The 72,089-nt window shown below is 39.5% G+C and overlaps 1 protein-coding gene across 1 annotated transcript; it reads right to left on the bottom strand.

The window, feature by feature from the left end:
- Positions 1-18,755: 18,755 nt before the first annotated feature.
- Positions 18,756-50,651, bottom strand: MARCHF11 (membrane associated ring-CH-type finger 11). Its single transcript, XM_064705484.1, has 4 exons — positions 50,262-50,651; positions 49,155-49,310; positions 26,247-26,439; positions 18,756-19,238 (listed from the first exon to the last, which is right to left on the bottom strand). Exons 1-4 carry the CDS (start codon positions 50,529-50,531, stop codon positions 18,916-18,918), a joined length of 942 nt encoding a protein of 313 aa, XP_064561554.1. The 5' UTR covers positions 50,532-50,651; the 3' UTR covers positions 18,756-18,915.
- Positions 50,652-72,089: the final 21,438 nt, after the last annotated feature.

The raw sequence follows: 72,089 nt of genomic DNA, 5'->3' as shown, positions 1-72,089 counted from the left end.
CTGATGAAGTTTGTAGCTCTATAACATAAATAATTAAACATTTTAAAAGCATCATACAAAGTTTTACAGTTGTGGGGGCTCATTGCTCACCCAGTGTGAAAGCAGTGCATTCAGGACATGCATTTGACTTCATCATGTTCTCTGAGTAGTGACATTACCTAATGTCACTGCTCTGGATTTCCCTGGAATGTTCCTGTGTTCCCTCATAGCCTGACAAGATTCAGAATACTGAGGACTCTCTCATACTGAGAGTTACTTCTTGGCCTACTATTATTGATAACATCTGTCTCTGTACTATAATCTAGTTCTCTGCTGCACTGGCAGCCAAGAAATGTGGTGTTTTGGGATCAAAAATATTGCTGGGTTTGTTCTTGAAAAAAATTTTTTTCAGATGAAACTATTTAATTCCCTGTGAATTGTGAAATTAGATCAGTGTCACTGACACAGAACCAAAATATTTCCAAAATTATTTTAAAACTTTTTTTTAAATGCTGAAGCTTTTATTTTGGCTTAGATAAAACCTGTATTATGTTCCCTTCCTTCCAAGTCTGACCTGTCTTCTGACCAGCCTGACCAGCTTCCCTCCAAAAAATGTCTCCATTCACTCTTTGAACAAAACCACTTAAAAACAATTCAGTGAAATGATATCAGCTTCCAAGTAAAACATTTGGAGTTCATCAGCATGAATCACTTTACTGGGTTTAGTGTGATTCATTTGGATGTATAGCCCTACTCTATGAGCACTTTTAAAAAAATGTTTTTTCCTAATTGAGGGTAAAACAAAATTTGAAACCTGAAGTGTTTTAGGGAAAAATTCATTCACAAATTTGTGTTGGGTTGTTCCACGAATCATGGCTTGCTGGGCTCAAGCACTCAGTTTTCCCTCTTGCATGAATGGCATACAGAAGCACTCCCCTCACCTGGGCAAGTGCAGAGATATCCATAAATGAGTCCTGCAGGATGGTTGGGGGCTAATTACAGGCAACGACAGGAAAAGGGATCAAACCACGGTCAGAGTTTACAATTCCTGCAGAATGGAACTTTTTTTCTGGAGAAAAACAAACCAACAAACAAACATCCTCAACAAACAAAGTTACTTGACAAGTCTGCTTCCATACTTCTTTTGAATTCCCCCTGTGATCCTGATCCCCTGTTAGGCTGGTACTGAGCTGCCCTCTCTGCAGCTCCCCACCATCCTGGCTTCTCCTGGAACTGGCAGATAAAACCAGCTCATTTGGTGCAAAAATCCCGGAGTGAACACAGAATCTCGGTCTGACAGAACCGAGAGAAGGAGCAGCTGAAGCCCGCCTGGGCTGCAGCCGGAATTCCCAGCGCTGGGGCTCAGCCAAGTAGCGGCTGCTCGCTGGGGCGAGGGCTCCATCTGCGGGAAAGGACCCGCATCCATCCCTGCCCGGGGCATCCTCCCCTCTGGAACAAAGAGCAAAGCCCTCAGGGCTTCTCCTCTCCAAATGCACTCTTTGTGAATTACTATTGGGCTAAGACGAATTGCCTACAAATTCCACCCAGGAAAACTGACTCTGAGTGCTCGTTCCAGTAGTGAGCAGAGCCAGCCTGACTGCAGCAGTGATGCTGCTGGGGTAAGGATTCTCTTTTCTGTGATGTTAAGTAACTCCATCTTTAGGGCTTGCCTGGAACCAGTACTTATGCAGGTTATTTCATGTGCAAAATGCTCAGATAACCTGCCTAAGTACGATGCATCAAAATTATTCTGTTCTTCCTTTCCAACTGCATTCCCACTCCTCCTTTCTATTTTTTTTTTTTTTTTGAAGTTTGCTGTTGCTGTATATGCAAAGCACAGGCATTTGATGTCACACCTGTGAGAAGGAACACGCTTTCTGTACATGACCCCTGCCATGGCTGAATATGTTCCATCACCACTCAGAAAAGGTGGCAGCTGGCATTCCTAGATAGTTTTACAATGGGAGAGCAGCTGAATGTTGATGCTCCTAGACATGCCTAGCAGAATGAACATTTTCTCGCAGCAATTCTTCATAACAATCCAGCAGGCAGTTCCCTGTTACTGGATTTTTTTACTACCTAATGCAGTTTTTCTGTGAATTGTCATCTTCTGAGTTAACACATGGCTAAGTGCAAACCTTCTGTTCAGAAAAGAAGCATAGCTCATGGTGGCTGGGGTATCTTCTGCCATTATGAAAACAATGTTATTTTATTTCTGGGGACAGAGACTTCCCTTCCATAGCTGTTACCTGCTATTTCTCTCATCAGCTAATGAACATTCCATCCATTACCATTTTTGTTGCATGGTCTTAATGGAATTTATTTTTTCTGTAGAAGATCCAAGCTCAGTTCCTTATTGATAAAAGAGAGAGCATTTTGTTCAAGGTCCCCACTCATGTCCTGCATTTTGCAGTCTAGGCTTTAAAGGACACCCACCTGGCTTGTGACAATTATTCCTTTGGGCCTTAGAGACTATGAATCCAGTGATTCTCCACACGGAAATCCTCCTATAGCTTGGTAAATGGTTTAGTAGGAGCCCAAGGTCCGCCGGCTCTGAGTGAAACATGAAACAGTCCTGTAATTTGCTCTGTCTCAGTATGTGTAACTTTTTTTGTCAGAAAAACAACAAATCTATCCTGTTGGAGTCCACACAGCCACAGGCAGCAATATCCAGAGCTAGCACAACTGTTTGCACTCGAGTGTCCAGTTTTCAGACCAGATCCTCTCCCAGCCAGTGCTGTGCCAGCTGAGCAGAGCCAGCCCCCAACGCTCAGGCAGACTCCCTGCCCCTTTTCTGGAAAGCCAGGCTGCTCCTCCTGCTCATCCTGTGCCTGGGGCAGAGCTCCACATGTGCAAGGAGGGACCAAGGCAGGGCTTGCTCTGGGGGCTGCGTGAAGGGCTGCAGCACATCTTCAGTTTCCACTCAGATAATCCTCTGAGCACATTTGGTGACTTACCGAAGAGAGAGGTGCTGAAGAGAGGGTTTCCAGGCCTTTGTTTCAACAGGTTTTTTATTCCTTAAAGTAGATACTGTATTTCTACCAAATATAAAAATGGAATCCTGGTAAGTAGCCTTGGTCAATGTTAAAATGTGGTAGCTTTTTACCTGAAGTATTAGCAGGAATCTCTTGTGCCTTAAGAGCAATCCTTTTTTAACTCCATGGATTATTGCATCTGACCAAAAGGTGTCTTCTAATTATTAACCACATGCAATTCACTCTGACTGTAAAAGGAGAACGTCTTCCCTTGCTAGAGCAAGTCAGTTTCTCAATTATGTGTATTGTGAATTGTGTATTCTGAATTATGTGTATTATGCTATTATCATGTGTACTGTGTATTCTTTTCTGGTGTAAGCTTGTTTATGAGACCCATCATAGAGAAGGTAGGAAATCCTTTTGTTGGTGTCCCTCTGCAGAGATAACTGCTGGCTTCCCTTGCAAAACCTCAAGGCTATCACCATCAGCAGTGTCACTGCACCATTTCCCCCTCAGCCTTACTGAGGTAAACATTTCCATAATAGGTCTCCCGAAAGCTCTCTAGGGAAGAAAAGTATGTGTTGTAACGTGGGAAGGTTTCCTCTGCTTGCTTTCAGCACTGTTAAGGGGCATGTCCTTGCTGTGCTCTGATTAATTACCTTGCTTTTATCGTGATTAGCACATTGAGCATTGGGCTGGCCAGCTGTCAAGCCAAGCTCAGTCACAGCAGACAAGCACTCACTGCCTTTGTGATTTTTCATCTCTAACTGATCATCCCAAGAAGATGCAAGGCCCAAATCTTCCAGTCCTGCTTATTCAGGGCACAAAATATCTCATCCCTGTGCAACCAATGGTACTGGCTTAATTAACCTAATGTGAAGGGGGCATTGCACAACATCATAATTCAATTTCTTTTATTTTTTCGAGAACAAACTGCATGCAATTTGGACAGTGGGCTTTCTTATGCATCCAAATTCATTTATGTCCAGCTCTATAGGAGAAAACACTTATTGGACAAATTGGATATCACTTTGCCTACTTCTGAACTGCAACAGAAACTGGGAATGCAGGGGAGAGGGGAGCTGTCTTTTTAGAGGTCTTTTACAGCATCATTATTTATTGCTTCATTCTTACAGAGGAGAGAGCAGACACTGCTGCCATCCAGAAGCATAATTTGGGAAAAAAAATAGATTTATCCTTCTCTCCTCTTGATTATGGGGAATTAATTGTATGTCTTAACTGAGACAATCACTGCTGTGATTTGATGAAGTCTAAATCTACATTTGGTTCCAGCCCTTGTATTATGCAGCAGCTTGGCACACATATGCTTTCCTTTACTTTGTGGACCACCTCACCTGGTGCTGATGCTCTATGCTGCTTCTATGGTTTTTGTCACTGCCAATAATGAGAGAATTCTTCTTTTCAGACAAAATGGCTGTGGCATATGTCTCAATACTGTGCTTTATTGAGATTAGTTTCTTTTTCAGATTTCAGGCATAAGCAAATGTGGGCATGTACACTGGGAACCCAGTTCAGATTTCATGAGGAACCCCTTAGTCATCAGGTAACTTGATCTGCTTGCAGACTGCAAAGCTTGAGCCTTGGTTCAGAACAACATTACTGAATGGAGCTCCTTTGTTCTTCCGTCATTCTCCTGTCATCTGCAGCAAAATTCCTCTCTGCACCACCTGGAGCTCACAGGTCTGCTTGAAACTGTTTATGGTGACAGGGAAGGAAGGCCACAGCACATCTCTTATCACTTTGTTATCCATTGCTGCCTGATAGTTTATCTCTTCCTCTACTGAAATGTGAGCTCCATCAGGATGAATCAGTTTCTGACCACTGTGCATGAAAAAATAATAGAATTTCAGTATCAGAACATCAATTACAATCTGTGTCTAATAATGTTAACTTCTATAGATTGAATGTAGGTAAGTTCAAACAACGTGAAAAGCATAGCATAGTTGATGTAGCACAAGAATTTCACTGTCCCAAAGTAGCTGGTATATGGGTGATTGGATTTTTTGCAGCTATTAAATGCTTGGTAAATGTTGTTAAGATCAAATTTCATTGCAGCAAGGTCAACTGATGCACTCTCTGACATTTACATGTTTTATCTTCTAAGTAAGCCTTATCTGGGTTAAATAAGCCAGAGTTGTGCCCTGTGTGTCACTACTGAAATTCAATTTTTCCCTTTTTGGTACATGCCACCATTTAGGTTTTTCAGTCTTCTAGCTTTCTTCAAAACAGCAGCCAGCTAGTGGATCTGCAGTATGCACATAGGGAAATTTTCACCACATGATTTTGTTCTTTTCTCATGGTCAGGGTCTGGCTCTGAGCTCAGGGTCCTAGGTGTGTGTTTCTGTATTTCTTTTTCCAGCTACCATCAAGCTGACTTATCTAACTTGCAGATGAGACCAAGGAAAGGTTAGACTGTAAGGGTCAATGGATTTCCCAGAAAAAACGTGCGTGTCCCATCCCCAGGAGTGTTCAAGGCCAGGTTGGCTGGGACTCTGAGCAACCTAGTGAAGAGTGTCCCTGTCCATGGCAGTGGGATTAGAACTAGACGACTTTTAAGGTCCCTTCCAGCCCAAGCTAGTCTATAATTTATTTTTTTTAATGTGAGTGGAAAAACTATGTAATGCTAAATGCAAAATAACGCTATGTTAAATAGCATTATTGATTGCTTTTGTATAACAGCAGCATCTCTGGTTTAGCTTTACAGAGGAAACTTCTCCATCACTGCTGATGCTGAAACACTAGGTACAGCATTAGTCCAAGACTTATAGCCCAGAGCAAGTGTGACTTCAGAGAAACCAAAGCAGAGGAAGCAAGGTTGCATAGAGGAGACAAAGTGCTAATGTTTCTGTGATTAATAATTACCTACTGCCTGTTCCACTTTACCAAATGCTACTGACAATAATGATGTACCTTCAGCATAATGAATTTCCCCCAGCTCATCTGAAAATCTCTTTATCTGGGTATTTGGCTGTCTTCCACTTTGGCTGAGTAGAACTGTTCCGTCATTGCGAAACCACTTGAGAATTGGAATTTAACTGGACAAAAGGAAAAAACAAAAATCTGAAAGAGCAAATGGCAGCTCAGTTTGAAAAAGACTTCATGTAAGCAGAGAGGCCCAAGCTAGCCAAAGCTAAAATCTACAGGGTCTAAAGATTCTTTGTAAGATATAGATGATCATTTTTTTTAGAAATATGCCTTACTCTTATAAAGAAAGGCTCTATAAAAATATTTGGCGTTTTCTCCTTACTAAATCAACCCCCAAAATCTCAATCATTGGCTTTATATTTTCTTTTTTAAATTCCCTCTCAATCAAAATGATGGCAGTTGAATGCATGCATTAGAACCAGAGCTTCAAAAGATGCACGTGTTACCCTTGAAACTAAATCTGTATTACTGAAAATCTGTATTACTGAATCTGCATATATTTTTCTGCACCATATCTTTATTTATCAAAATAGTTGTATTCAAGCCAGCATAAAATTCTGGATTTGTATTTAGTACAAGTTTAGTATTATCCAGATAGTTTTGAGTGAGGATGCTGCCATATTACAGTACATTGCGTTCCTTTTAGGTAGGTCCTAAAAGGCCCTGCTGAAGAGCAGAGGGTCCTTGTGATATGCTATGTGTGCAGAAAGAGGCAGCTGTATATACAAATAAAAAGATCCAAGAATCTAAAGTCTAATCTAACTGCATAAAGCGTGAGGGGATTCCAGGCACAGAGGAGCAAAGTCAGTGAAAAGTCCTCACTAGAGCCAGGGTGAAAGCCCAAGTTCCTGTCTTTGTCCCTTTCCATCAATAACTTTGTTTTTTCTGCGCTACCTTGGCCATTTACCAACCCAACTGAAGAGCCTTTGGCCTTTATCTGTGATTTCTTCAGCCAGCTGATTCACACTGTTACTTGCTCCCTGTGCAAGGAGGGGGTGAGGGAATATTTGGGCATCCTTAGGCCCCACTAATGGGGTAAGAAAGTCTGCCCACTGCCAGGAGCTCAGGATGTCCTTCCTTGCAGAGCAGGCCTGTCCCTGGCTGGTGGCAGGGGCTCACTCAGATCCAGCAGCACCCAGGGGACTGGGCTTTGCCTGCAGTGCCTCTCCTGAGGGCACACAGGGCTGGCCTTGGGCTCACAGAGAGCAGCAGTGAGAGCGTGCAGCCCTGCAGCTGTTGGAGATTTTTTCAGGGATGGCCTAGAAGGCAGCTGTGAGGAGCAGGTTCTCACAGCCTGTTTCTGTGAACAGCAGAGGTTCTCAGGTTATTTTTAATTACAGGTAAAAGTGACAAGCACGAAGGCCTTGAGAGCCTTGCACATCAGAGTTCTCAGGCAGCTTTCTCATAACAAGTGGATGTTTTATCTTTGGCTGTTTTGGGAAAGCAAGAATAATTTTGAGAACCCAAATTTTGGTATTAAAAACATAAGGAGGGGTTGGTATGTTATCTCTGACCTATTGTGAGCTCAGATTTTGCAATATGCATGAACTTGATTAACACTGTTATAAAAGGTGCCTGATTGATTAATAAATTGGAGTCGATGGCTGACCAATGCAAGGTGGGTCGTCTCCCTCCAACTTCAATATGCAGCCACCCCAGCTCCCACTGCTGCTGCTGCGCAAGGCAAGGGGCCTGGGAAAGGAGAGTACAGCTCCAGTCTCCAGCAAATCTGGTCACAGATGACTTCCCTTATCCCTTCTAGTGGGGCCACTACGTTTGTCCATGCCTGGGGCAAGATGGGGCAAGGTGTGCTGATGAGAAGGTACATGCAGAACAGAGAGATGTAGCAAAAGAGCGAGGCCAGTCAGCCGAACTGTGCAGTGGCTGTGTTTTCAGTGCACAGGAGGGCACAGCTGCTGGCCTCTGATGGTTTTTGTAGAGCATGATGTGTCTCAGCTCTTGAGGTTGTGTGGCAGGAGCTGAGTCATGTCAGCTGGGAAAGCAGGCAAATGGTGACACACAGCCCCCTAACTACAGCATTTAACCCATCCAGGGGGTGCTTGGGAAGAGACTGACCCCTACCATTTCCACTGGAAGGGTGACAGAGCAGAGCTGAATGCTAGTTTGGCCTAAATAGTGAGTTTAGGGCTGTCCTGTCATGTGGAGAATACACCTTTCAGGGTGTGAGGCATGACATGTCCAGGGCTTTGCTTCAGTGCCAGCCTAGAAACAGTTGCAGAAAGCATGAGAATTTGGGAAGAGAACAGGAAAACTAATTTATCCTTATGAATGAGTGGAAATGGTGGATAGGTCATTAGGGGCTGTTATTTACAGAGACAGTGTTTGCATTTTTTTAGAAGTGTTTTAATTGATAAACAAAGTGAAGTACCCTTTTTTCGGCCGGAGTAAATGGGGATTTATTAAATATGTAATACCCAAATTAATACCCTATGAAGGTGATAAACATTTGTTGCGAGGATAAATATTGAACAGGCCTCTCAGATACTCTTGTTTCATGGACAAATGCCAAGCTGTCATCAGTGAGATGTGGATAAATTACCTTAATGTCTGGGAGTGAGTAATAGCCCAGATGTGTTCAGTGGGAACAAATGTCCCACCCCAGTGTGCACTGAGTGTAGCTTGAAATGTATTGCTAATGTCAGCCCATGTACTGAAAACCTTCCATTTCAAAGTGTAAAAGCTCATTCCGAAGTTCATGAATACAAGCTGAATCTGCCTGGAACAAGAGATAGCAAAGTCTAACAAATCATACCACCCAGCTGGAGCCAGTCTGTGCCTGGATGATAGATGTCATTGTCCAGTAGATCAGGGACACAAAACATATTATACTAATATTATTTGTGCCTTTTCTGGATTTAATTGCCTTCTTTGTTAGGGACATGCAAGAGTTTTATTCACAGACACTTCTGGACAGGAGAAATGCAGCTGGCTCTGAGTTTCTGTCCCTGAACCAGACCCAAGCTACTATTTGTTTTGACCAGTTGCATTAGAAAAACAAATCCAAGTGTGTCTGTGCATCTACACAGAGGAGTTTCTATGTTTGTGCCTGATAGTAAAACTGTAATGGTAACCAAAAGGGCTACATACCTGTTTTCCATTGGAACCAAACTGTTCTAAAATAAATATATATATATATTGAATTTTATTTATTTATTTATTTATTTATAAACACTGAGCGCTCAGTGTCACATCACACTAATCTGTCCCAAGGGATCCCTTAACAAGATCTTGGGTTATTCTCACCTTCTGGTGGCAGGTCGTAACAGGGGAGAAGTACTCTTTCCTCAAGAATTAGTGCTGATCAGGCCTGAGAAACAGGACCTTTGGATAAATTATTCAATATAAGTTTTTCTTTCAGAAGTTTGGCTGTTCCTTTTCCAGCTTCATGTGTAAGACAAAGTGAGGTTTCAGGCTAGGAAGGAGCAGTGGTCACTGAAGAAAGCCTTTTGGGTCACTATGCCACCATTGTCCAAGTCCCTTTCATTCACCTTAACTCTTCCTCCCCTGGTGACCTTGGTGCCATTTCTGGTCTCTGCCCATGACTGATCCCAAATTCTGGCATTAGGACAGACATGCAAGCATGGATCTAGGTCAGTGCAGTTTGCTTGATCTGGTGTTAAAACGAGATCTGTGGTTGGCTCCAGCCAGCTGCTTCCTGCTGAAAATGTCATTTATGAGGCTTTTACGAATTTTTGGCCAGCTGAGAGGTCTTCTGTGGTTCAGAGGACAGGCCCTCGAGCCCACTGCTTCTAAAGTAAGGGAGCAAATAGTGACATGTCAGGGTCAGATTCAGCTGGAGTTTGTACATGAGGAGGCTCCAGGGGAAAGGACAGCTTGGGTCTGTCAGGAGGGAGCTCATTAAGCAGGAGGATGTTCATGGGTTTCTACAAACCTGCAGGAGAGCTGACTGGCCACAGCAGGAGGAAATTATGCAAATTATTCCTTTTTCCTGTTACCTGCAGGTGATCTTTGAAAGGTGTTATGCCTGTCAGGGGCCTGTTTCCTAGTGTTTCCTTTTTATTTTTTGCCATGTGACTGCTTTTAATGTGTGCATCACCTTTAACACAGACTATGGTTGCACTCTAAGGTGTGTTATAAATAACTCTCCTTAAATCTTGGGGGAATGTTATTACCCACCTGACAAATTTCTGAACATGTAAAGAACCAAAACTTCTTTTCTAATTTTGAAACATAAAATCCAAACATTACTGGTTTTTAAATGTATTTTTGGTGTCCTCTTTAAGGTAGTTAACTCAGTCCTGAACACTACTTTATGTCCTCGTATACAAGAGGTATTTCGAGGAATTGATAACTCACTAGGGTTTTTTGAAAGTGTTGTGAGGCTTACTAATTATTTTTTTTACTTAAGGCAAACAAGAAAGATGAAATGTTTTAAGGAGTGTCTTCATTTCTTTTCACAAAACCTGCTAACAATTCATATTTTTCAATAATTAGAAAACATTCATATTCCTTGGTACATAATTTACAGATTTGCAGATCTGACTGATAATAAATGATTTTTAGATTCAATCCACTAGAAATCATCTTTTGAAAATACTGGTAAAGTTTTCAGAGGGAGAACTATGCCTGCAGTATGGTAGCATCCCCTTGTATTGTCCTGTACTCTACTGTACATAGACTGGAGTTAGATTTCAGTACTGGTAACCATTCCATTGGTGTGTCATTCACAGAATAGAAATGCAATAAACTAAGACATTCTGTAGTTAAAAAGCACCCAAATATTATGAAGCAACTAGTATGAAAAGTCAACATCAAAATCAAATATACCCTTTCCTCCAAGTTTCTGTTGCCGTGGAGTCCAAGCTGCAAATTAATTCCTGAGGAGCCACCAGCAGGAATTGCTTTGCATTCATGAGGGGTTCCATGGTACCTTATGAATGGAGTAAAAAAATTCCTGTCAAACCACTGTGGCTTTGTGTGGAGTATAATCACACTGGCAGAGCTCAGTAAATGGCCTGCTTATATCTTTGCAGTGCTGTTTGAATTACTGAATTTAATTTACACACCAGAGTAGGTTAATACTGGTGATGCCCAACTGCAAGAGGAGAATAGGTGGGAAGTTTTGCTTTAAATATTACATTATATGTTTCAACAATAAATTGAATTTTAAATATAATTCTAAAGGAAAGATATGAGGATCTGTTTTGCTGTCTATTTGAGAAGCTATTTTGCAGCGCTCCCATCATATTAGCTTTCTGTTGTCAAGAAACTCTTTATGAAGCATATTTTTTTTTGTTTCTATCAGTTTTCTTATTGATATTCAAAAGAATTATTGAGTCTTTCCAGTCTAGGGAGAGGTGCTCTGTTTGACTCCCAAAATTATATGCCTCTAATAGTAACCTATTTGTAATGGACTGGGTTGTTTGGGTTTTTCTACTTTAAACATTTTTAAACCTTATGTATACAGTAGTACTGGAAATAGCTTTTCCTTGAGAGCCTTGCTGTGTTTCACCACTGCAGTTTTGGGAAAGTGATCTTCAGTTTAAGAGCCAACATTTCTATTCTTAAGTGAGCAGAATCTGATTCTTCCTTGCTTTCAAAGTCATATGAATGTGAGGGCTGTTCCCTGCCCAATTCTTCCTATTTCTACTGTGTGCCAAAAGAGAAACTCCAATGTTGCCCTTATACTGCCTATAGTTAAGTTGTTTTACTGTCAGTGGTGATTAATGCAAGGAACATGGAAAAAATGTGACTTCCCAGAGGTGGTGGTGCAAACCTTTAGCTTGTGCAACACCTTGATTCTCTCTCACTGTGGTTTTAGTATCCAAACAGGATGGTGACTAAAATGCAGGTTTGACATGTGGTCTGATTTCCAGTGTTTTTCCTCTGTCTGGAACTGCAGGCAAGACCTCACCCTATATTATATCTGGTCCTTGGGTTTAAGTGAATAGTGTTTTTTCTGGTGTCCATTAAATGTCACTCACTTAACTAGATTACTTAGAAAAAAGGTTAATTGTTTGGTCAAGACATTAAATTATTCAGGAGAGGAGATGTGTGCATTTTGTGTCCATAGAAATGAACACAGAGGGGAAAAGGTGTTGTGGATTAGGAATGATTCTCCCTAGTCCACTGCCCTCACTGGGACTCTCCAAACCATGCACTGCTCTGGAGAGGAGAACTGGAGGCAAAATAGGTAAAGATCATGGGTTGAGATCCCAGCAATTTACTGTTAACAGCAATGAGATAAGAAACAAACAGTAACATCTGCAATACTAAAGACAGAGGGCACAAGAAAAGAAATTATTCACAAACAACCTCTTCCCAACATTAGACCAGACATCTCCCTCCACCACACTTACTTGACCAGGAGGAATAGAACTCCTTCCTGGAAGAGAGAGGAAGCTGGGGTGGTACAGAATAACCTCCAGGTCCTGGCCATGCCTCTCCCAGTATGCAAAAGTAGCCCTGTCCTGGTCAGAATCAGGACAGAAGGCTGCTAATCCCAGTCTTCTGCCACCACTAGTAATGACATGTCAATGAAGTCATCAAAACCCCTCTGATTCAGGCTGGAATTTTTGTCACTGTTTTGCTTGGAGGCTCTTGCAGTAATTCAGTGTGGCACATTCAGGAAAGACAAGGAGGGAAGTCACGTAGGGAGGGTAAGAAGGAGGGATGCCCAAGGCTTAGAGGAGAGGTGAGATATGTGGAGTTCTTCTGTGGGCCAGCTGAGGGTCTGGAGAGAACATGTGAGTCAGAACCAAGTGAAGGGAAGAAAGGGCAGCAGCATGGGGGGGAACCACCATGGGGTCAGCCTGAGCGAAGGGACTTACTTAAACCTTTAGAGAGAGTCTGGGGAGGGCAAAGCCTGGTGTTCCTTGGGGCCATGAACGTCCCTGTCACTGCTGGAGGGGCGGCATGTCAGGACACATGCAGGAGTATGTTTCTGGATGGTGTCAGAGACAACTTCTTGATACAGGGCCTGGTTGAGCCATCCCATGGGATCACACTGATAGATCTGCTGTCCCTTTCAAGGGGACATCAGCAGGGGAGGTGCTGACCCATGGCAGCCTTAGCTGTGGTGTGAAAGAGAGGAGATGAAGATCCTGCGGGGAGAGATGGAGGAGAATGGCAGAGCCCAAATGTGGGGCACCTGGTGAGCGTCTTGTCCAGGATGTAGGCAGCTGAGATCACACAAAAGGAGCTCTGAAGGGTTAAAGAGTTGAGGGGAACTGCCATGACTATATAGACCACATGGTTCATCCTGATACCTGGGAAAACAAGCAGGTGTGTCAGCAGCCTCGCTTGGCTAAGCCAAGAACTCACAAGAGAATTCTGGAAAATGGCCACAAAAAGGAGGCAGAGAGGCTACAGAAGAGGACTTTAGAAATATTGGACAGGCTTTCAAGGGTGGGGTTAGGAAAGCCAAGCTCAGCTGGAAATGGAAGGGACATCAAGGGCAAGACAGAGATCTTCATCCTCTGTGTGAGCAGCAGAAGGCCAAAGAAGGAACTGTGTGCTCACTGCTCGGTGGACAGAGTGATTTTGTGGCAGTGGACACAGAGAAGACCAATGTCCCTAATGCCTTCTTTGCCTTTGTCTTCACCAACGAGTTCTTTCATCTTCTAATGCTTTGCAGAACCCAGTACAGGAAAGACATGAAGCAACTGAACAAATTCAGCAGAAGCTGGATTGCCCTGCGTGGGGAGGAATCAGGCCTTATTCAGCCTTGAGGAGGGATGGCTTCAGGGGAGGCCCAACAGCAGCCAGCCAGGACTCAGCAAGGGGCTAGCAAGCAGAGCCACCCACTTCCCAGTGGGGCTTTATGGGAGAATGGGAGACAGCGCGTGTAAGCTGTAACAGCAGAAAATGTGGGATAGAAGGAAATACTACTCTGGGAGCAGTCAAGAGCTGGAGCTGGTTGCCCATAGAGGATGTAAAATTTCCATCCTTAAAGATTTTTGGACCTGATGGCTTAAAGCCCTGAGCAACCTGCTCTGACCTCAAAGCTGACTCTGCAGCTTGGATTAGATGTCCTCCCGTGGGTCCTTCCAGCTTGAATTGTTGTCTGTAATTCATTCCATGAATATTTTAAAACTACCTTGAACTTCTAGCTAAATTTATTTCTGATCTTTTCATGTCCTTGAGTTCTTCTGCTGTCTTAGGCTTGTCCTTTGCCTAAAATAAATTTTATTTCGCAATGTATTAACTGAGAACAATAACATTCACTCTCGACTTTTGTTAAGCAGAACAAGCCAGGCTCTTCTAATTCTGCACACACCCCTCCTCCTGTCCCCGTAGTGACTGGAACAGAGTCCCTGCTCCTTTCTCATCCTAATATCCTCTCTATGCACCTGTTCTCATTTTAATCCATCCTCTGGCATGTAGGTGATTACAGCAATGCAAGTACTGCACTAATCCAAATACAAGGTCAATGAAAAAACGTTCATATCCTGCACTAGGCACTCTTACTACTGAAAATATTTTGTAAGACAACACAATTCCATTATTTTTTAACAACTGCATCCTGCCTATACTGATCCTGTTGCTGTTTATAATTTCCTGATCCTGTTTTCTACATATGGAAATGCATAAATGCAGTCATATGCAAAATTATTGTGCTATATAAATTAATGTTAAGTTCTCCTACTATTAAAAAAGGTTTTGTGATATTTGCCATGAACATTTCTCTTACAAACAATTTTCATTTCTCTTAGTTGGGCCATTTTTTCACTCAGAGGCTAAGTGTTCTAGACCTAGGTGTCTCTCAAATATTTATGCACAGAAATCTTGTCTCTCTTAAATTACATCTGTTGATTTTCTTTCTGGTGAGTTTTGTTTTCCCCCAGCACCTTACCCATTTGGATGGGAATAAAAAAGATTTCTTTACAATAAAATATTTTCATATAGTTCTTAATTTTGTTTTTAGGATCCTGTAAACAACCACTTAATATTCTTTAAATCCCAGAGACCACAAGTACCTAAACGGTGTGAAACATAAGTACATTGATCACAGCATACTTTATTATGCTGGTATTGCAAGTGCTTTTTGAGATACTGTGATCTCAATTTGATCAAGAGAAGCTGTGGTCCTTCTGGGAAAGCAACCTTTATTTAAGCAGTAATTAAGAACAAGTATTTCCCAGTGATACAGCAGGTTTCCCAAGTCATAATTTCATCTTTTATTTCTCCCCAAATTCCTCCTTTGGGAAACTGTTTAAAGATAACCTAGAAGTGGATTCTCATAGTTTCTCAAGGAGAGTGCCTGTTGTATGCTGGTAATTTGCCATGCAGGAGATAAGTTGGGTTTTTTGAGATAGCATTTTGTTGTTCATGGCTTATGTACTGCTTTTCACATGAATTGGTTAGAGAGCAGTAAGACATCTGTAATTTACTAAATATAACTTTGAGCTTGTGAGACTGTAACACAGAATGCTGGGCCCTGTGTAGAGTTCATTAGATAAATGTTTATGAATATACAAGGAGCTTTTAAGCACCAGTGCTTAAATTATTTCTATTTCCCTTCCAAGTGTAGTCACAGAGACCTCCTGTGTCTGGTGGTGGCACGTAAGCCTCTTATGAAAGGAAGGCATGCACTGATTTCAGCACCATCTTGTTGATGCATGAGAGGGAATTTTCCAGCCTCAGCACTCCATCTCCTGCACAAAGTAAAAATTTTCAGCCACTGGATAAACTTATTTTTTTGTTTATCTCTGTCCTACGTCCAGGTGCCCAGGGGGCAGGTGGGGATGGGAGCTGCAGAGATGACCTTTGTGAGGAGAGGCTAGGATTGCTCCATGCCAAACACAGTCTGTCCCAAGCAGAGTTAGCCCTGTGACCCTGGAGGTGTCCTGGTGGAGCAGGTACTTCCCTGTACACTCTGGAGAGACCATGGTGCTGCTGACATCCTCCTGTAGCCCTTGGCAGACACGTCTCAAAGGTACTGTAACCCACGGAGAGCCCACGCTGGGGCAGGTTTATACTGAAAGACTGAAATGCTTGGAGAAGCCCAAGGCTGGAGCAGAGAAGTGTGAGGAGGAGAAAGGATCAGCAGACAGGAATGGTTATAGACTGACTGCAGACCCCCATTCCTCATCCCTCTGTGCTGCCCAGTGGAGAGCAGGTGGAAGAGTTGGGAGTGAAGGGTTGAAGCTGAGCCTGGGAAGAGGAGGGGTAGCTGGTTAGTGATACCCTTGTCTTTGTCTTGACCCACAAGATTTTTCATGCTATATTCCCTCTCTCTTCTGTTGAGAAGGGTGATAGAGAAGCTGGGTGGGGATCTGACAGCCACAAAAAGTCAACCCAACATTCCCTCCCTGACCCAGTTCTCTTCAACATCTTCATTCACGGCTTGGACACAGTACTCAAAGGAAAACTAAATATGTTTGCTGATGGCACTAAATTGGGAGGAGATGTTGACCCCCTTGGGGGCAGGGAGACCTCAACAAATTAGAGAGATGGTCAATCACTAACATAAGAAGTTCAACATGATCAAGTGCTGGATTCTGCACTTTAGATGGGGCAACCCTGGGTGTGGGTATAGGCCAAAGGAATGAGGTGCTGGAAAGCAGTGCTGCAGAAAGGGCCCTGGGTGTTCTGGTCAGTGGCAAACTGAACATGAGCCAGCAGTGCCCTGGCAGCCAGGAGGGCCAACCCTGCCCTGGGGTGCATCAGGCACAGCATCACCAGCTGGGCAAGGGAGGGGACTGTCCCGCTCTGCTCTGCACTGGGGCGGCCTCACCTTGAGCACTGTGTGCAATTTTGGGTGCCACAACATAAGAAAGACGTTATACTATTGAAGAGCATCCAAGGGAAGCCCAAAGGAGGGCTACAAGGATGGTGAAGGATCTGAAGGAAAAGCTGTATGAAGAGCAACTGAGCTCATTTAGTCTGTTCAGCCTGGAGAAGAGACTGAGGGGAGATCTCACTGGTGGCTTCAACATCCTCATGAGGGGAAGCAGATGAGCAGTGTGTTGGTTAAGGTGGTGGTTACTGCAATTGAATTGAATAGTGGGACACCTGGCATCATGTAAATGCTATGGAATAAGGGGTGGAATGTGTTGGGTTTAGCTGGAGTAGAATTAAATGTTTTCACAGTGACTGGTACAGACTGTTTTGGATTTATGCTGAGCACAGAATTGGTAGTAGATGTTGATAGAGATTTTGTTATGGCTGAGCAGGGCTCACACAGAGCCAAGGCTCCTTCTGATTTCCATACTGCCCTGCTGGTGAGGAGGGTGAGGTTGTTGGGAGTCTAGGAGGAGACACAGCCAGGGCAGGTGACCCAAACTGCCCAAAGGGATATTCCAGACCATGTGACATCATGTGCAGTATATAAAGTAGGGGGAAGATGGACAAAAGGGAGGGATGTTTGGAGTGATGACTTTTGTCATTCCAGTTAACTGCTACACATGATGAGGCCTAGCTCTCCTGGAGATGGCTGAACCTGCCTGCCCATGGGAAATGGTGACTGAATTCCCTGTTTAAATTTGTTTATGTGTGTGGCTTTTGCTTTTCCTTGTAAACTGTCTTTATCTCAACCCATGAGTTTTCTGGCTTTTGCCCTTCAGATTCTCTCCCACGTCCCACTGGTGGAGGACTGAGCGAGTGGCTGCCTGGCTGGGGTGAAACCATGACAGACGGGCACTGCTTGACTCTCATGACCAGTGACAGGATTCAAGGAATAGCCTGAAGCTGAGTCAGGAGAGGTTTAGACTGTGTGTCGGGAAAAGATCTTTCACCAAAGGTGAACTGAGCACTGGAACAGGCTCCCCAGGGAAGTGGTCACAGCACCAGCCTGACAGAGTTCAAGAAGTGTTTGGACAACACTCTCAGGCACATGGTGTGACTCTAGGGATGTTCTGTGTAGGGCCAGGAGTTGGACTTGATGCTCCTATGGGTCCCTTCCAAATCAGTATATTTTATGATTCTACAGAACTGTTTTGAGTAAGCTAGTGTTCTCAGAGTAATTTCAGTCTTACTTTTCTATCTCAATCTTCAACAGGCTTATTATTAGGTTGAAAATTATTTCCATTCCATTACTATTTGATTAAATTCTATTAGAATTTTTGCCATGAAACAGAAACAAGAGAAGCAAATTTCACAGCATTTATCTATCATATTATTGGCTCATTTTTAATATGATGATTTGTTCCCTGGCAAAATTAAGGTTCTTTATTATTTATACTTCAGATTCTATCAGAAATTACAATGCACATTTCTTCTCTTTTTTTTTTCTTTTTTTTTAAAGGGATGTCAATGACCTATAATTATTTATAGTTCTAAAGATTCACACATTGCTAATTCCAGCAGTGCTGCTGAGAAGGCAATGCCACTTCTGTGCACAGGCACAGAACCAGCCCTCCGCAGATCTTAAGAGACTCGAGAGGCAGTACAAGACTCTATCCCTGTCTGAGTCATACTTGTGTCTGATAGCTTGCATGGACATCTGGGAGAGCTAAAAGTAAAGAATTCCCATCTTCTTTTAGGTTTTGTAGAACACTCCCTGGGCTTCCTGCTTGAATGCAAAGGACAATATATCCTTTACTTATTTTCACACAACTGAACTGAGCTACAAACAACAGCAAAATAAAGACAGAAAAGGAAAAATATTTTACTTGTGTCAACATTCTTTTTGGAAGAATGTTGTCCAGTTTAATCCTCATGAAAGTGGAAAAAAATAACAGTAGTGGATTAAAGCCAGAGTTTAAGAAAATACATTTAAATATATCTTTTTACTTAAAAATGAGTTTCCTCATCATTCAAAGACCTAAGAGTTAAGCTATGTTACATACACCTCAGGTACAAATTGAGAAAAGATTCAATAAATCAGACTATATAAAAAGCAAGAGACTTTTCCCCCCAGAAAAATGTATTTGTGTTTTATCTGATCATATAAAAAACATTAAATTTAAAAAAAAGAAGTGTATATATTTTTTCAAGTGTTAATGGTTTCACCATTCATCATAACTACATTCCACAGTCCTGTAAACCAGGGCACATTATCCTTATCTGTGTAGCACAGTGAGCACAATCTTTACACTGAGGTCACTCTCATCACTACTTCCCCAGAGCAGTTATCCTCTGATGAATCCTCCTGAGGTCTCATGCGGTTGAACAGCTGTAACAACACATAGCCACACTGAAGTCTCGGCGAGGTTAACTGTGTTGGATGAACTAAACTTCTGTTTCTAAATGCAGTCAGTGGCAGCCACAATGTCCTCCCTGCTGAGGATTCTCCTCGATTGCTCTCTTCTATGTCCGTGGCTTTATCATAATTTAACACATCCCAGTGCAGATTCACAGCTCTCCAGCGCTTAAACACACGGTAAACAGATGCACCTTCATGGACTATCAATCCTGAAAGTAAAAGGGAAAAAAGAGAGTTTATACAAAATGTCAATGGATACCATTTTGAGAGCAAATAGAGATTTAACACATTTTAATGACTCTGACAATTTCCAGATGCAATTAAGTCACTCATAACATTAATAATTCAAACAAACTGTACCTATGCAATTTAACTGGTTATTCATTTGTTTGGGAGGCAGGAACATGCAGAGGAAATAAGTTGTTCTGAATGAAACCTCAACATAACCAATAGTGGAATAATCTGAGCATGCCTAACTAAATAAATTATTCAGATTTAAGTAAACCAATGCAAAACTGGCAGATTTGGATATTGACTGTTTATGCTAGTGCTGCCCTTGTTCATGGTAAGTACTATTTATTTACTGAGATTGGTACTCCTTTAAGTAGACTTTTAAGTAGGTTAGACCTTCTGCCTTGAACAGGACAATCCTAAATTTGTTTGAGTGTTTCGTAGAATTCCGTACAGAAACTGACATATTTATCTGCCTTCATATTCCCAGTTCAACTTAGGAGCACACAAGATTTTTGAAGCAGCTGTAAATATAATGACTTTCCTGTCTTGTTCTTTAGAACAAGACGGAATTAAATGTTATTGTTAACTACAATGAGCATGGTAAGGATGATAGACTTTCTTCTTTCTCTTCAGTATTCAATAGGAAAAAGTTGTAAATTATCTTTTTCTTGAGACCGAGAAATCTTTTAAAAGGTCCTTCAAGGAAAATACAGAATTTCTGGAGTCCTCAGGAGACCAATCTGCCTATGAATTTCCATGTAGCTAATATTTATTCCTATTGTATGCACTCAAGCAACTTATTTAAAGAAATTAAGCTTCTAACTTTTTGTATGTATGTATATGTTTATACTCACACTCTTTATATGTGAGTATTTCAAATATGGATCTACTGGGAAGACACATGGGGCTTCTGCCTTCCTAATAGTTTTTTCCTCATACAGCCTGATGAGGACACTTACACAGTTCTGAGCAACATCCCCTGTTTTCTCTGGCTCCCTGCTTTGGGAAGAGAGCAATCTGCCTGGCCAAAAACACTTATAAATCTTCTGTCTAGTGTGCTCCTTGCCTAAAATTTTCCTATACATGGCCATATCTATAATGTGATCTGTGATGTGCTTTAGCCCAAGAGATTGTATATCACCTGTTTCTACACAAAATAATTGTGATTCAAGTGTCTGAGGTCCTTTAGCACAATTAAGTGATACCATAAAGGAGATGCTCACAGAAAGATGACACAGGCTGAAAGGGTGGTAAAAATATTTACATGAACAGCAAACCTCACATTAAAGTGCAATGATTTGCAGATAGCAATGCCTACTCTAACATATTTTTAAAGATCATTACACTGAAAGATGGAGAAACACAAAGATTTCTTTCAGAAGGACATGATGGTGAATGCAGCATCTCTGTAAGGCTTTCAAGTTGCCTAGAATTCATTGAAGCATCCAATACAGCAAAAGTAGCATGAAACAAACCTAATTAAATAGTAAATATTCTAAGTGTATTTTGTAACAGCAAAGCATTTTAGTGGAATTTTTTCTTGATAGCAAGATTTCTATCTTTGTCTTCTCAGACATAGATGAAGTAACCTGTCTTTAAAATTTATCATAATAGTTTAGTTGATACATAAATGTATCTTCAAGACTGGCTTGATTGTACAAAAAGAATAAATGTATTCGATCCTGTACAGAATCTACAAACCAAATTAGCCATGGTTTTACTGCTGTGACAAAGATTAATCCTTTTGTGTTCTTTTGGATTTCCTATAAAGTTGATAAAGGAGATAAGAAAAATCTTCCTCAACCTGTTCCTGGAACACAGCATTATTTGGCCCAACTTCTCTCAAGTCTGTGATGAAGCAAAGTTAAAAGAACCTATTTACTCCAGAGTAAAGACACATGTCTGCACTCCACTAGAACCTGAACAACATATTTCAGAACAGAGAACAAAGAATTTGAGAAAGGATCATTGAGATACATAAAGTACATTTAAACAGTCAAAATATCTTTTCAAAATTACAACAGAAAAAGTTGCAGGATGACTTCTTTCAAGGAGCCCTTTTTTACTGTATTGGGGCTTTCAGGATTTAATGAAATTATGTTTTCAAAATTTTTAAACATTGGCAAGAGTTCCTTTATAGTAGAAGCTGTCAATCACATATACTTTAAAAGAGCTACAAAATATCTCAAGCCTCGGCACAAAGTTGTCAGATTTGGCAGTGCTGAAGGAGAAAAGCAGCACTTTCATAATTCCTCTCATAAAAAGTTCTAGCTCCCTTCTTGATAGATTGAAAAATACCTACCTAGATGAGGCAAAAGTCTTGGGGAAGGGTGGGGGGTAGGGGGTTGGAGGGCAGTGTGAAGTTCTTGGCACCGACAGTTCCAAGACCACAAACAAGAGGAACTCCAGGTAAGTTTTAAATGCTAGAAATTTTCCAGGTCCAGAGGAGTTCTGACGCTCAAAATGCAACTAGTAAGTCACTGAAGTGGAGCTGTAAGGAAATGGCAAATAATTGCCTTTCCTTTAAGGATTTCACAGCAATGAAGGTAGCTATGAGAGAGAAAAGGAGAACAAATCCCTGAAGAATACAGATTTCTTCCAAACACCATGATTTCAACTGCACAGAGGACACAGCTGAACACTTGTAGGGGAAAAATATTTGCTTGACTCAGATGATCCCAAGAAGTATTATAATTCACTACTGTTAGCTGTTCAGATGTTCTGTCCAATTACTATCTACAAGGAACAGGATTTTTGGATGATGGACCCATCTAAATGTCCTGTGGTCCTAAGAAGACTTTACCTTTAGGTTTTGTCTCTAAGATGGAGGGATTGCAGTGGGATCCAGCTAGTGGATTATGAAGAATCTTAATTTTATTTTTTTTTATCTTTTTGCCAAGTACTATTCTATTCTTTCACTGTCTTCAAAGGTTGTCTTACCCTGACTCACAAGATACTTGAAACTTTTTACTACTGAATGTCTTTACAAGCAGTCAACTTGTCTTATTCATATTTGGTGGTATTAGGTTACAACTTTATCTTATTTATCATACTAAACTTTCATATAAACATTTAGGAATGGTCCTCCCAGTAATATCACAAGATTTTATCCAGGGATAAAAGATCATTTTCAGAAACAGACTTTACCTCTGGACAAAATGTCATCTCTTAAAACTATTCTAGGGCCCACACATATAAATAAAAAGCAAGCAAATGCTCAGAGTATTAAAATGAAACATATCCATGCTAAAAATAGCAATAGTAAAAAAATATTATTATTTATAAACTATTTAGAATTAGATCCAATGTGGGAGAAAATAAGACTTTCTGAGTAAAGACATATGAAGTGCAGCTAGATGTGTTCATTGTAATTTCAGCCTGTTCCTTTTTACAACTAAGGAGTTACAGGAATGTGCAAGACATCAAATTCCTTAGCAGAGACGAAAGAGGCTTTCAGAGGGCAATTCACACCTCGCACTGGCTCCCAACTCTTCCTCCCTTGCCACAGTACTACTGGCACCTGTCATGTGTCTGGTGCAATGTAACAACTACTTTTCACTGCTGGAAAAGGAGCAGCACTGTTGTTCTGGGATTGCAAGTCAGCTGTTATTATTTGTGAGAGGTTTTGTTCATGTTAGAACCATTTATGACCAGTAATTATAACTGCTTTCCAGTAAAAAAAATATAAAATTCTACTACTTTTCTGTTATGCAAAATAATTGCTAGGTTTGGAAAGTAGAATGGCAAAGGCTTGATACTCTGTCCTTCAGTGAGTAGATAAGGGATTTACATTATTCATTCCTTTCATTAACTCACTCCCTGTGGTAATCCCTACGTGGATGGTCTGATGCTAGCACTATCACTGGAATAGCTCTGGGTTTCACAGGCTGAAGTTCTGCTTGATCAGGGTGTTCAAGGTTTGCTTTAGGAAAACTTAACCACTAGCTAATTTCAAAGAGAACAGCTTTATGCTCAGCTCGGATGCAGAAAGGTACAAGGTAATGGCTTGTAGGGTTAAAACCAACACTGATAAATAAAAACAATCCTATTTGTCAGGAATAATTCTGGGAAAATTCAGACTAGAAGAAAGAGAACAGTGGGTACCAAAAAAGCATGAACACTAGAATGAACAGAATATATTATTCTCACAATCTATAATCTACAGGGTGTTACTTTTGTTGAAATGTAAAAACAAAGAAGTAAAATACATGTTAGGTGTAATTTACTTAATAAGTAAGTGACTGGTGGCCTACATGTGATATAAAAGTCAATAACTGAGTAAATTAATTGTTATGTGCACATTTTCAAATATGTGATAAAAATATGTCAGTACCTTTTGGCAAACTGCTTTTAAAATTATAGCAAAAAATTTCAAAAAATGCTTCACACTTTTTGTGTGAAGATATCTACATTTCACAACCAAAAAGTATTTGCATTGTTTCTGCAAAAGTTTAGGGAGGCATAACTGAAAGCAGGTGGAATAAATCTTGGTCATACCACCAGTATCTCAAGCATTATCTTGAAATACATGGTGCACAGGAAAACCTGTAGGTCTGCATAAAGTTTTCATTGAAATAAAGAGATTAAAGTGGGAGGAGAGTTACTCGCTCACTGTAAATCCTGTTCAAAACTAAGACAATGCCATGGATGACTAAACACAAATGAAAGGAGAGGAGATCCTAAGTGAGACCTGTAGCTGGTTGGAAGCCTTACAAGTTTGATGATATAAGAGATGATTCATAATAATGGTAAAATAAGTTAATGCCTAGGGAAATCATCAGCATAATGGAAAGTATTTTGGGTTTTTAAAATAAGTTATAAGTAATGCTTACATATATCTATTAGAGAATTTTATTTGAAATTTGTAAATTAAAATTATCAATCTAAACCCCTCACTTCATCGTGAAAGAATAAGATGAAAATAATAAGGTTGACTATATTAATGAATACTTTTAAGAGTTACAAGAAGTCCTGATCTTACAAGCTAACAGAATGCAAATTACTTGAAATTATATGCAGAATAAGTGGGTCTGAATGAATCTGGATTGTCAAAATTCCTCAATTACAAAACCTCCTTTATACAGCTTTCTGAATTTCCAGATACAGTAAATTCCTAAGTCATATGTGCAGTGAATTTTGTATCTACAATATAGTCTCCAAATATATTTAATTGTAGTCACTTTTACATTTAAATTTTCATTTATTATTTGTGATAGTTCTATAAAATATGCATTTATTAAATGAAAGGCAAGTCAGTTTATCTGTGTGTTTGCTTTGCTCCTGCAGAAGCTCCATGTGAGGTACATGTTTGTTCAGCAGCTTCCACTTCAGCAGTGGCTTCAGCCTAGCTGGCTTGAAAGGCAGCTAAAGGATGCACCAATCTATGGAAGGTCACCTGCCAAATATTTACTTCTATGGATAAATACAGTAATATTTCTGATTACCCACAGACATTCTTGGCTAATGTGGAGTTTAATCTGGTTTAGGTGTTTTAACAGTAAAACAAATGGGAAAAAAGAAAATCATTTGAAGTAGCTGGTTATTTCAACTAGCTGATGCATTCCAAAGTATTTTTTTTTAATTGGGGAGAAAAAACCCAAACAAACCAGAACTCCATATAAATGAAATGCTTGGAATGCCTGAAGCACATTTTATCTTCCTTTGGGGTATTTTTAAACAAAAGCAAAGCCCTCAGTATTGAGTGTTAAGCTGGAAGAGGTAATGTTCAGAAATCAGCATCTAAGAGGACACGTAGCTGAGTTCTTTTATTAATTTAAAAGATGAGCACTTGTCCAAACTATGAGATTCTGCTCACTTTTCTGTCTGAGATTTGGGTTCAAAGAAGAAAGCCTGTGTTACAAAATATTCCAGAGCAGGCTTCTCTGACAAAAATTACAAAATGAATGGAACAGCTGATGTAGCTGAAATATAAATACTTTTACAGTAATGGGATGGTTTAAATAAAAGATGATGTGGCTTTACAGTTGAAGCAAAATCCTTGATATTAGGAATCACTCTGCTTCTTTGTCCCTTACAAAGCAGAATTCAGCACTAATGTTCTAATTCCCATATATAAGATTCAGATAACATTTATCTCTCAGAAATATCAATGCAAACATCAGATGGCGTTTGACTTCTGGATTTTCTTGCAATTAAAATTCTGTGAATGTGGTTTGATGTAAATAATTATTACTAATTATGTAAATTTATTTCTCTAAATTATATAATTAGGTAATATTTAATGTAAATTTTCTCTCCAAATATTCTAACAATCAAATCAGGTTGTTTTACCAAATACTAAAAGGGTTTTTATTTAAATATTCCCTGATCCAGTATATTTTCAGAAATTTCAAAAGTGGTCAATACAGTGTTGCAGTAAAATGTATTTTCTTTTACAAGGTTTTGACTAAATGACTTGGGGCTTTTTAATAGTAAAGCAAGTTACTATAGTTAGCACTGTGTGAGTGTTTCATAATTGTTTATGATATGCAAAGAACTCATGCCTGCTTTCTTTGTTCTCCTCCATTTCTAGCACGGTGACCTATATAAATCTGTGCAACCTAATTTTGGGTGTGCAGTTTGATGACATCTTCAATGGCTTCTTCTGTGCTTCATGATGTACAATCTAATTCAAACTGGCATCAGAAGATGACAGTGTGTAATTTTACTAATTATTTTAATAATGTCTTTCATATTTTCATCTGTTTAACCCCTGAACTTCGCTAGTCATTTAATCAAGAAATTTAAACTGATCCTCTTCTCACCACTAAGATTTTGTGAATCCACTGATGAGTCTGAGAGTAAAGCTTCCCTGATTCTTTTCTCTCTGCAATATTTGCAACACTGTAAAAAGCAGCATTTGCCAAAGGTATCAGCTGAGAATAAATCTGCAAAGAACTGATCAATTAGAGTGACCAATTAGAAAAATAGAAATAGTCACAGTCTTAAACCACAGTCTGTGCTGTTTAAAGATTTGAGCTTACCTATGCATACTAGATCCATAAAACCATACATTCCATAGCAGATTTGAAAAAGGATGTCCTTTCTTTGCCATACTGCATAAGGGCTGAAGGCTGACCATAGAAGCCAAGTCACACTTGCTACTAAGAACAGAGATCCTAGGATTACAGCAACCATCTGCACTTTCTCAACCAGTGTTATAGTAATGCTTTGCCACTAAAAGAGAAACAAAGTTGTATAAGATAAAAATGTTATTGTCCATGGTTGCACATTCAACTCCATCATTTTCCTGAAATCAGAAAGTATTTTAATATTTACACATATCTTCATAGATATTTACTAATATCCTTGATACTGACATATATCTTTTTTCCTATTTCAAAGTGAAGCTAATAGTTGCTTCTCCATTTCCTCCAGTGTCCCTATCAATACGATCTAGCTGTGAACTTCTGAAGAGTTAATAGTTTTGCTTCTCTTTTGAATATGTAGGTAAAAAATATATTAAGTTTTAGTATGGAATTCTGTCTTTAATCTTTGGAGGGTAATGAACAGAATAAAAAAGAAAGAAGACTTTTTCAAATATATGTTATGCTAGTGTGACAGGTTTCCTTTCCATCCCTCCCTCCTGAAGTGTGAAGCCATTTTCCACTTTCAGGCTTCTCAGCAAAGAAGTTCCAGACATACCAAGGGAGTTGTCTTTCTCTGCATAAACCAGTGTAAACAGCACAAAAAATCTCCTGCAACCTAGTGTGGGAGCGACATGAAAACTCAGGAGAAGCCCTGAATATAGATAGCACAAACATGTCTTTTCAGTACACCCCAATTATGTCCATCTTTCCAGGGCAGGATGTATCTTCCATATGTGACATGACTCTGGTTTATGGTTCTACAAGATTTAAATATAAAAGAATGTGTGTACTGACTTCTGTCAAGATAAATACAATTCCATTATAAGAGTCACAAAAACAAAACCCAGCATAAGGAACTAATTGTTCTAGATTACCCTTAACATATACGGCTTTCCTTGGACATAATTATGAAAATTACTACTTTGGTAGACTCCCCACTCCAGTCCCATCACTCCTTCCAGGGCTGATGTGAAGATTTTGTAGATATCTTTCCTGTTCCTAATTTTGGATGTACCAGCCCCCTTCTATAGCTGCAGTAGGGAACAAGTGGAGAAAGCTATTGCAACAAGGGTTTTCTTGCCTCTTTTCCCATTTAGCAATAATTTTTCCTTTTTCCGACTACTTTACCAAATCCTTCTCTTTTTTACAGCTGTTGGGTACCCAGTACCAAAAAATCATAGGATAAGATAATAATTCAGGTTGCAAGGCGCTGTGGGAGTCCTCTAGTTCAACTTCCTGCTCAAAACATGATTAGGGGATGATATTAGACTGGGTTGCTCAGGGGTGTATTCTGTAATACCTTGAAAACTTCCAAGTATGGAGGCTGTTCAGCCTCTCTGTGCAACCTGCTCCATTTCATGACTGTACTGAGGTTGAAAAAAGTTTTTCTTCAAAAACATTTTTTCTTATATTCATTCTGATGCTCTTTTGTCCCACTTACACTCTTCCTCCCATCAAGTATCACCGTGAAGAGCCTGGGTGAGCAATGGGTCCCTGTCCCTTTCTTTCAGCTTTTCCCATTAACTTTTCTGCTGTAGCCTAATATGAACAATTGGTGCTACATTCCTTCTCTTCTTGCAACCTCCTGAATATAACAGTACAAAGAGACAGATATATAACAATTTGTAAATCATCTATCTTGAAATAATATTCTTTAATAATGAACTCATGAAATGCATACTAGCTTTTTCATGGAACATGAAGGTTTGGAATGGGGCTATTCATGCTAAATACTACCTTTTTGTGTCAAGCAACAATGGATACTCATTTCCTTTGTTAAGTCTCTTTATGAAGGTCAAAGAAGGTCATTAACAAGTGATGCATGACAGAATGGTGCGAGCTTTCCATGACTCAGTATACAGGATTGGAAGTTCAGGACTGAAATTCAATGAACATTCATTAGACCCCATAGGGTAATGTTAAACAAAATTATTTTTCATTTCTCAGCTGAAGCTACATAGCGTGACTTGGCAGAAAACTGTCAAAAATGCTGCTGGTTATGTATGTCTATCGTCTTTCTTTATCAGTGTGAGACAGAACTGTATTAAATGTCTTTGAAATGCCTGGAATCAAAGTCCATTTACATGAAGTAAAACTTTAACTGTCACAAAATATTGCACTGTCAAATTCACAGAAGCTGGCAATAAACTGAAAAGACATAAAAATGAAATAAACAGCAGATCTGTCACAGTGCAATTTCAGAAGTTTGTAAACTCACTTCAGTTTATTTTTATTTTCTTTTTCTGTTTTTTTTTAACTTAGATTGCTCATAGTTAGTCTGCAAAGAGAGTAAAGAACAAAAGAAAAAGCAATCCAAACATTTGGGATAAATAATGTAGCATGCAGTCTAGATAGCTTATCCCCTATTCTGGTGTTGCCCGAAAACCAGTGTCTCTTCCTCAGTGCCAACCACTCCTACTACCCATTTCATAAGGGCTTTTTGTTGGCTTGCTGTTGGGTTTTCCCTATTCTTTATTTCTAGAAAAGCTTGACCTTGAAAAGTTCTAAGAAACATAGATATGATCCTCACCTCTTCCTAGCCTCTTCTAAAGAACATGTTCTCATTATTTTACTCTTCTCTTGATCTGTCAAGAATGCAAGCAATTGAATCTCTCAACCTCAATAAAGTCAATAATTCCAAAGATTCAGCATATTAGCACACTATCAAATTACTACAATTACTGAGAAAAACACATAAGCATTGCAGAGGTTGTTGTTCCTAACTCTTCTGCCTTTAAAAACAAAAGAACAGTTCCAAGAAAACCCCCCCAAACCAACAAGCCAAAACCTCCACCAAAATAATAATAAAAAAATAATCCCAAAAATAAGATTAGATATTTTCTTCTATTACCCAACTACTTTAACCTTTATGGTATTGACTGTCTTTGTCCTATGGAAAAAAATTTTAATCCTCCACCTTTTTCAGTATGACGGTCAGCAAAAATCAAGAAATTCAAAAATTTTACAAAATTTTCCTCCCTATTACTGTAATCTGTAATTTAACCTAATTGATGATATTCCATAGTAGATGGGTGAGGAAGGACTGTGTGTGTAAGACGGAAGACATTGCAGTGGCCTAGAAAATTTACGTGAAACCGCTAACTTGCCTCCTTGTGGTCGGCAGTCTGCCATAGGAATCCAGCACCTCAGGAGTGATGAGGTGGGATGGATTGCTGTTCAGCTGTAACACGCGATGAGCTTGGGGACCTCATATTCTGTCTGTGTTACTCCTTAGTGCTAATGGCAAAAAACACTGTGGATGTTCCTGATGGTTAACTTACCCCAACAGAAATTTCCTCCTCCTTGCCCCTCTCCAATATGTTTGGATTTGTACCAGTCTGAGATTGTCTCTTGGGAAATGAGTGTCTTGATATTTTTCCCCTAAATTTGACTGAGTTTGGGTAGAAATTATAAAAAGGCAAGCAGATGTTACTGGGACAGGTGTATTTGTCGCATAATGAAGGTGATATTCTGTAGTTACGATGTTATTCACATATTGATAGGCTTGGAATGTTCAGTCCTTTCTTAAACGTGGCCAGCATTAGCCATTGGACAATGAGATGAACTGCACAGGACTGCATTGTTTGGTTGCTTTGCATTTCATTACAAGGCTTGTGAAGAGGAACTGGAGTTGAGGTCACACCATTTGCTTGTGCCGGAAGTCTCACTCACAGCATGGCTAACACGTGTGAGAATTCAACTGAAAGAAACCCAGGAAAAGAAAGCTCCTTCTAAGAATTATGATAATAATGATAATAATTCTTATTATCGCATCCAAGTCAGGTAAACATTCTTTGATTTCTCACAGTTATTTTCCTTATTGTATTCACTGTTCTGTTATAATCACTTCATCTTTTAATGTCAAATTAATGGCTTATGAAGTCACAAAATAATAAAAATTACTCAGTGATAGTATGTTGAGAAATTGCATTCAGAACAAAGCAGACTGAATTCATGTGTCATGACTTAAATCCATTATTTCCACTAGTGTTTTTCTCATTTTCTTCATATAACTTTGTTCTAAAATTTTAATCATTCATGACTACAAATAATATTATGACTTTCTAATTTGCTTTTGGTTTTTTCTGACTATACATTCCACAATCTGTAACAGGTATTTTAGCTAAACATTTTGCCATGTTAGGAAAGATCTAGACAGGATTTTATTGTCAGCTTCTGTAAAGTAGATGACCCTAAAAAAATATTATGAGAAAGATTGTCATTTTTGTTCAACAGCTAGGAAGAAATGTGAAATATTTTGCATCTTGATAACTACAATAATATTGTGGGTTTCAGATATACTAATTCTTAAAACCTCATTTATGAGATTTTACAAATGCTTATAAATTTAACATAATAATTATAATTATAATCTATTCTATGTAATATAATATTTATAATATAATGATATAAATATTATATTAAAATTATTATAAACTATTATAGAGTTATTATAAACTATTAAGAATATAATTTAAAATTATTTCAAATTTCTATGAAAATCCCATTTCATATTCCGTCTCATAATATATGTAGTGTTATGATGTACCATGCCATCTCAGTTGCCCATGAAAAAAGAATTTTATTTTAATTTACAATTATGGCAAAAACTTCCTTTGAAAATGGTGTTTTAAACAAAATAAAATTAATGCTTCTGATTTTAATGTAATACTTTCTGCCCTTGAAAACTTCCTAGACTTTTACTTCTACTGACACTTCATTGCATTTGGTTCTTTTAAACTTTTATTTACCGCTGGTCCTTCCCTGATAAATCATTTGGGAGTATAATACATTAATGGTACTCTAGAGTTCAAATTCTGACCCCAGAAATATTGCTCCTCTTTTCTTCTAAAGTTTCTGTCAAAGAAAAATACAAAAATAAGGAAATAATTCCTTATTTTTGAGACTTTCAGAAGTTGAAGGAAATTTATTGCTTTGATGGAATAATTGTTAAAGAATAAAGTCAATGCAGTTATATGCATGTCCTTACTAACATAAAGGTGGATAAAATATTCAAAGGTCTGTCATTTTTGAGATAAATCAATATTAACTTGGCTTTGTTTTAATAATGCCTTGTAGAAACCAATTGATTATGGTATAATATATGGCAGAAAAATTATCTCAAAAGAACTGATACTGTACTTGTACTTAGAATACTTTGCATTAAAAATGTCTGCAAAGAAACGACAGGTTTTCCTACATCCTCAATAAAGAACATATGAAATTTCCTTATGGCTACCCAAATGTGTATCCGCTGCACCAATTTATAATCCACCAAAATTCCTTAAGACAAAGAGTTGTTATGGGATTATCCCACTCTGTTCACTCAGAAAGACAGTTTATTATGGGCACTGCTGACAGAAACCTCTCAATCTCTTCACTCATTCTGGAATGAATATTTTACATACTGGTAACAATAATGCCTGGCTGTGACCTACTGTAATATAACAAGATTAACCCGAAAACATACCAAATATACAACCTCAAAAACCTTTTGTTAGATTGCTCTAATTGCTAGAACTAATTTTTACAAGAAAAAGTTCTTTCCTAGTGTCATCCATTATCCATTACAGGATTTGTAATCTGCATACATATGAATAAAATTTATAGAGAAGCAAAAGAACACACAGATTTAAGTCCAACATATCATTTTTTAAATGGCTGTTCCTTACTTTATCTTGTTGGTAGTCTATGCGATTAGATAATTAGGATTTCTAAAATGTTTTGCAGTAAGCAAACACACTGCCTACATGATTCAGTGTACAATGATAGTTAATTTACTGACCAGTCTGGACAGAAAATGCGTAGTTTTGAGTACACACACACACAAACATAAGAAATGTCATTTTTAGCTATAGGCTTCTGTTTTTATGACTTTTTCTTAAAAGAATCAATGTCACAAAAATTGCAGCACACCGTTAATGGCTGCCTATTTTGATACATTATGAACACATAGAGTGCCTGGAGTCATGATGCCCATTATCTTTTCATCTGGCAGAGAACTCATCAATACAGATAGTTTAGGCTGTATGTAATTTCTCCATCAGCTTGGAAGGCTGCACCACTATTTTACTTGGGACATTCTGAAAACATAACATTGACGGTACAGATCCCGTCCATCTGTGCACCACTCAAGCAGTTTAGTTGACAGCTCCTGGAAGTGTTGACTTACTGCATGTACACAACTGATTGAACATCTACACCTACCCTGGGTGCACCTTGGATTTCTGGCTGTCCAGAAGCTTGGACATCCTGGTCAATCTACAAAATCTTCACATTCTATTACATTCATCTCTCAAAATTTTACTACTTACTAAGTAGAACAATTCAACCCTATATCTTACAATTTTTAAAATTATGTTAGAATTGGGATCTGAGACCACAAGCAGAGCTGTGCTGTCAACTACATTAGTCTTACATTATTCTTTCTCTGAGAAATTTTCACTATCTATTTTTTGCTGACAGCTAAAATAATGAAAGGAATTAGGCAAGACTGTGTGACCAGCCGAGGCAGCTACCCAGGCAGAGCTCCAGTGGAAAATGCTGACACCCTGGTGCCAGGCTGCAGAGTGTGCCCTGCTCTTGTGGCAGTAGGAGCAACAGCAGTTAGCGTGCCTGTGGGAGGCATGCTCAGGCAGAGGAGCTTCTCTTCAAACTGACAGAAAAGAGGCAGGCAAGCAGGGTGAGGAATATCGGAGTAAGAAAGAAAAAGTAAAACAGTTCAACTACCTTCCCTGGGACAGGCACAAAAGGGCAGACAGAATGCATGATATGGAGGATTCCCTATCCTCTGTCCAATGCAGTGACCTAAATGACAGGGGACAATGGTGACAAGCTCCTGCTGAGCTCAGCAGGCAAATCTCTGCAACTCCCTCCCTGCAGAATTTTGGGTTTTTTAATCATGGGTCAATTTACATGGCGTTGAGTCTGTGATGACAGACAGGGAGTACCTGTCACAAAGCAGGAAAAGGATCTTTGCTCAGGAGTTTTCAGGGCTCACTGAAAGAGCTTTAGACTAAACTTGAAGGGAAAAGGGATAAAGCCACGTTCACTAAAGATCAGCCTGGGGATAGCACACCAGTGTTGGAGAGGCAGAGTGCTATGAAGGTCCTTTCGTCTGCCATCTCAGTAATGCAGGAATGAAGATCTGGGTATGTGTGAGCAACAGCACAAGTTATTGTTACATTAGAAAGCAGAGAAACACCTGAGAATGGTCATGTAGGAATTAGGGCTTCTCTCCCCAAAAAGGCGGTGGGATCAATAGCCCAGCTGAAGTGCATCCACACCAATGCATGTGACATGGGCAACAAACAGGAGGAGCTGGAATCCATTGGGCAGCAGGAAAACTGTGGCATCATAGAAACATGGTGGGAGGACTTGCACAACTGGGGTGCTACAATGGATGGCTGCAAAATCTTCAGAAGGGATAGTCAAGGAAGGAGAGTTGGCAAGGTAGCCCTGAACGTTAGGGGTGTTATGATTGTCTAGAGCTTAATGATGATGCCGATAGACTTGAGCATTCATGGATGAAGATTCAAGGGAAGGGTGACAAGGCAGACATCCTGGTGGGAGTTTGTTACAGGCCACCCAAGGAGGAAGACACAGATGAAGTATTCTGTAGGAAGCTGGGAGAAGTTTCATGCTTGCTAGCTCTTGTTCTCATGGGGGACTACAACAAAAAAGAACAGCTGTCTGCTGATATACAGCACAGCAAAGAGGACAAAGTCTAGAGTTTCTTATTTTCTGAAGGAAATAAGAAACATGTACGGTTAGGTAAATTATTCTCAAGTTAACTTTTAACTCCTATGAGACTCAAACTAACTACGTTTAGCTTACTGGCATTTAGCTCATTGGCATTTTGCACATTCCATGGATGTGTATATTTGGTGAAAATGAAATTACCATTCTATGTGAATAAATAGTATTCCTACTGTAAAGTAGGAACTGTTCGATTTCTGTTGCCGCTGTATTGGAAATATTGAATTTCATTACAACCTACTGTATTTTTGATAGCATTATCTGAAAATTAAATATTAATGACTGGAGGAAATTAAAGCCTGCCATGGTTGTTGCAGTCTCTGCAACCCAAAGATGATCTGCAAAGTGATGCTGGCAGCTTAGCTCAAACATAGGCTGTCTTGTTACTGTCGGTCCACATTCCTGGAAGAACACTGAGAGAAAAAACATTCAGTATAATTGCACTCAGGAAGTAAACCTCAGCAAGATCATAAATAAGTGATATGAAGGAGGTATTAACAATTTTCATGCCATGTAGTCACTTTGGAGTGTTAACAACATTTTGCCTAAACAGTTCTGCATTTTACTTCTTCAGCACTAATAAACAGTATCAGAAAGGGCTCTGGATTTGCTTTTTCCTTCTCTCGTGGGAAAAAACCTATCTGTAAATTCTAGCTAAAACTCTTGACAACTTTTAAATTTAGAAAAAAATGCTGAACATGAGGCTAATATTGTGCAGTTCATGACAATATTGATGCAGTCACCAAATGTATGTAAAAAATTTCTCAGCATGGAGGGCCAGATCAAGCCTCTTCCACAAGAATACCTTGGACACTAGTCACTATGCAGTCACTAGACAGTCACTATACATTTCTGTTGATGCCTTCTTGTCTTCCATGTTGAATGTATTTAAGTATTAATTCTGGCTCCTTTACTAAAACTCACATTTAATTTGCTAGCTCGACTTTCCGAAAGTGCTGGCTACTCTGTCTTTTTGATCCTATGAAGAATTAAATAATTTTTACAACCCATGCAAAAGGAATCATGGAGAGTTTATTTGAGAATATTCTATACCTTAATGTTTGTTCCATTCCAAAATTATTCCATTATGAGGACCTTGCCTCAAACCTATTGTTCATGCGAGTGAAAGCAAGGTTTTAAACTTTCACCTCTAAGGATACTATTTTAATAACAGATTTTTATGTTATTCAGGATATTCAATAGTAGAACTTCTTCCAAGTAATTTATTGGAACACTTCCAGTTCCTGTACAATACATGGATGTTCACTGAACTAAAGGAAAAGTAAATGAAATTGATTACTCTATTCACATCATCTCCATAGGGATAAGTAGGGAAATGATTTTAGTATGGTACAAAGAAAGTTAGGAACTATTTCTGACACTGGCATATTTCATTGGGCTCTGGATGCAGGAAAAGAAGCCATGGAAAGGCTATAATGGAAAAGAGCCATAGAAATTATATGAAAGTGAAAGAAATTCCATGCAATTGGAAATTCAGAGTTCAAAGTTTCCAGTTCACTGAAAGAAGACTGGAAGAGGACCTTCAGAAGGTAGATGCACAAACACATTTGATTGGATAAGTACAGTCTAGTTGTAAAGCATAATTTTGTTTAAAGTACATCATAATTACTGCTTCCCACTATCTGCTTGCAGACACTCTATGAATCCAAAGACATGCAATCAAATAACATCACCATGTATTGTCGCTGGATTTCCCTGCATCCTGCAGCAGCATGAGTCACAATAGTTCAACAACAGTTCGGGAACAAAGCAACTCCCCACCTTTAGTTAGGAAGATGCACCTTCCCGATTCAGACTTCTTCCAGTTGCTATATGGCAATGATGTCTCTCAGCACTGCAAGATACAACCTCACCAGAAATCCACTGAGTACAAATACTGGCCTCTGCTCCTTTTGGCCCTCAGCAAAACTAACTCACAGACTGCAATCAGAATTTTCATATGGAAATCTGGAAGATGCTCATGAGAGAAGAAGCAATCCTGATTTCATGTGTTTCTTTGTAAGATGTGAAACAAAGAGAAGTTCAGATTTCAAGGGCAACAAAATGACTCATGAAACATATCCTGAGCTCGAGTTGTTGCCTTGTCTAATCCCCAAGTAAGATAATGAGTATCTTGGATGAAGGTTAGAAGGCAGAATGGCAAGAGTACCAAGCTATTATATAGCATATAATCATGAAGAAGACAATCTTGGGTTCTGGGCTGTATGAAATCTGGCAGAGTCTGCTTTGTAAGTCAATTTGAATGTAATTGCTTAAATTAATAAATCAATTAAATTGATTTTGTAGTGAATTAAATTAGCAGTAAGTCTTCACTTAAAGAGAAATTAGTCATAATTATAGAATTTTAGAGTGTACCAATGAATATGGTAAATAATATACTGCTTGAAAATTTGGCCTAGTGGAAGAATTAAGTAATTTATTAATTAACACATCACACATTATGTATAATAATTAAAAGGCTTTAAAAATATGCATAATATATTTTTAAGAATTAGTATAATGGATTAATGTTAATATTGGTATTAATAAGGGGGTTTTATTGGGTTGTTATTTAAATACATATTCCACAGCAAAATTTTAGCAGTCAATTGCATTAGTTTTTTCAGGTACTGCTAAATAATCACAATTACACACTAATAGGTGCTGTTTGAATCAATACTAATTTTTGCCTAATAGTTTGAGTAACCATGGTTTTGATCACTCACTTACTTACAAGATTCCATTTTTATAAAAACATATAAGCTGTAGTGCTTAATTACAGAGAGGGGCAATTTAAATACTACATATCATATAATACTAGAGCTCTATCTGTGAAAAAACAGAATAGCTACCTTGGAGCATACACTATACCAGATACTCTCTATTTCTCTCTAACCACATCATGAATATGTCTGAAACCCCTTGGAGTAATTAAATTAAATTGCACAATATGCTTTTGAAAATTTCCAGCTAACTTGTTGCACTCTGTGTCAATAATCATATTGCTTCTAGAAGCAATGGTTGCAATACCAAAAACTGTAATATCCATTCATATCACTGTATTTGAAAATTCCCAAGCTATAAATTATTCTTGGCTTGATGGTGCTTATATGGCTTACATATAACCTATGTACCATCTCTTGCAATAAAAACACAGACATAAAATAAAAATGCCATCAATTTCTCTCAAATACCAAAAGCACCAAAAAGAATGAAAGATAAGTACATGCTGTTAATATGGAAAATAGATTTATGGAAAAACCACTTACTGTTCTGCAATTGTCATTTTTTAAGTTTATTACTATAAACACAGTCACATTTTGTTGTTTCTAGACAATAGTCCCCTCTTTACATTCATTAATTACATATGATGGAGCTACTGGTCTTCTTTTCAGAACAGGAGCTCATAAGATTGCTCTGCCTTACAGTCAGCACAGTTTCTGCATTCCTTTCCAATATTAACAGTAACAGTTGAGCTCTGATTAAACTAATTTAGGACACTCTTAGAAGAACACCTGAGGGGTCCCCTAGCATATAAGCCCTGAAACGACTTGCTAGCCACTTGAAAAAAATTAAAGCAATTAGGAAGAAATTCTTTATTCAGAGGGTGGTGAAGCACTGGCTAAAGGCCAGATTAGATGGGATCCTAAGCAACCTCATCTACTGAGCAGCATTCCTGCCCATGGCATTCCTGCCCGTGGCATGGGGGATTGGAACTACAGGGTCCTTAAGGTCCCTTCCAACCCAAACCATTCTATGATCCTATGATTCTTTTTCACCTCTCTGAATGGATAGAAACAGGGAAGTAGATCTTCAATAGGCCCTGGTTCTGCCACTGTAGTCGGACAAAAATTTCTTGATTTCCATAGTTTGCGGGCAACTCATCCTTGCATGGATGATGTCTAATGAAAAAGCAGGGAAGCATCTCCTCCATCTCAGATGGAATTTTCACCTACTCCTTAGACTCTGGTAAATATCAAGCCAATGAGCTGAGAAAGTGCAGGATATTTAAGACTGGTGACTGCAGACAGAGGTAATGGAACTTGTCTCAGGGCTGTGAAACAGGTAGTGTAAGATCTCATGGCACTCAAAGCACTCAGAGGTAAATGGCTTACACATCTAGTAAAGAGAGGACCTAATACTCTTCTTCAGGTATGTTTGTCCAGTCAGGCCTGACTGACTTAGTAACTTATGCAGATCCAACTCTGAATTACAGAAAACTGACTGTGAATCACTACCATAAACTATACAAAAAAAAAATCATTTCAGTGGCCAGTATACTGACATCAGACTGTTTTTTTGCTATGCTGTACTGAAGAGAACTGCTTCTCTTGTATTAGCCTTAACTCATAGAGGATTTTAAGGGACAAGAGAGATTGAAGGAATGCGTCATTTCTCCAGTCAGGGAACTTGGAATGAGGTGTTGAACAGGAAAAATTGGTATTTTAGTGACTGTGAAAACAAGCCTAAGCAACTTTCCAACAGAAGAGCTTTTAAAATGCCACTTTGTGAATGCCTGATCATGGTCCACCAAAATGAAGCAGCCCAGACTCTCAACCAAGAAGATAACCAAGTCCAGTGGTGGAATCCTCCAGCAGGAAGTTAAGTAGCTGCAACTTTGGACTCACATCCTTCCGAAATGCTGATGGCCACAGTCAGTCTGAACAGTCGGATTGCTGTCTTCCAGCACACACAGGAGTTTTCTGAAAGTGCTTTTCCTTTAGTAATGAAAATAAACATGAGATGTGCAAATTAACCATCTCTTTGGAGGCATGAAAATTCATGCATGAACTTGAGTTTGTAAATAAAACTTAGTTTTCTAAAGTAATTTTCTTTTTCTTATCATAAAACATATTTTACAAAACTCTCTTCCCCGACAAGAGAGACAACAGGAAAGACAGGGAGGGAGCCTTTATTGGGGAGTATACTGATAGGATGAGGTTTAGCAACTTTAAACTAAAAGAGAGTAGGTTTAGATTAGATATTAGGAAAAAATTCTTTGCAGTGAGAGAGGTGAGACATTGGAACAGGTTGCCCAGAGAAGTGGTGATGAAAACAGAGTGACCCTGGGACAAAGACATGGCTTCTTATTCACACTTCAGATGTGCTAATGCAGGATTATAGGATATAGCACTGCAGAAATTCTAGATTATTTTTAAGTAAACAGGTTGGAAGCCTGTATCTCTGAACCTAAACAAGGAAGGAAGAACTTTGAAGGTTATCTTGAGGACCTGATGCATGAGAGTTGCACAATGAAGACAAAAACTCACTTGTGTCACATGATGACCACCAAGACATCTGGAAGTTCTTAAACTACTGAAACTTCTTTCTATTCTAAAACAATCTAGACTAGAAGACTGAAGTCCATAGATCTTGTAGGTTTAATTGCTGGGGCTAAGTTCACAGCAATTGTATCACTGACATCTACAAAAGCAGGAGGGTAAAGCTTAGAGGAAAGAGAAGCTTTTAAAATCCAGCAGCCATAAATACTTCCCACTGAATGCACAATAGATTTTCCACAAATTTCTGAACACAGTCAAGTACATGGCATCAATTCTTAGTGGAGAAACTCTGAACTAGGCACATTTCCATAGAACCAACAGCAATTTCACATATTTTCTAGATTTTTAACCAAGACTATAAGAAGAAAAGAGCAGTAGAAGTAGAGAATTTTGAAATCCCAGGGATTATAGGATCATAGAATTTTAAAGTTGCGAAAGATTTCTAAGACCATCAAGTCCAATCATTGACCTAGCACAATTCCTTTCAGCACTAAACCATATTCCCAAGTGCCACATCCACATGCCTTTTGAACACTTCCAGACATGACGATTTCACCACTTCCCTGGTCAGTGTGTTTGAAGGCCTTACCATTTCAATGAGGCAATTTTTGCTAATCTCCAATCAAACCTCCCTGGGCACAACTTGAGGCCATTTCCTCTTGTCCTATTGCTTGTTCTTCACTTGGGAGTAGAGGCCAAATCCACCTCACCACCACCTCCTTCCAGATAGTTGTAGAGAGCGATGATGCATCCATGAATGCAATTCTAGAAGATGTATTTGAACCTCTGTTTACACTAGGTAGTGGAGTATATGAAGACCTTTTCTGTAAATTTGACAGATATCAGAAAAGCATCTGTTACTAATCTAATTTCTATTTAGTGCAAGCATCCAGAAGGCAATGAGATGATATGCAGGGCTCTGTAAATGGTGGGTGAGGAGGAAGTGACCCTCTTTATTAAGTCTCGGGAGGATTTTAGGTCAGCTGGTACATTCAAATACCATCTAAGTGTCCTTTTTGGGAGGTGACATCAAATGATTTGAGCTTACAATGACTTTTATGGTCAGTAAAAACAGCAGCTATGTGAAGGAATAGTGCTGCAGGTGCAGGAGAAGGATGAAAGTGTGAGTCTCCCATAGTCTATTTCTGTTATTCTGATGTGACTCAGGGAGCTCACATCAGCTGTTACACCCATTCCTTCTAATAAAATTTGTCCAACTACTCTACTCCTATGAAAGAGCTGCCCTGAAACGGATGCGGACTTTAGTCACTCAAGGAGGAACACAATGTGCTGGGAGTAGCCACAAGCTCTAGTAGATTGTAAATTGCAGATTGCTCAGATAAGGCAATGAGAGACACATAAAATGTTCCATTAAGATGTAGACTCTCAGTCTGTCTTTTTGCCCATGGAGCAGAGGGAGCCTCCTTAGCATGAAAAAAGAGAAGGCATACTGAAGTTTACTCTCGTTTTCTTCAGTTACAGATTCCTGGCTGCCAGTGTCATGGAATTTGCTTTTTCCAAAATATTTGTAGCGCTTGGAATAATATGCTTCCAGTGTTAGAAGAATAGTTAAATGTACATAAAGCTAGCTAGCATTTGATCTTGATGGCAAGGTACATGACTATGTGAAACTGCAAAGGAATTATTTTATTATATCTGTTCTTTAGCCATGAAAGATGAGAAAAATGAGCCTTAGCTTAGGAAATAGCGGCCATCCACTAATATGGCTTGTGAGGGTAACAGTATGGTATATTCCTGTACCTGGAATATGGTCATCACAGAACTGGCAAAGTTTAATGCTGCCCTGAAGGGAAGACACTGACAGAAAAATATGCAAAAATGGGACACATGCACACTGATAGAGTAGGGAGTAGGGAAACAGCATGTGGCCAAGAATAAGAATACTCATTCTGCACGAGCTTCGCTGGAATGTAAACAAAAGAAGAAGAAAAATTAAAGAAGAAATAAAAGTAAATAAAAAGGAAAGTTGAAATAAATTTTATAAAGAAGCAAAGAACCCCATGGCAAAAGAGTCATGCAGGCAAAATGCACAATGAGGGTGCTCTGACTCAGACAAGTACTTCAAAGGAAGTGAGGTCAAAGTGTTCCTTTACTGTTGCACTGTAGCCACAAAAGCAGGCAGGGGCTATTCTCTGCACACTGCTGAAGCAATAAGAAAGAGTCTTCAGAGAGAATATCAAACATCCAATTTGAATCTATACATGGGACAATTTTTTTTTAAAATACAAGTGCAATAGGTGCAAAACCTGTCTCCTCAATACAGCAAATTAAGAAAGAAGTAAGTTGGCATGACTGCCAGTCATTGGCATGAAGTGCTGAAGACTTCAGTGAGAATGGACCAACATTCAAAACCAAGAAGTATTAAAAGTAAATTTCAAAATTAATTTAATAAAATCTTCTTTGACTAATTTCAGTTGTGTATAACAGTACAAGGACACTTCAGAGACTGGTAGAGAAGTCAACATGTATTGACAGTACTTGGTGCTCAGAGCAGGCTACTTGCACTGCCTAATTGGCATAAGGTAAGGAATCATGGACACATGGTATGAAAGCAGTACACCATCCTGTACTAACAATTTTTCATATCAAGAAATAGAAGAAGCCTGCGGAAACAACCACTTCTTGGTTTCAGTATTTTTCCACTAATCTCTGTTGATATGAATTAAAGACTTAAATAATCAGGATTTTTGACATATGACAAAAAGACAAAAATTTGTATTGTGAAAACTCAGAAATCTTTGATCACTAAACAAACTTCTAGCAGATCAAGCCATTGGGAAAACACCCAAGCACAGAAAATGACAAAAAAAACAGTAATAAAAAGGTTTGTAAATGCAGGTCTGATGCCATATCTTAAGCCTTGCATTGTTATTCTTAGCATTTGAAATGGCAGCACTTATGTATAGGTAGCAACCCTGATTCCCATTGACATCCTTTTCTACTTTTGGATGTTTTTTTATAATGAAGTCTGTTGCAAATATGTAATTTATGCTTATATTTCCAGCAATAACTGTAATTGGATATATTTCCTCTGAAAAACAACCTGCCTCTGTATCTCATGCAAGTCATTCTGCTCCATGAAAATCATAGGCTGAAGGAATCTAACTTTTTTCCTTGAAGTATTTAACCCACTATTTAATATAACAAGATAATGCCACTCTTTAAATCTATATTATATATCTTACCACTAAATCAGTAGGACACTTGTAATTAAAAAATTATTTCCAAGAATCATTGACAGTTTACATTGCACTGTTTTTTTCACACTATTCTAGCAGTCAAATTGCCTTGAGCACAAACTACGCATCTCACAAAATAAAAACAGAAAGCAATTGAATTTTAATAAGGTGCAGAAAATAAAAGTGTAATGTATGAGGGGCACACACCCACATACTTTTAATACTGTTATTTTTTTAAAGTAGGCTATGGTGTTTTTTTTATTTATTTTGTATTTTACTTGATTACCTTAGGATATACTTAGAAGTCTGACAGAATTGCTTACTTGTTTGATTTTCTCTGTAAACCCCCATATTTCTTCCTGATGGCTTCAGCTCCCACTTGATGTGTCCTCTGACCTCTTAAGATGAATTTAATTTCTTCTCATAACTTACAAATATGCTTCAAAGGAATATCAAAGTCAATATCTAGTATTTTGTTATTAGTTCTTCTCTATCCCTACCCAACTCTCACTATGACGATAGAATCAGTTCCTTTGTTCAACTACTGTTCTTTATTTTTTCATGACTTTCAGATGATTGGCACTTATGATATTGTTCCATCCCCTGTTTTCTCGCATCTGTCATTAATTATCAATTAGATCCATTTTTCTAAAGTTTCTAAAGATTTTTTCTTCTTTTCCACTGTAATGTCCACTTTGCACTCATTCAGCTCTGTATGCTAGCAGCCAAATATTCAGCGCCTACTGTGCTAGCAGTGCACCAGTGGCCTGCTTACTTGCTCTGTGAAAAATGTGCTCTTTTATCTGAATGGCCAACCAAATGTTTTTCTCAAGCTAAACTGACTTCTGTCTCCACACCTTTTTACCACCTTTATTTTCCAGTTCTCTACTCTTATTTCCAAGTCTTTCTATGCATTAATTACAAGAAAACAAAGAAAATACAACATGAAATTCATTATCCCATCAAAATTTTCTTTGATGCCTTCAGTTTTTTGCATTTCTGTTTTTAAGTTTACGTCCTTGCTTTTATACTCTCTGTACTCTGCACCACTGGCACTTGCTTACCCAATTCTCTTTTTCAGTCCCTCATTTACCTTCAAATCTTTAACAGAAAGTAAACATAAAATGTATTTTGCCTTTCCCACCACAGAAAAAAACCCCAGCTGCCCTCTCCAACAACTCTGCTATCCTTTTGTTTCTAAACTCATTAAGCATGATACTTTCAACTGATCATTATCACCACCTACCCAGTGCAGTCACTGAGCTGACTGTGAGTGTATCAGATTAAAAGGTTTATCCAGTCTAGTAAATTCTCCGTAGAAGTGGCCAAAAGATGCTTACAAAAAAAAAAAAAAGTGTGAGAAGTACAGGTACTGTATCTATGCTGATGACTGACATATAGTTTTCTGTTTCAGATTTCTCTCTCCTGTCAAAACTAAAGAATTAGTCTGCTTCTACCACTTTTTGTATGTATTTTACCATTCAATTAGGATCGTTAAAATCTCTAGGATTTTCATGTCCCAGCCGCATAGTTTTATCGCTCCAAAATATGAATTTGTTCTTGGAATGATCCTTAAGGATCAGGAATTATCTTAAATTTAAATATATATTTGGATTCTCCTGTTCTCAATATTTCTAAAGCTTGCATGTGCTTTCTAAGTAGCACATCTAAGTCTATTCATATGTAAAAAATAATTTCTCATCATCACTTTTGTCTTATGTCTCAATTACCGTAACACATATTTTAAGCTCATGACAAAAGTAATCTTCTCAGCAAGTACAAAACTGCTTCAAGTACAATTCCTTTTATTCCACTACTTTGACCATGTTACTGGCCTACTTTCTCCACTATGATGGACTCTCTTCTCCATTACATGAAATTAAAAAGATTTTATTTGATTTTTTTAAGTGCTTCCAGGCATTTATTGATGTATTAATTACCTTCTAATGACTACTCAGGCATTGAATCTCACTTCCATTTAGTTCATGATACCTGTCTCAGCCAAGTATTTTATTTTCCAACAGCCCTTGCATAGTGCCTTCATATTCAAAGGGTGCTTGCAAAGCTTCATTATTTTCTTTTTAAGAGGCCTCTTAAAATACATCCCATTTGAGATGCCAAAAACTGAATTATAGTTAGAAATGGCTAGTGTACCAGGGGTCTCAGTACCAGGGCCAGTGTACCATAGATTTATTCCTTATCTCTTTTTCAAATTTCTTTGTAAATTGTCCAATATTGGAACAATCCTTTTTGTTCTTTTTTGTCCACTGACATATGGAATAGCACAATGTATTCTTCTGGATCTTCAGTACAGGAAGAGACATTAATAGATTGTCCTTAGTACATTGCACAGTTTAGAATGCGTAATTGAAGATTTCCGCCTTTCCCCTTTTTAGCTATGCCTAGAAGAACTTAATGCTGTCATCCAGCTGAGCATAGTCATTCGCAAAAACTTTTATTAAACATTTACTCTACAATTTTTTCTGGACACTGACCTCCATACTGAAGTAGCTGAAGAACTTGACTTTTGCACCTTTTAGTGTAACACACATTCACATACCTGCAGCCTGCTATGCAGTTTTGCTCATGCTTATCTAGTTGATGCCGGTGAGTTGTTTTCTCAAATGAGTGAGGATTATGCACTTTAACAAAATTTGGAAAAGTGAAACCTCACCTTTTGAAAAGTACCACCTTATCTTTTTTCTATTTTAAGAAAACATGCCTAACAAGTAAGCATTTACTTATTTAAATAAGTTTTGTGATTTTACTGGTATCAGAAAAAGTTTGAACTGCCTCACAATTAGGTTTTAAATTGGTACATCCATCTACTGTATTACTTTTGGAATAGGTCCATTTCACCAAAGTAACAGAATATAATGTTTTAATGAACAGGATTTATCAAACATCTAATGTAACACCATTTTATGACAGACTACACTAACAGTCTAGAAAAGGCTACTCTCTAAATATCTTTACTACTCACTTATAGAAGTGACAGGTTTCAGTACCAAAGTATATATTCTCAACCTTTGCATTATTCTATTCCACTTTTAAACATTAATTTTCAATCTTACAAGAGCACTGATATTCTTTAATACACATTCATACTTAAGTGCAAGTCTAGTGAACTAATCTTCTGACATCATAAAAATTACATAGCACCAACAAAAATACAACAATGAGTTTATACTTCTTTTAGGAATATATTTCCTTTAGGAAGGAAATCTGTACAAATTATAACCTTATAATGAACTAATAAAAAATATTTCTTTTTGCAGCTTTTTCTTTTTTGTTAATCTCAATTATAATTCTAAATTAGTTTAATTTCCAAGTCACACATTTGAAGTTTCTCTCTCCTTTTTAAGTATTTCCAAGTCTCCCTGCCCAAAGCAGTTTTTATTCCAGCTTCCCTCATTATAGTTTGAGGGGCAGTAAGGGAATTTCCAAGTTATTAACATAGCCCGGCCTATTATTGGATCAAATTCCACCCCACCAATGGAGCAAGTCCAGCAACATGAACACATGTTTTCATTAATGGACTAGTACAAGATACGTCTTTCTGATATGGTCCTAAGAGGGATACTGAAAAAATTCCAAATCTCTGTTATACATCATATCAAATGTCATCAACTTGTTTGCGTGCTCATCTTCCACTGCTAGCCCATGAGTTAATTTGGGGTTTTGTTTGTGTTTTAGGGTTTATTCCCATAATAAAATCTATGTGTTTCCAGGATTAGATTCTTAAAGGTGAACTATGTAGTAGCTGCTGAATCTGGAACTGGAACACTGACACTGGAAGAATTTCTATCAAAATAGAAATATTCTGTTTCTTGAATGTACTGCCCCAGGAGACGCACCCTTGGAGATAACTTTGCCTTCCATGAAGCGATGGAAACAACAGAACATGTTAGATATTAAATGGAATATTCACATCTATTCCAATGTTCTGAACGAAAACAAAGGAAAATCTTTCTTAAGTCTCTACACATTGTTACATTCCTTAAATACATGAGGTGAAAGCAAACCTGAAGGGCTGTTGTAGATCTACACAGACCTGAGAGTAAATAGAACAGGCTTGCATAGACCTGGCACAGATCTGCATTCACCTGAGAAAAAGCTATTTTTGTTAATAGCACCAGTTTTCTCTCCTATAAGACTGCCCACAAAGTTCTAATAAGTAAAAGACTGGTAGAGACAATTATGGGAAGATGGACTGAGGCAGACTAGTGGTTGTTGACAGAGTAAAGTACTCCTGTTCAAATATTGTATCTAATGTAATGCAAGAAGTCCTGCCTTTTTGGGAACCTTTAAGTACATTCACTACTTCAGCTGACGATGTTTTAAAATCCTTCTGTATTGAAATGGTCTTGCCCTTAGCTTTTTGCTAAAACTAACCAAAAAGTTACCTTAAAATGAGCATTTGTGTAGTGTAGAAAACAACTCAGAACCTGTCCAAAAGTTTAAGCCAAGCCAGTGGCTAAAAGCAGCAAATATTATTACAGTCAAGAGTATGGGGGAGTGAGTAAGCGCATTTTAAGACTGATTCCCCTTATGAAATTACACAGATGACTGCAGTTTGAGACTTCCTTTCAGGTTCTGTTACTACAAGACAAACATTCTGTGTAGGAGACTGAGAAAGGTGCTACTGTGTTCCCTCAAAGAGATGGGTGATCTTTTGGGTGTCATGAATTTGACCTCAGGATTGTATGTCCAACTTATTATTTGAGATGTAACTCCATGAAATCTTTCTGTATGCTAATTTGTCTAGAAAGAGAGGACAGACTTAAATAACTTACCTAAATAATGAAAGACAGGGTGAAGAATAAATAAAGAATTAAGCTATTTAATGAGAAACATAAATCTGTTTTCTGCCCCACCTCCCCCCCCCCCCCAAAAAATAAGATAAAAACGGTGACAACTAATGCAATGAGTGGCATTTCACTTTTGTCTCTTCAGTTTCTCTTTACTTCCCTTGTAACCTTGGCCAAACTTTGTTGCCTACTGCATCATCTACTGACTCTTCTTCGCTTCTCTTTTCCACAGTTGTTCTTCAAACTTGGGCATGATTCTGCTGTTGACAGATAGGTGTCTAATGACTTTTCAAATGTCCTTTAACATTCACTTGGCCTCCATCTGCATTTCCAGAGTCCCTCACAAGTTCAGTCATATCTGCTATTCTGTGTACACATTTTGGCTAACTTAGGACATCTCAAATAGTACTAGATGCCTCTTTGCAGGCAACTCTGTCATGTCTTTGCTGTCTCACAATGATTTTCAGATACTATAATTGCAAACTATTGCTATTGTAATCTTTGCTAGGAAAAGGATGAGATTGCTGTGGAGACGCAAGAAATAAAGATTTTTTTTTTAAAGATTAAAAAAAGCCAAAAGTATTAAACCCCATGCCAAGCCATGCCTGTGTAGAAACAGAATCTACCACCTTCATTTTCTGGAATGTTTTACAAATCCTTTACTTTTTAACATCATAAAGATTCTATCCAGGAAAGCTTACCAAAGCCTTTCCTTTGAGAATTTATAAAGGAAAAAAATTGAAGTCCACTGGCTCTGAAGGTACTTGCCCATAATCTGAACAACTGTAAGCAAATACTCCAGTTATTCTGTATACAAGGAATGCTTATCACGTTCACACAACTGCCATTACCACCCAACCATGCCTTTTCTATAAAACTCCAATCAAACACAGGCACAGAAAAATGACCCGAGTGCTCTGGCCTTTGAGAGCTCCATCATCTCTGAGCTCTTAGGATCAAAACTAAAAAAAGATACAATTATCTTACTGAATGTGTTCCTCAGATGTTATAAAATATAATTTCCAAGATGGAATTTAAAGTCCCTAAAGAATTCTGGTATGCAAAGTGGTATTAAGGCTTCCCTAAGAGATCTGGTGGAGCTTTGAGTTTCTCCCCCCACCTCTCCCTGAATGTGCTACCACTACAATGCTCTAACTTCCCTCTCATGTTCTGATGCTGCTGAAATGGAGCTCTGGAAAATGCTACTGCACATTTCAGCTTCTGAAACAGCTTCTGGAGGAGAGAACTTTAAGAGTGTTCCACTGCTCTGAATTGTGCCAAGACTGAAAAGTCACCTCCTTTTACATTTCTACAGTAGATGAATACACAGACAACAGAAGCTTTCGTCACCTCTCCCCTCTGGATCCCAAGTTGAAGAAAGAACAAAATCAACTTTTGAGTGAGTCTTGAACAAACAATAAAGACATTTTTAAAGTTTAGGAAGTTAATCTGGGAGATCCAAGTTTTCTGTCACATCTCAGCATGATTTAACTACTTACAGAATTTACTAACCTCTAAAAACCATTTCTACAGCAAATTAAAAACTAGAAGAACATAACAGAACCAAATCGCTACACATTTTAATATGTTACTGGTTTTAAAAACCAACTTCAAGTGGGTTCAAGTGCTAGCTGGTGAGGCATATAGGATCTTCTGCTGCATTTTCCAAAAACCTTGGAAGTAAAAGTAAGAATAATTTTGTTTAAAAAAAAAGACTGAAAAGACATACTTTTTTTTAAAAGAACAAATTACCTGACAAGGCTTTTTCATTTTAATGGCTATAACATGGTATCTGTAACAGCAGAGTTCACAGGTCCATGACCCTCTTTCACTTATCCACTTTAAGAGGCAAAGCTGATGCGTGTATCGTACCGAGCCATCGCAGCGGCAAGGGTTTAACAATTCACCCTGGAAAGGCAATACAGAAATGTTAACTTTAAAGGAACCTTTCACATACATGTACACTCAATACCAAAATCTTTAGGGGGTCTGTTACAATGACTTGGTCTCAATTTCACAATCTGGAAAAGCATGTATTTTTGGCTATGAAATACTCAAAAATGTAACTGTCTTAAAAATACCTAGCTGCTTCTTCTGATAAAAGCCAGAGAGCTGTCTACACATGTTCATGTACCTGTGTGAAACAACTGAAATATTACCTTGCATTAAACAACAGTACCATTAGCCATTTCAAATACCTCAAAAGATACCAAAAGTGGTTTGGATACTTTTCTGCAACAGCTATTTGAAGTCATCACTTAGAAAGAAATGTGTGATGTCACAATTCCAAGAGAGTCTTACTCTTGGAGCATGGCTCTGCGCTGTCCAGCTAGCCAGCTGTCAGAGAGGACCTTAAATAATGTACGTAAGCACTTCCCCCAGTAGTTTCTGTATTATATAAATCAGCTGTTCTCTTCTTTCCAACTCCAAGACAAGCTATAAAATGCTAGTTACAGATCCATCGCTGATATTATGCCCAGTAACGTCACGACAGAGATGATACTTGGAGGTCTTCTCAGCATTACCTGTAAGCTAACACTCTCATTTTAAAGTCTAACAGAAACCTGAGAAATTCGTACTGTGTAGAGTCCCTGTGAGGTGAACCAGGGAGCGGGAGCGCCAGAGGACACCCAGCGTGCGATGCAGACACGGCAAAATCCCCTGAATTCCCCCAAAGCTTTGCGCCGGCTCAGGTTCGCCCCAGGCTCTTGCCACAGCCAGCCCGCCCAGCGGCAGCCGGGGAGGGCGATTCCAGCCGGGGAGCGCCGCCGAGATCAGCACCAGGGACAGGGCTCGACCCCGAGCCGAGGGTGCGAAGGTGTGCGGGGCTCGGCCGCCCGCCCCCGGCGCTGTGCTCACCTGCTCGGGGCCCTGGAAGCAGATCTTGCAGATGGGGCCGGCCCCGCCGCCGTGGCCGCCGCTGCCGCTCTCGCTGCTGCTGCACACCGAGCGCGTCTCGGGCTTGTCGCCGCCGGCGGCCCCGCTCTCCGAGCCGCCCCTCCGGCCCTCGCCCTCCTCGGGGGTGTCCCCGCTTGCCTCCCCCGCCCCGGCCGGCAGCTCCAGCGGGGCGGCGGCGGCTCGCGGCGGCTCTCCGGCAGGGAGCACGACGCTCCCGGAGGCGCAGCTCATGCCCCGGGGCACCCGCTCCCCCGGGGCGGGGACGGCCCGCAGCGGCGGATGGCGGCGGCCCGGGGGCGGTCGGGGCTGCCGGCGGCCGGGAAGGTGACCCGGCGGGCGGGCGGGCGCGGCCGCTCCCTCACGGCCGGCGCTGTGCGAGGAGCGGCGCGCGGGGCCGCGGGCGGCGGGGCGGGGCGGAGCGGGCGGCACGCGCGGGGGGACGGAGCGAGGGAGGGACGGAGCGAGGGAGAGAGGGAGGCGAGGGTCCGGCACCGGGCACCGGCCCCCGCAGCGCTCCGGGAAAGCCGCCGCCCTCGCCAGCGCCCTGGCGCCTGCCCAGCCGGGCGGAATCCCTGCCCCTTTCCGGGACGAGAATCCCTGCCTGCTCTCCCGCCCGCCCCCGGCGTTCCTGCCCTCAGCACCGGCTTCCCCCGCACCCCGGCGGCCGCGGCCCCTGCCCTGCCCCGCGGGCTCTGCCTTCCTTCCCTGCCCTTCCCTGCCCTGCCTTCGGGGCCGCCTCCTGGCCCTGCTCCCGGCGCTCTGTGCTCAGGGGGCTCCTTAACCACGGGTCCCAGCGCCGCGGGATGCGGCCCTTCAGGGGACACCGACAGACCTTCCTACTTCATCGGGGTTTTGGCTGCAGGATGTTACAGAACGAATATTCAACAGTTGTTCTTTGGGTGTGAAACAGTAGCTCTCCCAGTCTTCTGTGGCTGCCTTTTATTTTTTCCTTTAATTCATTACATCACCTCATTTTCAAAATTAAATCTGCTAAAAGCATAATGATCAAATGCCTTCTAAAAAAAATCCTCAGCAGTTGGAAATTCTTTAAAGTTTGGCTGGGGCTGCTGAAGGAAAGTAGGTGTGAATTTCAGCATCAAGTATGACACCAGTGCACATTTGATCTCGTGAAGATGACAGCAACTGTCTGTGCAGGGAAGGAGAGAGAAATAAAACCTAAAAAAAAAGAAACCAACCAAAAACAATTGCCAAGCCATATGCTTTTCCATAGCCACATTTAGATCCGAAGTGTGATGAAATCACAAGCCTTCCTCATTGGCCATTTATCTGTAGTCTCAAGACGAGGGAGTACCTGATGAGCTCAGCCAGAGCCTTCACTGGCTGCGTTGTGATCGTAGTGGCTTTCTCAGTGTGGATATTTTATCAGAAGACCGAAGCAGCACACAGAACCAAAGCAGCACTCCTCAGCCCACGATCTCACGGCATCGCATGGCTCTCAAGCTCTTCAGAGAGGCTTGCAGAGTATATTCCAAACACCGGGTCCAACCTTTTGGCCTGACTGGAGACGCGCTCAGCAATGTGCTGTTGGCAGAAAAGCATCAGACCCATATTGCAGGAGAGTGACATTCAAACCAGTTGGGGCAAAGCGCTGTTAAAGCAATTTCAGTCCCCCTAGAGTCTGCATCTATTATGGAGGCCATGCAACAGATATATTAAGGACAAAAACAACAATGCTATTTACAGTATTGCTCTAAAAAAATGCATATGCAGAGGTTGACTTCTCAAGAAGTATCATTATATATATATTATATGTTATATAAATATTATATATTTCTCATCAGCCACTAATTCTGATTCTCATGAAAATCTATTTTTCTGGCAGCTCCACATCAGCCAAGTCATTGGTGGCCATTTAGCTTGGCATTAGAGCAAGATGCTTCAATCCTAAAATCACAAGGTGGTTGTTAAGTAGGTAAATAACATGGATTCGTCCAGATTTGATAATGTAAAGCCAAAAATAATGGCACATTGACAGAGACATTTTAATGAACAGCAGACGCTGTGTAGTTAGGAAATTATCTACATATAATTTTTTTCATAGCAACGTAATACCTGAAGGGGTTGGCAGAGAGGCTAAACAAAAGCGAAGACAGAACTAATCAAATAGATTAATTCTAAAGAAGGAAGTGGTAATCACCAAAAAAATTATAGGAAAAAAAAAGGAAGTGTCAGAACAAACAGATGAATCAAAAATACTGGGTAGAAGAGAATTAAAGCAAAACCAGAAGGAAAAGACAGTGGAACTAAAGGAGTGAAATGAGAAATGAATGCTAAAAAGTTGCTCAACCATATCTGAGTAATACAGCATGCCCTTGCCATTTGCTGTATGTGGAGGTTTATGACATTTTTCTTTCTCTTCCTTTTGTTTGTCAGCAAAAGTTCAGCAAGTGACATGGCTTTTGGAAAGGCTATAAAAAGAAGATAAAAATGTCAACACAGAAATGGAATGACTTCTTAGTGACAGAAAAAGAAAGGAAAATGCGACTGTAGAGAATAATAGAGTGCTTTAAGAAGGTCAGTCTTTTCTACATAATCTTGCCTGAAATAAATGTATAACATGACTCTTAAAAGAAAATACATCTGACATGAATCAGAATAATTTTTTTTTCACACATATGTAATTATCTTGGAGAGCTGATTGTGAGTGGGTATTTCACAGACATGAGTTTTTAAATACATCACCTGTTTGCCTGTCTACCAACAGCTACTGGCACGCTGGCTAAAACAGAATTACAAAGGCTATCGATCCCTGTGCTTCAGAGAGCATTGGAGTTGTTTGGCATGCTGGGGGTGGGAGGAGATGCCAACAAAAGAGCAGAAGGGGTGGAGAACATTCTGTAACACAGCCTCCAACCAAAGCAGCGTTCAGCCTTCTGCTGAGCGAGAGAGGAGGACTGGAGCCAAAATCAAAGATTGAAACAGAAAGAAGAAAAATTTAAAGCAAGAAAGGATAATTCACTTCATAACAGCAGTAGTGTAGGTGGCTGGGAGAAAGTAAAAAAAAAAAAAAGAGAAGCTGAAACCAGGAATAATTAATTTGTGATTAACACTGGAACTTATGGGATTTACATTGAAGCACATTTTGCTATACATTTCTTGAAGAACCTTGAGCAAGTGATCTCAAGTGGGCTGAACAGAGGCGTCTGGTAGCCTAAAGACAGGCAGCTCTTTGCACTCCCAGATGTGTCCAACAGCCTCCAGAGGACTGTGGCTGTCGCTTGTGCCATCTCTTTTGGGAACAGTTGCACAGACATTCAGACCAGCTCTAGACTCCCAGATGCAAGAACAGCTCCCTTAGATTGGTTTTTCTCTACATAAAACTGAAACAATAGTATTCGCTCTCTCTTTTCTTGTTCCTACCTCTTCCATTACAATATGCGACATTTTACTGGCAGATTCAGGCCACATTTGTACAGTCTTGATCTTGGCAGAAGTATCTAGGCATTATAGCAAGACAAATAATAAGGAACAGTGATATGGTTAAAAATAACACAAAAGTAATAATAAGACCGTGGGACAGTGAAATGAATTGCATTTCCAGCAGGCAATGGAACGGGCAGGAGAAATACAACCCCTGAGGGAACAGGTACATTCTTTTCTCCACAGCACCAGCTCAGCAATATTATAACTGTGCAATATTTTCCTCCAAATAAAATAATGGAAGCTCATACCAATTCTTTTACCTGAGGAGAATCAGCTGTAGGTCAAATATCCAGGAACAAAAAAAAAAAAAATGAGGAAGGTGTTTGAATGAATGGAGGAGAAATGTTCAGGGAATAAACAGAATAGGGGGTATTGTTTGGTTGTTTGGTTTTTGTGGGGTTTTTTGTTTGTTTGTTTGTTTTAATTGTATATCAAGATGAACACTTTATGCAAATCTTTATGTAGAGAAGAGGTTACACTGGAATAAGGTGTGCAGGTAACAAACTACTCAGGGGATTATAGGAATGGAAGCACTGTGTTACCACATGCTGAAATGCCAAACACTGCTCTTCTTTTTTTTTCTCAAAAGATTTCCGTAACACATTGACCTGTACCATAAATAGAGGAACAAAACAGCTCAATGATGAGTTTCTTCCTTTTTGCTGCTTCCTGTACCTCTGAGGAAAACAAGATGATACAGTCCTAAAATATTAATAAGGGAGCAAAGGGAGTAATTGCCAGTGTATTACATTCAGAACAAAAATACTAATGAGACTGTAGAAAGTTAAATCTACTTAGATAATAATACAGGCACATGATTCTATTTGCTGAATACCACATGTACACCCCTTTCACAATGAAACTCAGATTGGTGGAGATCACCTGTAAACAAAAATGAGGTATTTTGGCTCTAAGAAAATGTTTAATTTTAAATAAATTTTGCATGTTTAATGCAACATAAAATGCACTCCTGAGTAATAAGGCCGTGTGCCACATTTCCATGTCCAGCTTTATTACACTAAAAGATCCCTGCAGATGGTTAATGGCCCTGCTAGTGACAGTGGATTATTTGCTGGTTCACTGAGCGTGCCTGATTTTTGTTATGAGCACACACACTCATCCTGTGGTGGAAGATTTTACAGTTATGTCAACCAATTCAAATCTCATGCAGGCAGAAATCACTTGTCCAATGAAAATCTTTATTTTCACACTGCTCTCTTGCATTTTTGGAAATGTATACCTAGTTTCCTATCCAACCCAGTATTGCTCAACACTGATATATCCTTATATATGGGCAGAAGCATCCATTCTCAGCAGAAGACTGAGGCATTTCTCAAACTTGTGTACTTGTTGGGGCTCTGAGTGCATTTCCCCATCATGGAGGAAACATGGAAATTTTTGTAAGTATGAAAACGTCCCCTTCCTTCTGTGGCTGGGAATGGTGGGGAAGCCACAGCCCCTTTTTGTGGGACCTGCTTTTAAGATGAGTCTCTGCTGTCGGCCCTGATGTGAGCCACAGCTCCCACCATGCCTGGCCAGTGCCAGCCTCATCCAGAGCTGTGGCTGCTCCAGTGCTGCCCAAAGGATGCCCTGACTGCCAGATCCACACCTGGGGACCCCTCAGAACTCCTGGAACAGGAGTCTGTTGTGCCCTGACAGATCTCTGTAGGGCTTTTTGTTTGCATTGTCCAAGAAATGGTAGTTGGCATTCTTTTCCTTTCCTTCCCTAATTATTTCAGCATGCTTTCAGATGCTTGCATGGATGACAACATGAAAGTCCTGATTTTTCCTTAAAATACATTTTTCTTTTTAAAATGCTGTCATACCATCCATAATTGCTGTTTTTCTGCTGGAATTCCTGTCTTAATTGCCAGTATGCTGTTATTTATGAAAGGTGCTGATTTTTTTAAAAACATTTGAAACTACCTATGATTAATTTTTCTCATCCATGATCTTCCTGTGATATATAGTCTCCCTTTTGATCTTTAAGTCTTTGAAAGCATTTTCTTAACATTTTCTCTTGTACCAGTTGATGAGGACAGAAAAAAGGCTTAGCATGTATTCCAGAATGAGGTAATCTTTGTTTGCAAATAAATTTAGTTACTTGGTTTATTTTGGAAATAGATCAGCTGTCACGAATTCTAGAGGGCGGCATCATTGAGTTCAGTTAATTGAAACAGAAATGACAGAATGTCAATTAGCTTTTCCATTAGATGTTATATGAGCAAAAGCTACTGTACAAGGCCAAAGTTAATTTATTTTAGTATCAGCAGGTCAGATCCTTTTATATATGTTTACAAAAAAAACCCCAACCCATCTTTAAAAAAAAAAAAACCCAAACATTTGCTTTGTATTTCCTTGTCTATAAGCATCAAAATGACTGTAATATGCAGTACAGGCATCTATAATAGGCAGGACAGACAACATCAAACCTTGAGAAGTAGTGGCGAGACATCAAAAATAATGTAACAGCTTCCCAAATCCTTATAGCTGTCCTTTAGGCCATTCAATATGCCTCCAGCCTATGTCTGACAATTTGGAAAACTGAAAACTGACCAATGCTGGCAGCAAGGCAGTGAAATGCAGCTTCTTCTATGGAAACACCTTCTGGGGGATCCCACCATGAGCTGAACCCTGGTGTGGTCAGCTCCTCAGCACACACAGAGCAGGATGAGAACTTCACAACAGAAGCTTTGTGATGGTGGGGAACTGGAGCTTGTCATAATTATAGTGTGATGTCAAAACTCAAGTCTAAATGCCCATTAAGTGAGAATGGAAATTTTTCTTGATAAATCAAACCACACAGGGCAACTAAATAGGTATTTTGCTGATATACTTTACTGGTATTTACGTGGTGAAAGGACAAGGACATCCACTCAGGTCTGAGGTGTTCATTCCTGGCTGAAGAAGCACTGCTCTGGTTATTTCTCACACCACAGGCAGGTCTGTTTTGTCTTCAAGGGATTAGTCTTAATTAAAAATTAAAAATACAAGCCCCTGTTATTTGAGCAAAGGACCAAGTTCTCCACCCTTGATGCAGCAGCAGTTGTTGCAGCCTGTGTGATCTCAACCATAGAACGTGTCACAGTTAAGATGAATCAGTGCAACTTACAGAATTACCTAATCTAGCATTTTCTGAGAAACTGTGGCAGAAAAAATGCAAGCTGACAGATTTTGCTCTGGCTGGACAGAGAGTTTTCCAGCTCTGCCAGAAGTGACCTGAGGAAGTTGTCAGTTATCTGTTATTTAACTCCTAAAAAAGAGACCAGCTCCTGCAGACATGAGACTTTCTTTCCTAAAAATTCCAAAACATTAGTGAGATTAAATAGAAGAGCTGGAGATAGACTTTATAATTTCAAAGTTGCAGCTTGAGCCTGTTTTTCTATGAAATAATTTCTCATCCTCTTTATCTTTCTACCCACCAGCCCCTCCCCCCCCCCAAATTTTTAAAAAAAGAAAATGCTATCTCATGAGATTGCAAGATTGCCCATGTGTATTGGAAGTCAAAGTTCTCCTTCTTGTGATAGATTTGCTGGAAAATATATAGAAGTCGCTACGGGCCACATTGGATTAGGTTAGGAAAGTGTTACATCACTGAAGAGGACCTAGTTCTTACAAAATCCACTGTATTTGCTAATTAAATAATCTTATTTCAGGAAGGCTTGTTTTGGAAAGTTATATAAACCAGAAGTTACATCTTTTGTGCTTCTTAAAGGGGAAACAGCATTTTCTTACTCCATTTTCACTGGTCCCAGATTCCTGCCAGATGAATGAGATGTTGGCTAAGTTGGTTATTTAGGGATTTTTTTAGTTCATTTTCTTCCCCTGAAGGCCCTTGCAAAAATGCTAGGTAGTGCAGGACTGTGTTATCTGGTGTGGGAAAGGAAAAGAAAATGGTTGGTGGAAGCTCATGAGTGTTAAATCAAGGTCTGAAATCTGTGGTAAAGGAAATGTGAGATTTTCTGTACCTTGCTAGGAGGTGATTCCTGGAGGTGGGTGTTGAGTAGGGGTTTATGCAAACTCAAGGATATTTTCTAGGAAAGACTCTTTATTTATGGCTCTGTGATACTTTGCAAGAAAGGTAGGACAGGGCAGGGACAGAAAAGGGAGCCATGGAAATGCTTACAGTGCAGAAAAACCCAGGGCTGGCCTGTGGCAAGGATCCTGTCTTTCATTGCCATGACATCCCAACAAACCAAGTACCCAAAGGGTTGAGCACAAATCCATGGGGTACCTGCTTCCCTCGCTGCACACTCTGTTCACTACAGGAAGGCATGTCAGAGATGAGTGTTCTCACTGCCAGGTGTGGCTTCACACTTAGAGCTTGCAAGGCCACTGAGCTCACTGCAGACTTGAACCTGAACACTCAGTTGAATAAAATCTCCTGCAGAGATGAAGGCATGCGTTATTGACATGTGACCCTTTTGAAGAATGGCTGCAGGAAAAGGATGAACTGTGGGATTGTCTTGCAACCAGTTTGAAGAGTCCCCAGCTGCTAAAACTGCAAAATATAACTTGCATGAGTTATTCTGGACAGTGTGGAGGCACTGGAGCAGAGTGACTTCAGCCTCGGTGGCAGGCACTTCAGTGAAAATTTTAAGTTTGCTCATCTGAAATCTGTGTCCTCTGGATGCAAGCTATAACTGCATTCACACCGAGCTTGCAGATATGCGATAGGACCTGTAGGAAATCTGTGCCTTTTTAGGGTAGCATCTGGAGATGTGGAGATCAGACAGGGTACCTAAAGGCATTCAAAGTGGCACCAAATGTCATGCAACTACATAAAAGCTTAATCAGTCACCTCAGAAATAGGGCTGGGGCAAAATCAGACTGCATTTAAGTGCATCTCAGCCTCTCACTTTTTCCCTAGACTTCTGAAGAACTAAAGCTTTACCACTCTCACTTCTGTTTTGTCACAGTTCTCTTCTGCCTCCGTCATTTGGGGTGGTGATGGTAGAGAAAGAGATACATGGAAAATGCTAACTTGGATGAGCAGATCCTGGATTCAGTTTCAACATTTTCCTAGATTAGGCCTACTGCTAATCATGAATATAAAATTAGTGAATTTGACCCTTGTTCTCCTGGTAACAAACTCTTCTTTCTGGAACAATTGCTTAGAACAGCAAGCAATTACTTTCTTCTGTACATTTGATTACTAATTTCTCACCAGAACAATAAAAAACAAGTAACTTCTCTTCCAGTCCTCACATTATAATTTTATTCCTGCTGCCAAAGCATGCCTGGCTGCTGCTTTGTATATTTGATGTGCAGCTGTGGTAGGAAGCCACAAATAGCATGGCATCTTGAAGAGCTCTGCTGCCAAGGGTGAAAGGATCCTGCAGGGCATCTCTACTCAAGGATCCATTCTATTTGGGAAATAGCAAGTCATGTTGTGGTGTGGAAGATGCAGAATCAACTAAAAAAAGTGTTCTTTTTCCTACCTTCTCTATTGCAGGAAAGAAAGTGGCTTTTGGCCAGCACACACGGAAGAAATGTGTACCCTTTCTCACTGGCTTGAAAGGCTGCTGTGCCTGTGTTACATATTTATGGAGGCATGGCATGGGAGGGAAGTATTTTACCATAGATGGCTGTTTGGGTTTCTTTCACCTGCTGGAGTAGATGAGGGATACTTATAAAGCAATCAATCTGTAGGATGGCTCAGGATTAACTAAATGCTTTTTTCTATCATTTACGGTAAGCATGTGGCTTTTACACTCAAGAGAGGAAGGGGAGCATCCTGAAATTGCGCACACTATAAACGAATAAATTGCACACAGTCTAAACTATATAACAGTATAAACATCCTGAAATTGTGCACAGTATAAACTAACCTTTATTGAATTAAAAAGCATGAATATGCATGGGTGGTTGTGTCTGTCTTCAGGTGAAATAGGGCAGCCTTTATAAAGCTTGCATGACTGGCTGTCAACTTTTCAAATTCTGCATGTATGTCCCAGAGACTCTTAGCTCTTTTTAGCCAAATGCTGGAAGCACGACACTACTTGAAAGATAAACCTGGGTGTTTAATTAAAATCTGAGGAAAGATATTTGAATATGTTACCTTAAATTTCATCCCTGTATCTATTTTATTTTCATAGATTCTTCTCCTGATACCATCACCTCTTTTGAAATTCGTCTGTCCTTTATTTATAATACACATTCCCAGCTCTCTCTTGATAATATTGCAATGAATCATTCAGAGAGTGGAGTGAGTTAGATGATCTTGTCCAAAGTAAAAAGTAATAGTCAGTGATTTTTATATTTTCATGTCTGGATCATGTTCCTCTGAATCACAGGGAAAATGAGTTTTACCATCTTTAATAAGAAACGTTCCCTTGCAAAGCATACCCATTTTGCAATGTTACACAGCTGATGTGCATATGAGAAGTTACCAGCTAACATTAATTCGCATTTTAAAGCTGTAGGTCCTGGGAGCAAAGTTCAGCAGTCTAATTAACTGATCTTTCTGCCTGTTTATGTCCTTTATCTTCTTATGCCCATATACATTCACTAGCAACTTTGATATCAAACAAACAAACAAAAAAAACCTTGCATACATTCTTGTCCAATTGAATGCCATTATTGAATTTTTATCAAATTTGACATTGTGTTTTGAATAAACATGAAACTGCAGCATAAAAAACTCTAGGGGATTCCGAGGCAAGAAAATGAACAGAAGCCTGTGGTAACTTCAGATGTTCACAGGAACATAGGTCTCAACAAGCCAGAAAAGATCATGAGTCCAAATGATGAAATGTCCTGCCTCCTGCAATGGTCTGTAATTAACTTTCAAAGAAAGTTCACAAGGCTTATTTCCATGCTGAGTAAAGCTTACCTGAAATTTATGCTTCAAATCCTAGTTGCAGGGGTGTTCAGCTTGTGCCCTAAAGCATTTGATTTGCTTTCCTAAATCATTCTAGTATGAGTTTGCTCTTCTTATTGCCCCCACACACTGCTCCTTTAATCTCACCTTTGATACTTAGGAGAGACGTCAATCCAAAAAATGAGATTCCTTTAGCTAAGTGTTTCCATATTATTTCCTCATTATTTTTTTTTTCTTTTCATTAATACACTGGTTTCACTATAGGACATGAAAAATTTTAATGACATAGAACTTAATTTCTCTACTTTTTCTCAAGGGATCTTCATTGTAATCTGTATCACTACTATTACTGCCTTAAGTAATAACTAAAAGAGGTCATGTTCTAGGTTAATAGCCTGCAGCTGCAATAGAGAGAAATCTGCAGTACTAAATGCAGCTATCCAAATAAACTAGATGTAGCTAAAAGTGCTATCCAATGATAGGAAGTATTTTCACACAGATGTTGACATTAATCTGAAGTGCCAGTTCATTTCACTCTGCTTGAGTTTATTGTATTTGCAGCTACATGGAAAAAAAGAAATAGGCTTTGGAAACAAGTTGACCAAATAATTCTTTCAAGCTGAGGAGTTTCTGAAGGTGTCCAGCTGGAGAGAAAGGTGTCCAAAGCAATGATTTACAGGGGGTTTCAGTCATCTTGCCAGTCTTAACTTCGGATGCTTTCGAAACTGACTTTGTGAGGACATCTTCACCTGTGTGTTTGATGGAAAATAAATCACAAATCCTACACTAAGTTCAGCAAACTTCAGCAATACTTTTAGATTTTTAATGGGGACACTGACAGCGTCCAAAATTATGTTATGCTCAGTATTTGTAGAGTTCAGTAGTCAGCTTCAAGTCCCTTTCCTGTCAAACCTAATAGTCAAATATCTGCATACTCAGTTATCAGGAGAGGGTTTACAGTGAGAACTAGATGGATACAAGAGATTGTCCTCCTGTATCTTACATCCTCAGTCCAAACAGTCTCACAATCCCTAACTTGCACCTCCCCAATTCATTATTATGACTCAAATACTGTTTGCAGTCAGCTGTCTTGCTCTTTTCATTTACTTACAGAAATTATTTAAGAGACACAAAAATATGATTGTCTTCCACCAAAAAAATATATCAAAAATGACCCAAATTTTGAAATTGGCATTATCCCCTTTGGCAAATCTTGGTAAGGAGCAAACACTGCAAGAGCCTGTTTTTGTGGCATGCTGAGTAATCAAGAAAGCAAGGATGGAGACTAACACAATAGATGAGATTTTATTCAAGTACAGATGAGCATTCCCATTGTCTGAGAAGCTCAGAAATGGTGCAGAGAGAATAAGATATAAGAGTATCATTTTCCTGGGCAAAGCACATACAATTGCATACAATAGTGGATTAAAATCATTTTATCTGGCACAGAAATTAACACATATGGCATTGCCAATTCCCCTGCCCCCAAGATCCTAGTGTAATCTTACTTATATGAGTACATTCTGGTTGTACAAATTAGCCTGTCAATCTCCAGGACTTTCACCATATGGAAAGAATCACTTAGAACTACAGATGTTGCACAGAGCACAGATGATGAGAACAGCTGAGTGCACATTTTGAAAGTTAAAGGTGCAATGGTGGCATTTCCAAAGTACCCTCAGTTTGATATGCCTCGTCCGTGGATAAATGAAACTCAGTGGGGCTCCATGGACCTTCTCCATCCTCAGACAGCTGATTGACTTACTACTATTAATAATAGAAATTTCATCCAATGGAAAGAGTAAACATGTTGAGCACTTCAAAAAGACAAGAAGAAAATGTAACCAATCAGCAAAGCTTCTGTTTCTGGAAATAGAAGTAGTGGAACAAGTAATTATTGGACTACCTGAAGGATAAGACACAGAGAGTAAAAAACCATGTAACTTTGTGTGTGAGAATGGATTATATCAGAATAATCTACTTTTATTCTATAATGTATAACAGATGCTGCAGACAAAGGAAAAGCAATTGCTATTGTATTATTTTACTTTAGAAAGGCTTTTGATGGTGGTGGTCATGACATTCATCTTAGCAAATTAGAACACGTGATGTGGATGAGTCTAGAAGAGAGCAGTCACAACCCACATGGGAAAGAGAGACAAAGAGATTGCTGGGGTGCACAGTCAGTGTGGGTGTTTGTTTGGAGTGGGTTCTATGAAGGTCCAGCAGTATTCAAGTGGTACTCTGCAGCAAGATACTGCAAGTCAGTTCTCTGGGAAATCTTTGCTGGTAAGGTTGAGAATAAAGATTCTAAAGGCTTCTCAGGCTAGTGACATTCTCCTTAACTGAGTTTTTAAATAACAAACTAGGAAAAAAGCATGCTGAAAATATGCAGGTGAGACACTGACTATGGTAATCTCTCAACATCCATTTTAAGTGTCTGCTTTGATACTCACAGATGTGAACAAATACATCTCAGACACTCTCCAAGGTTCATTAACTCAGTGCTCTGACCAACCATAAAAACAAGACAAATATAAACCAATGTGAAGTCCCTGTACATGCCTCTGTATCAGTTTTCCAATTTCCATGAGCTATTTAAGGTCTCTTTAAGGGTTTCTAGAGCTGACAGCTTTTAATGCACTCATGGATTTTTCAAGGCTCTCATCAACCCACTTGCAGTCTTAAGCTGACACCAAACAGCATTACTGAAATCTACAGTGTAGTCATGTGTAAAATATATTTATTTTGCTTAATTTTAAACGTTCTGCCAATACTTTCACTGAAGTAATTAAAACCTTCTCATACACAGTGAGTATTAGAAGCATGATTTACCTCAGATAGAGGCACTGGAGTTACTGTTACTTACCCAAGACTGGCAAGGAGAGAACATCCTTTGTGTTGTTTTTGTTCAACCTTTCTAGAAACCTAAGGGCACACATGATGGCAAGTGTCTCAGTATCAGCTAAAGTTAGCCCTAATTTTTCAGTCTCACTGTTTGCATTTCTTACTCTTGTGTCTCATGGTTCTTGGTCCAGTGTTAGTTCAGATCAAAGAGTTACTGCTCTATGCTGCAGCTCCCTTCCTGCCTGCACTCCTGGGTCTTTGCAAAGGAAACCAGACATAGAGGACAGGAAAGATATCACCCATGGCTCATCCTGATGGGGAATGGGGTTACTCCTGAGGAGTTCACCTTGTATACCTGCCCACATTGTCAGCACCAGTCTTTGTGAGGTGGTGTAAGCACGACTTGCCATAAAAGACAGCACAGTCTATATGGCTGGAAGCCTTCCATCAGCTACAGACAGCAGTACCTGCAGGTTAGCCAGAGCCACAGCTTTTGCTCACAACACAGAGGTTTGCCACATCTACCAGGATCTCTTTGCATGTTTTGTGCCTTGGCTTCATTGTACATCTAGATTGGACCATTGTGTCTCACAATGGCACAAATACGTCTGTACATCCCCTGGGAATGCCCTGTTTCACAATGCTGAGCTGGTGCAAAAAAGAGTGACTGTGCAGCTGCACATTATCATGTCTTGCAAGTAATTTCAGCAGAGCTGTACAATGGACTTCGGGCCGAGCCTCAGCCCAGTGTTTTGCTGCTGTGCCAGAGTACGTGAGGCAGACATTCAATCAGTAATGCTTTGCCAGAGGCTGATATCACTCAATGTACTTTCATAAACCTTGAATTATGACAATACGTGGGAGAAGTAGGATTGGTCCTCTTTACATTTGCCACAACTTTTAGCTAAGTACTAACAAATCACCATCATAATATCAAAACCTTACATTCCAGAAAATCCTGCATGTAGGAATATAGTGTTATAATAATTATAACAATATTCAATAATGCATAAATAATTTTTATTCCTTTTAAAAAGCTAAATTTTGCCACTACTTAAATGAGTAGATTCTTGTCTAACAATATTCCTCTTTGGCTTCATTTTTATGATTTTTTGTTAATATTGACAGAAAAAAAATGTGACCCAAGCTTAGGGAATATAAGATCACCTGGATCACTATATTGGTAATAAACCTAAGTTTATTGGAAGAACTATAATCAAGATTTGGTATCGGTATAGAATTTCTCCAAGCTAATATACACTGAATTTCAATGCTACTGACATTAAGAAAAATTGTATCTTTCATTGTTGCTACATCCTTAGACACTAATTTTGTAGAAGAGTCCTTTATAGGTAGAAGAGGTTTTTCTGCACACATGTAACGTGGCTGGGTGGAGTGCTGAAGATCCTGTGGTGTTGGATGGACACCCAACTCATAGGCATTACGCCATAAAATCAGGTATTTCAGCCTAGCAGCATGAAATAATTAAAAAGACATTACATTACATTAGTTCAATTGTCTTGGATCAGCTCTCCTTTTTAATCATCATCTGACTAAACCAAGACTATCCATGTAAGAGTCTGCAGGATCTGCTTTACACAGCTCCTGCAGGACTAACCCTTTGAAGACTGCTGTTGTCAAATGGTGTTCCCAGACAACATGGAATATTTCAGAGAGAAATTATGGATGAATGCCAGATGACATAAACATGAAGTATCAATGTTTTTTTTATTTCAGTATTTGAACCATGTGTTAATTGCAAAAAGATGTGTAAAACTGGTGAAAATATGGAAAATGCAGACTGATGGGCTATTCTGTACACTGATAAAATCTATACAGAACTAAGACATGTGTCTCCGTTTAATCTTCTAATTGCCAAAGACAGTTCATAGACCCTATCCAATTCTCTTCACTGCTCTCCCAAAATTCATGGGCTGAAATTTTTGGCATGCTTTCTCTTCTGTCAGTTAGAGAAAGACTTGTGGAACTTTCATGTTATGACTAGCTATATAATCTTACGTTACACCAAGCTGCAACAGTTAGTAATGCTAGAAGAATGTTCTACTGTCAAATTTTGTACTAATTGAACTAGAGATGTTCGTATATCAAAGTGCAAGGCTGAGTTCTCCCCATTTGACACATTTGTATCAAAAGACTTGGATTTAAAAGCTACCAGTCTGGCCTGGCAGTATTTTACACAGGCATCAAGGACTGAGGTAAGCTGGATCTGTACTCTGCATTCATAAGTCTTTCACCTGGGAAGTTTTCTCCCAGTTTTAGGATAACTGGAAATTAATATGGTAATAGAAGATAAAATCAGGTATCTAAGCCCAGCCTGAGCAGAACAAGGTGCAAAGCAGGGAATATCTGTAGCAAAATCAAAAACTTCTTTTTCTTCTCCATTTAGTCCTCTTAATTACCTCATTGGAAAAGATCTTCTCACATCTGCAGAATCTTTTTATTTAAACCCCTATACCACTGATCCTTTGAAATCTGTTGCTGTTAAATATGGTTTCAGATGAGTATGAAGGATTTGCCTGGGCAAGCACTGGGGGCTTTTTAATAAAAAAAAACAACCTTTCATCTCACTCATCTTGTGTTTAAGTTCTAAGACCTGCTGCCACCTTCTCTAGTGCTGCTTCTACAGCATCACCCAAAAGTCTTTCTTTTCTCTGGCACTTGCTGCCTCCTTTAATTCACTTTTGTAGTCAATAAAGTGAGGAAATGGCCAGTCTGAAGGCAGTGAGCCCCAGGAGATCATAAAACATTCAGACAGTGCTGTTTGGGAAGGTGTACAGAAGTGGCATCTGAGCTCATGAAACCATCCACATGAGAAATATTTCTCAGTAGTCCTTGTGAACAGGCTCTATCCAGTTTTTTTTTTGTCTCCATTTAGAGCTGCTGACAGTAATTTTGACCTCTCACAGGCTCCTACACCTTTCATTTTCACTCTAAGAATCAGGTAATTTAGTGTCTAGAACACACAGATGTTCTTGCAGTCTTAGATCCTTCCCATTCTGCCTCCCTTGATGGGCCCTCAAGCACAATTCACTTGCTAAAATGATATGGAAACCAAGGGACTGTTTTGGAATCCTAACTATGTCAGCCTGGATTGGGATTCTCATTGATTTACTGAATGGCTGAGGTTGGAAGAGTCCTCTGCAGATCCTTAGGTCAAATCCCTGCTGTTCAAGCAAGTGATACCCAGAGCTGGTTGCCCAGGATTATGTCCAGACAGCTTTTGAGTATCTCCAAGGATGGAGACTCCACAACTTTCCTGGACAATCTGTGCCATTGCTTGGTGAATTTCACAATAAAGTAGTGTTTCTTGATGTTCAGAGTGAACCTCCTGTATTTTAGTAGATGCCCATTGCCTCTGGTTCTCTCACTGGGCACCACTGAAGAGAGCCTGGCTCTGTCCTCTGTGCGCCCTCCCTCTGGATACTTACCACATTGATAAATTCCCCTCAGTCTTCTCTTTTCCAGGCAGAACAGCCACAGCTCTCTCATCTTTTCCTTCTAGAGAGATAGTCCAGTCCCTCTGTCATATTTGTGACCCTTCATTAGATTCTCCCCAGTATGTTTAGGGCCTCTTGCACTGAGGATTCCCAGGCTGGAAGAGCACACAAGGTGAGACCTTCCCAGTGCTAAGCAGAGGGACAATCACTTCCCTGGACCTGCTGGCAGCACTTTTCCAGATGCAGCCCAGGACACCATTAGCTGCCCCAGTGGCAAGGACACACTGCTGGCTTGTGTTTGACCCAGGTCCTGTTCTGCAAAGCATCTTTTCAGCCAGGCATCCCCTAGCACACACTGGTGCCTGGGGCTGCTCCTTCCCAGGTGTAGGGCTTTACACGTCCCCTTGCTGAACTTCATGGTGTTCCCATCAGCCCCTTTCTCCAGCCTGCCCAGATCCCTCTGGATGGCAACACAACCCTCTGGGTGTGTGTCAGCCGCTCTTCCCAGTTTGTGTCATCAGCAAACAGGCTGAGGGTGCACTCTTGAGAGCATGCCCTTCTGGATACTCCTCACCTTATACAGAGATGATAAAAGAAGATGAAAGATACCAGAGTCCTTGAAACTGCGAGCCGTTCCCTGGCTTACATGTAATTTTGCATCTTCTTTGATCAGTAGTTATCCTTCCTCATATTACAGCTCATTCAATCCTGACCATGGTCCTTCAAATGGAGAAAGAAATTGGGTCCTCTTTTATTACATTCTTTCATTCCCATCCAGTTTATTTAAAATGCAAAAAATACTTTTATCTACAAAAATATACACAGGAATCTATATCTATGTATCTGTCCAAAAACTCAATATGTAAACATGCTCTCTGAAACATACAGGAGTAACTTCTAAAAGCTTAAGAGACAGTGTCAGGGCGTCTGCTAAAGCACATTAATTTCAGCATGCAAGATTAGAAGAATAACTGTAGTGATGGTGAAAATTAGTAAATCATATGACTATTCCTATCTATTTGCTATATGTCACCCTGCTTAATTCAGTCTAAGAGCAACATAAATAATTCTGTTAAGCACAGCTTAGCAGATGTCCAATATTTTTTCTCAGAGCAATGTTTTGTAGAGGGGCTGTGTGTTCCAGAAAGGAAAATCAATATTATTAGTTTAAGACCTGCAACTATCTCTGCTACCTGGCTTTAAATTGCCACAATTTACTGAAGAAATAAAAGCATGTGAGGCTTCCTCAGCTTTTCTTCCAAGTTTTCCTCACCCAGAGGGAGAGACCATCATCATGATCAGTTTACTCACATCCCAAGACGTGGCATCATCCTTCCAGGAAACAAAAAATTTCACATTAATTATGACTGATCCCATAATTCAGATAATAAAATCTCAAGTACTTTTCTGCAACTGCTCCAAGACCAATAGGAGGAAGTAGGAAACAGTGTGATGGACAGCTCTCTCTGGATGTGACCTCTGATGGAGCTGGTCACTCAAAGCTGTCCTCAAAGGTGGCTTTTTCATGGTTAGCAATGGGTGAAACACCTCCATAGGGAAACCAGTCACTTTCAGAGGAATGAGACTAAATTAATCTAGCTTGTAAGCATTAATTATAAATAATTTGCTCTGGTCAAACCATGGTTTTACTGGTGCCTCTTGTGAAATCTATTAGAATACTGAGTTGATCGGTGCAGCATAGAGAGGAAGCAATATGCCTGGTTTTGTGTGTAAAATAAATGCTTTCCAAAGCTCTGTATGTGAATCCTGGAAGAAAATGGTTTTGATTTTCCCTTGAGAAATGGGCTGATGCATTTTTGTCAATAGGCATCCTTTTCAAATAGAAACCAAATTTATTCTGTCCTTGCTAAATAGTTTCAGAGCCATATACCCTGGCAGCAATAATGCTGTCAGCTTTCTCTCATATTGAATTCACACTTGAGGAGCTGTAGATGATGAATTTTAGATTTTGTTAATCCTTGATGCTGTTTTCAGGTTTTGAGCAAACTAATGCAAAATCTGCTTGCCAAAAAAAGAGTGAATAAAGAGTCTGTAAATAAGAGTCTGAGCCTTGAGGTCAGTGAAACATTAAAAAAGTTACATTTATATATATATATATATGTACATATATATATATATTCAGAACTCCTCAAAGAGAGATGATGTCAGGATTGATTCAATAAGCCAAGTAGAGATCAAGACAACTAAGGTACTGAAGTAAACTTCAGTTATAACTGTAAATTTTAGAAAAACTGTATCTTTCTCTAGTCTGGTATGTATTGATCTTGGGAGGTAGTGGAGAGGCAGACAATTTTAGTGCTACACATGTTTTTACAATATCATGAACATTTAAAGAAGATGTGCCCATTCAAGGTGCAAACATGATTGCTTTACACAGTGGCCTTGAGCTCTGCATTTAGTTTTATGGAGAGAGCATCAGAATGAAAATCAACAAACAGAGGCTTATGATCCAAGTAGGAACTAGCATGGGAAGCACAGCATTTCTGGAAGGAAACAGAAAAGCAAGGAAGGGGCAATTCTGGAGCAAAAAAAAAAAAAAGGCTCAAGTCCAGTTCAGAAAAAGCTATTTCAGAGAACAATTGATATCCTCTTTGAATTTTTTTTCTATTGAGTATTGGCATGGCATTACTAGTCTGTGCACAGCCTTTCTAGCTCAGTTCATACAAATACTGTCTCTTGAGTATTTCACTAGGATGGGATGGGAAAACAGATAATTCCATTCACCAAGTCAAACAGAAAGAAAAGACACATTGAGAACATATGGTTACTTTAGGTCCTGCTCAGCAATGTGTTTCTCTGTCCATTCTCAATACATGCCACAAACTCTCCCAAACATTTACTATATGACTTCAGCTCATCTGTCCACCAGAGAATTTTTTTAGAATGGAACATTGCAATTTATTACTGGGGAACAAACTTCCCAGCCTTGCCTCAACAAGGGAACATACCTGGATCTCAAGCAGGTTCTACCTAGATGTTTTACTTTCCTCCTTAGGCTTCTTTCTTTTCCTAGAGCTATACTCTGTTCCTGATTTACTGGATCCAGAATTTAGGCAGAGTACACTTTAAAGTCATTATGATGAATGGCAAAAAAATGGTAGGCTTCAGATTGCCAATTAAGTCTAAATTGGAAAGCCTTATAATAGCCACTATTTAATATGGCTTGTATAAGGGAAGATAAAAATAAACATGACAACATCACTGCAGCATGATCGTGGAGAGAGTTATGATTTGTTTTAGTTTTGAGGAAATTAGGCTCAGTGGGAGAAGAAAAAAATCAGGCATAAGAGCCAGCTGTAGCACTAGAACATAGACAATAATATTAAATCCTATTTTAATAATATTATGAAGAATGTGGGGAAATGTTCCTTTATTGTTCAGGAGAGTTCTACAACTTCATTTGTATATCAGGAACTCCTCTGAAACTATCCACTCTGAATCTGAAATAGGCAGAGTGGAATCTTCACATGATGTTCTGGACATCAGTCTGTATCCTTCCTTTTACAACACTCAGTCCAAGCTACGTTGCTACCTCCAGAGTCACAAATCCAACATGTATCCACCCATTTTAGCCCTGACACCATAGAAGCTGACTCCTCACCAGGGTCTCAGAAATATCTGCAAGTACTGATGGAAGATACAATGATTTTTTGTATAACACATTAAAATGGAAAACATTGCAATTCACTCAGTAGAATGTAAAAAGTACATAGAGAAGACTTTCCTCAAAACATCAGATTCAGGTAACCCCAAGCTAACCCAAGCACTGAAGAATGTCTTAAATGTGGTAGCAGCCAGGTTCTCTATACACCATGGGTGTAAATATGCAGAGAGTAGAATCAGGTACATGCTGTACCTGAATCAGTCGTGTACATGCTGCACTTACAAATCCAATAGAAGTCCTTCTCCACACCCAATAAGGAAAAATTTGCAGGGGAAAAGAAGCCACAAAAGAAAAAAACAGAACAGGTTTCTGTACACTGAGATGACCCCAAGCAGCACCAAATGTAGGGAACTTTCAAATTCACTTTCACACTTGAGTGATCAGGTTTGTCACTGATATTTTTAGTACTTGGAGACCAAAAAGATGAAAGAATTTCCTGTCACTGAAATAATTCCCATTCATGGATATTTGAGGTACTCCTAAGAAGCAGAGACATACAGGTACCTTGGACTAAACTGGTGAAATGCAGCACTCCGGGATCAGCCATCACCACTGTGCAGTGATAAAGAGTACAAACACATCATAGCTCCTGCTGGACATTCTACAACATGATCACTCATTCCCTCTTCTCAGCCTGTCTAGAGACAGACATGGAGCAGTATCAGGACAATACTAACACAACAGTTGGCTCTTGTTTTGTGGTTTTCTCCCTCTCCACATTTTAGCAGTATGCGGCTGTTTCTATTATTTCCTGATCTGACTCTTGTGTGTGTGTGTGTGGAGACTTTGCTAATGGCTAATTGTAGTCATGAAATTCTAGAAGGGAATCCATTTCAGCATGAAATACACTGTATATCCTGCATTTATTCTTAATCAGGAAGCTCAGTTTCTGAGGAAGTGTGCTGATACATCTTTATTTTTATGTCTGGCACCTTAAAAAAAAAAGGAAAAAAAAAAAGGTTCGCAAGACCACAATCTTTACTAGATTGAGGATTAACTCCTTCAGAGCCTTGTGTTAAGGGAGTATGAATGAGTCTGAATAGGAGAGGCATCCTCATCCTTCATGCTGTACTTGTGGAGAAATCTGGTAGCTCTCTGGAGGTGGAATTTCAGAGCGATGTTATTCCTGATTTCAAATGCTAGCAGGAATTTGAAAATGCAGATAGCACCAGCCCACTCAAAACTGAAAGCCTGTATTGAAAGATTTTGGAATGTGCCAGCTAGATTTCTGATCACAAGAACGTCAGTTGTCACGCTGAATTTGATCCAAATCTCTACATCTCTTGGGGTAGAGTGATGCACATGAGAGAGATGCACATGAACTGAGAAAACCCATTTAACTGCCTTCTCAAGTCGTTGAATCTTAAGAATTTCACTGAAGCCATGCCATCATATAGCAGTCTGGAAGCATCTGCTGAGAGGAGAGTTTCAATACCAGCAGATGTTGTTATGGATGATGATATTGCATGTCATTGTTGCCTGGTAAATAACTTAAAAACAAGTGAAGAAATAGCCAAGCATGTACAAAAATG

This window comes from Zonotrichia leucophrys, chromosome 2 (assembly GCF_028769735.1).
Source record: "Zonotrichia leucophrys gambelii isolate GWCS_2022_RI chromosome 2, RI_Zleu_2.0, whole genome shotgun sequence".
In the NCBI taxonomy this organism is placed as follows: Eukaryota; Metazoa; Chordata; class Aves; order Passeriformes; family Passerellidae; genus Zonotrichia; species Zonotrichia leucophrys.
Note: the sequence above shows the minus strand (reverse complement) of the source record. Positions and strands in the feature narration are given on the sequence as shown.

What these genes read in the sequence shown, in the direction of transcription:
- MARCHF11 (XM_064705484.1), bottom strand. Translation starts at nt 50,531, where the DNA reads ATGAGCTGCGCCTCCGGGAGCGTCGTGCTCCCTGCCGGAGAGCCGCCG. An exon ending in AAATGAAAAAGCCTTGTCAG is followed by an intron (nt 26,440 to 49,154) that starts GTAATTTGTTCT and finishes TTTCTCTTTTAG; the next exon opens with TGGCAAAGCATTACTATAAC. An exon ending in TATGGATCTAGTATGCATAG is followed by an intron (nt 19,239 to 26,246) that starts GTAAGCTCAAAT and finishes TTTTACTTTCAG; the next exon opens with GATTGATAGTCCATGAAGGT.